General features: G+C 41.2%; 2 protein-coding genes across 2 annotated transcripts in view; one reads left to right on the top strand and one right to left on the bottom strand.

The window, feature by feature from the left end:
* vat1 (vesicle amine transport 1) overlaps nt 1–4,083 on the bottom strand; it is a 26,236-nt gene extending 22,153 nt beyond the window's left edge. The window contains exon 1 of the mRNA XM_030736813.1: nt 3,427–4,083. Within this exon, the coding sequence (XP_030592673.1) occupies nt 3,427–3,852 (426 nt within the window). The 5' untranslated portion in view covers nt 3,853–4,083. The remainder of the gene's footprint in view (nt 1–3,426) is intronic.
* Nucleotides 4,084–10,321: 6,238 nt separating this feature from the next.
* Nucleotides 10,322–39,132, top strand: rnd2 (Rho family GTPase 2). The gene is made up of 5 exons (XM_030736121.1): nt 10,322–10,590; nt 11,041–11,128; nt 33,441–33,550; nt 36,659–36,793; nt 38,860–39,132. Exons 1-5 carry the CDS (start codon nt 10,471–10,473, stop codon nt 39,127–39,129), a joined length of 723 nt encoding a protein of 240 aa, XP_030591981.1. The 5' UTR covers nt 10,322–10,470; the 3' UTR covers nt 39,130–39,132.
* Nucleotides 39,133–70,859: the final 31,727 nt, after the last annotated feature.

Here is a 70,859-nt window from a genome sequence, read left to right as displayed (position 1 = left end):
AGAAACTTCCAGAAGTGAAAGGAAAGCACACGTCGGAAGCTCAAGAGGAAAATAAAACGGAGACAGAGAAAGATGTTCTTCAGAAAGTCAACAACAGTTACAAGGCCAGAATAAGGGAGGGCAGCGCGATAGAGCGATTTGCCGATAGTCCAGTGGCAAAAGGAAGAATTAAAAGATTATATGAAGGGAAAAAAGCTATAGATAAAGGCAGGGGAGGATTGATGGAGGAAATACCAGACTGACAATGTGGGCCAGTGAGGTAATTGAGAACATATGGGTGAGATCCTAACAAAACACACCAAGGGAGAACATTTTTAAAGCAGGCCTAATGCAAAAAAAGTGCTGATGTTTAGTGTCAGGGGAGCTTCGGTATGATTCATAATATTTCTGCTTTCTTACTCAATGTTACACTTTTTCCCAAGATTGCCTTCTGGGGTAATTTCAGGTAACTTAACTGCTGTAATACTTTACTCAACTTCCTGTCCTCTGATGGGAAAAAGTGACTGATGTACAATAGAGAATAAATAGATGACAATGAAAAAGCCAAGAGTTACAAAGAGGGAGAAAAAAAAATGTCCTGATAATTAGGATCAGATATTGTTTGATACACATACTGATTTGAGTTTCAAAACATAGATTTTTTTTTTCATATTTGAAGATCATATAAAAATGTTTAATATTATATTATCTAGACATTAAGAATGTTATCTGATAAATTGTAGCAAAGTATACTGGAATCTAGATTTGACAACTCTAAACTGTTACTTTACAAAGAAACATTAACATTTTATTATTTTGAGAATTAATTGCAAGCCCTCACTGCATATCCTGACTTAAGTTTTCTATAACATCAGTGTTCTTACAATTCCCTTACTTCTTACACCACGTGGGTATGTGACCACTGCCTTATTCATCATTTTAACAAACACCCTGAAGATGAATCCTGGCCAGATGTGATGGGAGTGTTAGTCAGGGTGGCCCATTGCTAGATAACACTCTTCTTGGACACACAAACACTGAAAACCCATTCACACACACCCACAACAAAGTCTAAAAGCAACACAACCCATTTAAAGGTTACAAGACTTTTAAATTCATGATTTGAGGTTAAACATTAGTCTTTGTGCTTGCCAAAGGGGGAAAAAAAAAGTGTAAAAAGTAATAAAAGCACTTTATTCACAAATACTGGTACATTTGTGAATAAAGTGTACCCAATTTTCTGTATTTTCACAGCAATTCCCACCAATGTATTTCATAATTAAATTAAACTGAAGCCTCTCATGCCTCTTTGATCATATTATATCAAAATATTGGAAAAATGAAATAAAAATGAATCACACTCGACTTAATCACTGTTTAGTTTACCCCATTTCATTAAGAAGCATTATATGATCATTACTCCCTTTGTGTACAGGATATGGGAAGCAAACACTCAGACACTCCCACTATTGCATGTCTTTGTGTGCATATGTGTATCTGAGAGAGATACAGGGCAGACAAATAGTGCAGCAGCGGGTGATGAGCCTCCCAAAAATTCTGTGCCATTGGGGTCAGCACATTCCCTGCGAGTTAGCTGCCAAAAGATTGCAGAGATCTCCATCCATTAGCAAGATTGGCTCTTAATTCTATAAGCTAAAGGCCGCAAGGAGATGTGGGAGTGTGCTGACAAGCTGTGTGTTTCTACATGAGTGTGTGTGGGGCTTGTGACCTTTAAATCAAATCAACATCCCTGACAATGTGGAAAGAAGCAATAAAATATTCTCGAAACACGGGGGTCTTAACTTTCTATGATGTCTGGCTGCTGTTAGCTCACCCATCACCAATCATTTAATTAGCCATATTACTGCTACCCTGCAACAGATTAACCATCCATTTAGAGATCCACACCTTACAGACATATGTGCCACTCCCTATCAGATGAACTGATTCTGCACTTGCATCACATGTTGTTATCCACAGATATTAAATGGACGATGTGAGAAAATCTGGTACTAGTACAACAAGCAGCGTGAGTCATCATTGGCTACTGTGTAACGTTTAGGTTTTGTAGTTTAACAGCCTTTAAAAGGCGTTACCGTGGTGATGCCATGCTGCTAGGAGACAAGACATACATTCATGTGGCTCATCATGCAATGTAAGACAGACAGCACTAATCCTCTTTGCAATCAACGCATCGCTCTTTGTGGTTGAACATCAGGAGGGGGGAAGGGGGGGCGGTCAAGATTCTGGCTGTTTAATTGACTTAATTGTCTGAGAGCGCACTGGTTTGAACTTTTCATAGTGAAATACTGTTTAAAAGATATTGTCTGAACCCGAGGCAGATGATGCGCAGTCTGTTGAAATACAGAGCGACTGATTCAATTTCTCACACCATGCCGTCTGTTGCGTCGCGCCTCGCCCTTTCCATTCGTTTGTGCGCCACCGTCGCTCCCGGTAACAAAAGGCGTCGGTGACTCTGGTCTCCGCCACCGGCGTCAAGTCATATTATTTACTGTGACAGCTTTCCATACTTTCCAAAATAAAGCACCTATTAATTGGCCAAACGTTTTGCAAGTAGAGCTCTTTTTATATACCCATTAGCCATTCCTATAATTTATTGTTCAATATACATGCTAGTTTTTCTGTGGCTAATTGTTCCCTTCTTTTTCTTAATGAAATATGGTAATAAACGCACGAACACGTTAATAGCTTTATTCTGAAGGCAGAGCGCACTCGTTTCCGGGCTCATCCTGGGTCTCCCTAGCTAACTTGACGCAAGGCGCCACACCGTGGCGCACATCAAAGCGCACTACAGCGTAGGTGCAGCAAGGATGGAAGGCATCCCACGGATTGCATATGTTTATATAAATTTATACTTTAAAGTGTTTTGTGTGAACAGAGAATCCATCTCAATCTCAGCAACTGGTTTGTACTTGAAGTTGCTCAATCTAAGTGCGCACGGGTAGCGCAATTTGAAAACCGGGGAGACAAGAGGGGCGACGCCTCTGCTGGCCGCATTGTACTCAACTTGCTTCATTTATACATTTTTGGCTTCTTCTACAGAGATTAAAAATAAAATAAACACAAGCACACTGACTGGCTTCATTGCTTTTCACGTTAAGCCAACAAGTGCTGTCTCTGCTCAGAAGTGAATGGATGGATGTAAAACGCAGTAGCTCAATATTAAACCAAAGGCAGATTTATATTATTACCATATTATAAAATACACAAAATTTCCGCACTCGACTACTAATGTTGAATTCATTTAATCATGAAAATCCTACCATCACTTTTGCCAGAGGAGCGAGAAAAGCCTGACACGCCCATACCCAGATATAGCTGTTCAGCCTTAAAGTGAATGAAATAGACATCACCAAAACACTAACACAAACAACAAAATAGATTTATATGTGACACAGAAAGAAGCTGAGAATCATTTGTGCTTACTTTCCTGTCTGTTACTTCCTCCCCTACAGCCTCCACCACCCCGGAGCACTCCATTCCCGGGGTGACCGGCGGGGACGGCAGTCGGTCGTACAGCCCCTGTCTGGCCATCAAGTCGGCGAAGTTCAGCCCGCATGCCTTGACCCGAACCAGCACCTCACCAGCCTTGAGTGTCGGCTTGCCTTTCTTCACCTGCAGCTTAACTTTATCATAGCCCCCGTATCCGGTGAGCACCAGAGCGCGGTAGGTGAAGGTCTCTTCTTCGGGGACCTTCTCGGTGGTCGCCGCCGGGGTGGCCGCTGCCTCTGCGGCGCCGGCGGGTGCGGACTCCGTCTTGGGTGGCTCGGATTTTGGCTCCTCAGTAGGTTTGGTCTCCTGCTTTTGGTCCACGGCGTTTTGCTGCTGAGCAGGTGCGTCTTCTCCAGACATTGTGCAGACAGTGGTGAGCCTAGAAAATCACTTGGAGGCTTTTTACTTCTTGTGCTTTTGTCGCCGTGGACGGGCTTGCTGTTTTCCGTTAGATGCCTGACTTGCAAGTAAAAGAAAATGTGAGAAACAGCTTCTTTTTCAGCAGTCTTGCATGGAGACGCGAACCCGTGCAAAGTAGGCTGATCAGTGGCCAGCGGTTGTCAACGCCGCGCTCTGACATAGAGTGTGAGTGGGACGAGACAGAGGAAGTCTGGAAAACGCGGAGTGCTGATGACGCTCGCCGATTGGATTTGGCTGTCTGGGTTGTACTGAAGAACAAATCTATATTGTATCAAGCAGAGAGATGATTTGCAAAATTTTCAATTAAGATTGAAAGGCAATGTAAACGAATCTTTGGAAAAACATCCAAGCCTGCTATTTCTTCAAACCCTCTTAAGAATATTAAAGTGCTGTTTTTAAAGGAATAAGTAGGTTGAAAAAGCTACAGGTAGAGATTAATACGAGATTAACAATCCCCTGTGAGACAGAAAATATCATCGTAGATGTTTTCGTTTCGGGACTGAATTAAACAAATACATATTTTAGCAGGAATTTGATGGCTGTTTACTGCTCCATGTATAACAGTGAGGTTTGGGGAACACCAGGCGCTACAGGAAATGTCTGTTTATGCTGCCTATTCTGCAAAAGGATTTGCAGGAACTTTGGGCCTGCTTACTGCTCATTGTTGTAACTTCCCTGCACAGACAGCCCAGAAAAAATATGAGCTCGTGTTGAGGTCACACCAGTGTTTGATGAAACGATATAACCTGCTTTGTATTATTTTTCCTCAGCAAGGAGGATCCAAAGCCACAGGGCAGGATGACTTTTCCAAAAGTGGAACACCGGCTCTCATAACATTATTGTGAATATTATTCACTGTACCTTGCAAGTTTCTAGGAGCCCTTTGTGAAAGAAGCACATACAGTAAGCGGCACATATAGCAGCTTATATTTTGTCACAATCAGAAACAAGAGGACATTTCCATTCAGCAGCTCAGTGCATTCAGAGACGAGGGCCTAGCCCAGTGCTCAGAAACCCGTGACCACAAGAGGAGTTTTGAGACACCTTGTGGCTGTAGAGTGGCACTCAGCACAAACGCAGCAATGTTCCCATCTCTATCCCACAGGACGTAATGATGTAGGAATCAGGCATTATTGATCTGGCGCTTTAAAACATTAACTTGAAACATTCTTCACATTAACTCTTACCAGGGTCAGTATATACCAGCAGGGCACAGTCAGGAAAGTGACTTCACCTTCCAGCAGTTAAAGGGGCTTTGAAAAACATTCCCACTGGAGAAAAGGGTTGGAATTAAAGGAAAGTAGGAACAAAGTTGTATTGGACACCTGGTGTAGTTTAGAGACTTCCTCTATTGTCTAAGTAGGTTACTGAGCGCATTATGTTGCTCAGTGGTGTAATTCAGCCTGAATAAAGTACTGTGTCACCACACTGCCAAATAATAGACCGAGTCTGCAGGGAGTCTGGCTGCACTCCGAGGATGCGTGTGCATTTCTGAACTACAAGCACACACATATTTTCATTTCCATTAAAACTGAGCAAATTGTTGGCCTAACAACAAATCTATGAGGCAAAAAAAATAAAATAAAAAAAATCAATGAGAAATCACTGAAACCCCCCACACGGCTGTCAGCGTGACTTATTACTGCAGATGTAAGAAATGAATGCTGTGTTTTACCTTGTTAATACAAAAGGTAGTTTTTTTCTGTATGGTTTGTTACAATATTCTTGAGTAAGAATACAAATCATTTTCAGAACTGGCTTCTTGTTAAATCTGTGGTTTCAGCCCTCTTGGCTTATGAACCTTATTATTAAGAACAGTCTATTTTCAGCTCCTTTTGTCTGTGGATTCTGAAAAGTTTAACAGTTACTTTGAATTTACCCTACGTAGTTTGTATTATTTGAATTGGCTTCAGGTACTTCAAGAGTAAAATTCTTTTCACTATTTAAGATTTTATCTCACCACCACTTGACCGCTCCAAACCCTGAGGTTCAGAACTGCTGTGTCACACCTATAGCCTGTACAATTTCTGTGAGGGGGAGGGGGGCAGTGAGGAAACTGATTGTGATGAAAAGTATATGTGTGTGACTTAATTCATTAGATTCACCCAATACTGTTTGATCTCAGCATTGCAGTTCTCATAGGTACAACTGTCACAAAGGCTGACCTGGAGGTAGGTTTGATATGCGAGTGTTTCAAAGCAAAAAAGCAATATGCTTCACTTTTTATGTTGGGTTTGAATTAAAATCCAAAGTGTAATAATTTCACTGTAAAGCCCACAGCCTCAATCAGTTCTACTTGGCAAGTTTACAGAAACTGAAAGCTTGGGAATAAGATGTCACTGAACACTGGCTCCTTTCCAATTCACCCACTGGGCATTTATAAATTGGTTATACTGTGCTGCTGAATGATACACTGCCATCTCTGCACTATTGATGCATGGGTGTAATGAATTTATTGGCTGAGTAGACTGTCAAGCATCTCTTAGCCTTTAACAGTCACAGTCATAATAATGAACAGACAGTGGCAGCGCAGAACGCTACACCCATCTGCTGGCAGGTAGATCACACTGTGCTGAATAGTCAACATGAGAGTGAATGCAATTCTGCCACTTTTTATTGTAAACACTGATGTATTTATGCAAATATGTGACTGGTTTGTGCAGTCTGCAGTATGTAAGGCTGTCTAATTTTCCTATGTGTGGCATTAATTCCCTCATGTTCAGCCATTTTAACAATCCGGTTCCCTTAACAGAGGTATTTTGCTCAGGTCTATGAAGGCCTTAGATATATTTATTAAAATGTACATGAATTTACTCAAAATGAATTCAATTCAATTCAATTTTATTTATATAGCGCCAAATCACAACAAACAGTTGCCTCAAGGGACTTTATATTGTAAGGTTAAGACCCTACAATAATTACAGAGAAAACCCAACAGTCAATACGACCCCCTCATGAGGGGCAACAGTGGGAAGGAAAAACTCCCTTTTAACAGGAAGAAACCTCCAGCAGAACCAGGCTGAGGGAGGGGTAGTCATCTGCTGTGACCATTGGGACTGAAGTGAGAGAGACAGGACAAAAGACACACTGTGGAAGAGAGCCAGGATGTTTCTAATTCTAAGATTTGTGGGGCCGAATACAAGAATTTCAGTTTTATCTGAATTTAGAAGCAGGAAATTAGAGGTCATCCAGGCCTTAATGTCCTGCAGACATTCCTGCAGTTTAACTAACTGATGTGTATCATCTGGCTTCATGGATAGATGAAGCTGAGTATCACCTGCGCAACAATGAAAATGTATGCAATGCTTTCTAATAATGTTGCCTAAGTGAAGCATGTACAGTGTAAATAAATTTGGACCTAGCACAGAACCGTGTGGAACTCCATAATTAACCTTAGTGTGTGAAGAAGACTCCCCATTTACATGAACAAATTGGAGTCTATTAGATAAATATGATTCAAACCACTGCAGTGCAGTACCTTTAATACCTATGGCATGATCTAATCTCTGTAATAAAATGTTATGGTCAGCAGTATCAAAAGTTGGACCCGAGGTCCAACAGGACAAGCACAGAGATGAGTCCACTGTCAGAGGCTGTAAGAAGATCATTTGTAACCTTCACTAATGCTGTTTCTGTACTGTGATGAATTCTGAAACCTGACTGAAACTCTTCAAATAAACCGTTCCTCTGCAGATGATCAGATAGCTGTTTTACAACTACTCTTTCAAGAATCTTTGAGAGAAAAGGAAGGTTGGAAATTGGCCTATAATTAGCTAAGACAGTGATAGCTTTTTAAGCAATGGTTTAATTACTGCCACTTTAAAAGCCTGTGGTACATAACCAACTAATAAAGACAGATTGATCATTTTTAAGATTAAAGCATCAATAACTGGAAGGACTTCCTTGAGCAGTAGTAGTAGTAGAGTGGGATCTAATGAACACGTTGATGGTTTGGAGGAAATAACTATTGAAGTTAACTCTGAAAGATCAACTGGAGCGAGAGAGAGAGAGAGAGAGAGAGTCTAAATAAATACCAGCAGTACTGAAAACAGCCGAACATGAAGATACATCTTTGAGATGGTTATGAATAATTTTTTTCTCTAATGGTTAAAATTTTATTTGTGAAGAAATTCATTACTAGTCAATGATAATCTTAATTTTCTGTATGCCACAAGGTTTTAAACCCTGAGTAAAACTCAACAAAAACCTGCTCTAATAATAAATGCATCCTGCCACTTGCTGCTCTGTTGACTTCAGTATGTCGCTAACAATACTTTGTAAAGGCTCAGTTCACTCAAATCAAAACTGACAGTACTGTGCAAAATTCTCAAGCCATCTCTTTATTTTTCTTTATATTTTGCAAGGAAATAGTTACAGTGATTTATCGAAACAGGCAAACATAAATGGAAATTTAAAATTTGGAGTAATCACTCCCTAAGACCTGCTGCCCCTGATTTTCAGGCCAGTTCTTGTGTAATTTGGCATACCTCAGCCTTTTCTCCCTGTTTCCTGTCAGATCTTTGCTGGATTTTTTTCTATTTCTTAAGGACATGACTTTCAGATAGTGTTCATCTGCAGTGGATAGTGTTTTAGGCCTGCGACTTCTTCTCTTCCACTTGTCCAGTTTCCTCAAGTTTTTTAAAGACAAACTGCACATCATGTAGAGATATTCCACGTTTTCAGCTAATAGCTCTTTGGGACTCATCTTGTTGGTGCAAAAATACTATTTTATGCATGTCAAACGGTGTTATCTTTGCCATTTTTCATAGATTCAACTAAAAGAAGTATGATGTTTTGTGATCAGATTGTCTGTTTATGTTTTTCTTCCAGTGGCACGATACATTGTGATGCTACCAAAAACATAACCTCATGATTCTTTTTCTTTTCTGTTCCTTCTTAGTTTTAAAATAATATTCATTTGAATTGTGAGTTTATTATTTTGGATTTTTACTTTGCATTACATTGTTTTATCTTTATTCACCAATTGGAGCTTTTCTTTATCTTACATCTTTTTCTATTTTATGATGTCAATGCCCAGCAGACAAATCTGGGATTTGTCAACTCATCCAATTGGTAAACGCCCTGGAAAATTGTCACTTATTGATTCATTTTTAACTAGAACTCCACATAAATGTTCTTATATTGGTGTTATTGCAAATGCTATCAGTGACCACCTTGTGGTAGCTGCAGTTAGGTAATCAAAGTTCAAAAAATAAAGACCGCAAATAGTTTACAAACAAGATTTCAAGTATTTCTGTGAGCAAACTTCCTTTCATGATTTATAGGACAAGAATAGAATCTACCTTATTTCTGATGTAGAACTAGTGTGGAAATACTTCTATCAAAATTAAAGATAAACATGCCCCTAAATTTAGTGTAAAGACTGAAACAATCCTTGGTTTTCTCCAGTCTCTTCAAAGAAAGGGATGTTGGCTGGAATCAGGCCAGAAAACTAAATCTGAGGCAGACTGGATGATTTTTGCGCTTGATTATGGGCTTATTTATTATGACTTGTGGAGTCACTGCTGTTGTATAAAAACTACATTAATGTGAGCTGACACCTTTTTCGCCCACAAGGAGGCAGTGTCGGTTTTCAAAGAGCAAGAGGTGACTCAACAGCGCTGTCTTGGCACGTGGTGCCGCGTCATTTCATTATCTCATTCACAAAAACATTAAGTCCTCTGCGGGGCGCGCACTTCTAAGGAATATCGACTAATTGAAGGGCTGCAAGGCCCATAAAACAGCCCATTCACCTCTAACTGTATAATTTGATGGACTGTTTTATCATGGTATACTGCATTTATTGTATCACCATTAAAAGGTCGTGTTGGCATTAAATAGAGGGTCATAATGTTCTAAGCATTTATGCTGCTTTGCCAACAGTGGAATATGGTTTTACAGTTGGTGATTATTATAAGACAAACAGCTTCTCCTCTTAAAATGCCTAAAAAGTAATCTTAAAAAAATAATAAATTGCAAACACTTAATATTGAATATCTTCTAAGACACATTAGTGCTACTAAGCCCAAGAAATACATCTGTAAAAAGCAAAAAGCAAACAAGCATAATCTTTCCAAACAAATGCTCCCATTTGATGTCAAACAAGTGTTCATCAACAAATATCACAGTTATCACAAATGCAATAGAATATAATCACTGCAGGGATTAAACGGGGCTGATTCAGTTCCATGAACACTGAGTCACTATTTCAGTAATATCACTGAAGCTCTCATATAAGGGGAAAACAAACTGAAACCCCTTCGTCATACTGAACATTTATTTCCCATAAGAGCAGCATCTGAAAATTAGGAAGGCGTGGCCAGTAATCAAAGTAGCGGAGTTTCCAGGGTAGGCTGTGTGCGTCCTGCTCGTAGTTACGGTAGCGGACCAGTCAGGCGGAGTCTGTCAGTGGGACCGGGGTACTGCGCGTCGGACAGCAGAAGCTGGATAAAGCGCACCGGCTCTGCGCATGTATTTGCAAATTTTTCTTCAAAGTGTTGAATTCCGCCGCGCCTCTTATCGGATGCTGGATGCAGCACCTTTCCGTGTCAAGAATACATGTCTGACGGACAAACCATGGACAGTCTAGGCAGCCGTTGTAAGATTGTGGTGGTCGGGGACACGCAATGTGGGAAAACTGCGCTCCTGCACGTTTTTGCCAAGGACTGCTATCCAGAGGTAGGTCCATCAGAAAGTATGAACTTAAGTCTTTGTGTTCTGTGGAGGACAAAAATACAGAATTTATGAATAACTATGTAACAGCGTACTCGGCAGCGCAACTTATTTAGCAGGTTACATCCACCTGTCTAAACGCAGTAATGCTCAAACAAGAGAGGCAGAAAGAGCTGTAGAGCAGAAATGAAATAAATGACTGTAAAATGACTAAATGGACTGTAGCGCCCCCCCCCCCCAAACTTTAAGGCTTTGCTGTCTTTACAATATTCCTATACACAATATTCCCAGAATGATTTTTGGCAGCCTTGCTGTGAAATGTGTCTGCCTTTATTTTATTTGTCAGCTGCATCGCTTCAAATGTCATACTCTCAGCAGTCTAATCACAGTGAATATAAACACAGGCTTATCATGGCCCTCTTCATTGGGTAACTAAAATAAATCTCTTATTTTCAGAACTATGTGCCCACAGTGTTTGAAAACTACACAGCCAGTTTTGAAATAGACAAGCACCGGATTGAACTGAATATGTGGGACACGTCAGGTAAGACTATTTCATATCTCCGTCTTAGAGGTTGACATCAAATCAATCCTCTCTCAGCCCTGCCATGGTGCCTGTCCCTGGGTGCGACAGTGTGGGGTGGGGGGCTCTGCTACCAACTCCCTCTCTAACTTTTTCACTTTTTGTCATCTCTTTGACAAATTGCTTTGACCTAGCCAACTCGAGATGTCTTTTGTTTTTAGACATTTTTTTTTTTTTTTTCCAGCCTAGGGCATCTGCTATTGCTGGGAACTTTGGTGCCAGCCATGTCTCTCTGTGTCTTGTGTTTGCATTCCTTCCTGAGTTGCCCACTGTGTGTGTGGCTGGCTCTACTCATGATCTGCCTGGGGTCAGGCAGCTGTGGGGAGGTGAAAGGGGTGATGGCGTGGATAATTCAGGCAGGATGGGCCTGAAGGGACCAGTAGCTGCTATAACCATCTAAGAGCTTTCGTCAGATTTAGACGGATGCAGCAGTTAGCTGATATATATTGGGTAATACTGGGCTAGCCTATGTCTGCTCTTTTGATTAAGTTTCTCCATTTGACACATTTTCAGACATATGGTCAAGATTTATATAAAGTTTTGTTTCCTTTGGATATTTTATCAAGCAATTTGGTAACAAATCATCAACAATGGAATTCATTCCTCAACTTAAGAAATTCATTCATTTATAAACTCTTTCGTTTATTTTTCCTTCCATTTTCATTCATTACTTTCAGTGGATTTTAAACTTGGGTGAAAAAAAAAAGTCAAATTTGAACATGCTGATATGCTCTGAATAACAGCCTCAGTGATATCAGCGTGAAAGGGCTGTTCCATAGAAAGGAATCCACATGTCAGCAGGGTTGTGCAATCACAATGGGACTCTCTCTAAAAACAAATCATCTTTATTTTGGTGGTGTATGACCAGGCAGCAAGACTCCTGCATGGAAACCCATGATCTATCCCCGCCTTGTCAGTGTGGATGGATTTACAGCTATACGCACCTCTGAGACGCTGCATGTTACAGTCATCTCACGCCAGAGGCTCCTGCCAGTTGTCTGACCAGTGACATGGCTCAGTAGTTATAGCAGTGTGTATGGTATCCCTCCAGAGGGAATCTTTTTTATGTTACCATAAACATTCCCAAACCTAAAACTGTCTTGGGACAGACTATGAGAGCATTTTTATGTTACAAGAGCAGTCAGCCAAAGAATGTTTTTTTTCTTGTACCTCATGTCAACCCCAGAGAGTAAATCTGCTTAAGCCTGTCAGTCCGGGGTTCGAGGTCCTCTGAGGCCCGGGGCTACAACTAAGAAGAGTTCCTTATCTCTCAGCTGTAAGAGCCTAATGTGGGAATGTTGTGTTTCTGTCCATCTTTAAAAGCCTAAAGCACCTTTGGCAGTTTTAGATGTTAATCTTCAGTCGGGAACCACCCACCCCACAATAAACATGACGTCACCCAGCCCACAGGGCAAATATGTGTGTGTGTGTGTGTGTGTTTGCCTATCTGCTTCTGTGTGTGTGCACATTCAGAGGTCCTTGTGTGGTCTGCCATTATTCACTGATTCACGGCAAACACAGATGTTCATATTTTCTCTCAACAAGAAAAATAATTGGCTCACACTTAGATGAAAAAAGCTTTCATCTGAAGAAAATAGCGTGTCTCCCATCGTTCCTTTATTTGAATCTGATTTTTTTATTGCTTCACCCGCTCTCCTCCTACGGCTCTCGTTCTCATGCTCTGCATTAATTTTCTTTCATGTAGCATAAGCACCATCTCCAGCAGTTCAGTGCCCAGGCTCCTGGGGCTCAGTCACACCATGATTTATAAGTTTTACGGATCAGATTATCTCTTTATTTCAACAGATTCACAGTGGCCAGTGGAATAAAATGCTCGATATGCTTGGCATACAGTCATCTTTTGGTGAACTTTGACCTGTGGATTTACCCTGTGGGGCTCTTGCAAGTGGTTTTGACAGGGCTGACCTTTAGCAGAACAGGGAGTGAAACTCTAATAGCGGGCCAACACATGCAGGTATCTGTATGAGTGCAACTGCAATCCACTGGACTTTTTTTTTTTTTTAACCGAATGTTTGCATCAATCAATCTTCCAATTGCTCTCCAATCTTTTCCACCTGTATATACACCTATTCTCCCTTTCAGCCTCTTATCATAAACTTTTGTCTCCCTTTTAATTGCAGCTGTAGTCTGCCTGCTGTGGCCCGGCTCAGTTCACAAAACGTTATTGATTGCCATTTGAGGCGAGGCTATTTAAACAACTTGCTCCTCGCCTGTTTCACATTTCTCCAGTTAGCTTAAATGTGTATTGCCATTTAAAAATAATCCCAGCATTCACTCTTGCACGGCATGGAAGTCATCCACTGATTCGTTTCAGCTTTTCAATTTCAGTTTTTTTTTCCCAAGGTCTCATCTTTTAAGGATGGGTGAGAACAAAGGTAAGCTGTTTATCTAATTGAGGTCATCACTGCCTGTAAATATATATGTGCATGTGGTGTTTTCCATAGCATTCCCTAAAGGTATCGGCATTTTAAGAAGTATCAAACAGAAACAGGGAGGTCATACAGCTTATGGGAATCAGGGGGCAACCTTCAGGTATACTTTGTATTCTTCCCTGCATTCAGCTCTGGACCATCTGGAGAATTAAATCAATTAGAGGGCGATTGAATGGAATTCAAAAGAGAAAATAAAGAGAGGAAAAAAAAACCCCACACTATATTTGGATAAATGTTTCATGACATGGTGATAGATAGTGTAGTTAGTTTCATCATTGCATGTATCTGTATTTTAGTTTAACAGCAAAATAAGCCGTCAAGTGGTCAAAATGTCAGCGTGGGTTGGTGATAACTTATCAGAGATCATTAGTGATAACTGCTGATGCTCGCGGGCCTCTTTGGTAGTCAGCGAGTAAGGAGTTTTTACGGAGCCTGAGGCAATAAGGCACTCATCCTCTTTTCCCATTATGGTAAAGAAGTCTGAGAAAGATTTCCTGTAGCTTTGGCCTGAGAGTAACACTCCACTAAGAGGTGCGCATGCCATTTCTTAAAAGTCCAATTTATGACAGGTCGGGTTTTCCCGAAGTTCCCACAGCAGTGCCTTCATGTCTGTTTGTATTTCTCGTCTCAGCCATCTCTCTAATGCCTGACCTGATTCTCACATGAAACTCAGTGCTTTCAAGTGGCGATCCACAGACACCTTGTTTTCCTTTCTTCTTTTGCTGACATCTTTGGTACTAACCGCTCGTGCTCTGGTGTTATTTTGGAGCTTACTTCCTAGAGCTCACTTGTCATTCAGATCTGGTTCTCAACACTCTTAACCCGAGAAGTTCAGCGGATGAAATTTCTGAGCTTCTGCTGACTTTTCTTTGTCCGATCAGCAGTGTTGTCTATTGTTTCTGATACCAAGCACATTGTTCTTTCTCCTTTCCGTTTATTTTCAAACAAAGTGCTCTTGCTGCTGGGAACATGAAACACATCACTTGCTGTGCTATGGAGGATCTTTCCTCAAACAGACCTGCCTGATGCTGGGTGTGCTTCAGCTTGAAGGAGTGCTGTGCAGCACAGACAAGGCAGAAAGCAGAAACATATCTGCGTGAAAATGTCACAGATTGTCAATCTACACCTGGATAACAGACACGTAAATTAAGAGCCCCTAATCTTTAATGAGTCTTCCACTGCTGAAGCTGTAGGCTTTGTCATTACAAAGCTTCCTCGTGTTTTCAGTCAGAGGTGTGATTGTTTTTGACTTGAGAGACGCTAACAAGTGTTTAACACCACTCTCAGTGCTCCCTTAGTCACAGTCTCCCTTCTCTCATACCAACTTTCCAACATTCCTGATGTCTTTATGCTCTTTAAACTCCACATTCTCAGCGCAGTGGACTGATAGGGCATCCAGCGGCCTGTGAAAACATGCCGAGCTCAGTGGGCTTTCCATTCCTCAACGCTTTCCGCTTGATTAATATTTAATGGACAATGAATTAACTACAATCACAACACAGAGCAAATATAAAATCAACTGACTCTCCTCTGCATTCAAACCTACGGCTCACTGGAGGTTGAGGATGCTCAGAATGTGCTATCGACCCTGATATTATCTGGGGAGGGACTATGCTGATCACATGATAACTTTGTCTGCTTTTGGCTTGTATAGTCTTTCAGCTCACCGTCTCTGAATTGCTACTGCAGGACTCAACATTAAATAACTGAATACCAACATTCCAATTTTTCTTCACTTTCTCTGAACAAGTTCCAATTTTAACTGCTCTATAGGTGGCTGGACCTGCTGGAAAGTAGCTGCATATTTAACTGCAGACTGTAAATACACCTTTTGTTTATTTTTGTCAACATCCTGAAGGGAGGATGATGACATCATTTCAAATGCTGTTCACCAGCCTGAATGTAAGCATGGAGCTCAAGCCCTAAAGTTGTTCCTACTCTTTGCCGAACCAGCCCAGGGCAAAGACTGCCTAAACGAAAACGCGTTTTGATGATGCATAGAAAGCTGGAAGGCACTCCCCTGCACTGGGAACCTGTTCCTGCTTGACAGTTTCAGGTAATGAGTAAACAAAAGAAGTGCAAGGCTGGTGAAATATTGTAACCTAAAATAACTGTTTGTGTCTCTAATTAAGCAAACAATTACTGAAGAAGTTTGGAAAGTCTCTTTTCACATGCAAGCTTATACTCACAAATAGCATATAATACAACCGTTATCTTTTTTATTAATTAAATGCTTTTGAAATTTTTTACAAAATGGTTACAAAATCTCTGCAGCCTGTTTTTATTCCCGGTTCAGTTGACTAATGTTTTAAAAGGCTTGGGATTGCATTTGTTGAAATTTTAAACTTAAAACCAGCTATCATATGACAATGATTTGCTGTTTTGTTTGTTGCTTTAAATTTATTTGCATTTGTAATAAATGACCAGTGGATGTAAGAAGAAGTTGTAACCTGGAAGTCCACTGGCTACACCAGAAGCTTCAGAGAACCAGCTGTTGCCCCCAGAATGGTTAGTGTAAAAGACTATTCACAGAAAGTAGGAAGAAAATTATACAGTTTTATTAAGCGATACATTGTGCTATGCCATGCAAGTTGCATAGATCCATCAGCTGGCATGTTGGTCAGTATTCCACTTTAGTCCAGATGATTAATTTTGGGTGAATTCCATAGATCCATGCACCGTCACCGGTGGATGAAGCCTAATGACTTTGGTGAACCCCTGATTTTTACTGAATTAGGTCAACATTTATGAATTTCAGTTTAATATCTCAAACTAGTGGCCGGAGAGTGCAGTGGCTAACACATTCACCTCACACTTGACAGACCCCCAGTTTGAGACCAGGAGGAGACACAAACTCAGCCTCAGGGGCCCACAAGCAAGTGTCAGTGTCAGGAGGGGCATCAGATCAAAATGCAGTTCCTTTTGCTGTGGTGACCCCTTTGGGAAATAAGACGGCAGGTGAAAGTACCTAGTGTAATATCTCAAACTAATGGCATTATCCATCCATTATCTTCCGCTTATCTTTTTCAGGGTCACAGGAGGGCTGAAGCCTATCCCAGCTATCATAGGGCGAGAGGCAGGGTACACCCTAGACAGGTCGCCAGCCTGTCACACGGCTAACACAGAGAAACCTATGGGCAATTTAGAATTACCAATTAACCTAACCCCACTTAGCAGAGCACCTGAATGGCTTAAGTACGACATCAAAAGCTACCCAGCAAACATTAAGACTTTGAATGACCATCAGCTGACGTTTATTTGTTCCCTTTGTTCCAAAAAGAAAGTTTAACCAATGTTGCGCACCTTACCTCAAAGTCAGTTCGAGGTACTCCTTTAATGTTGCACTGGATGTCTTTGTTAGACTTTCTAGCAAGAGAAAATTTGTGTTAAGGAACTGTTTTCTGCTACCTATTTATCGATTAGGATAAAATGAAATAAAGTAAACATTCTCAGTGGAAAGAATGAAAAGGGAAAAAAAAAGACAAACATCAGTGGTGACTCAAACTTGTGAGCTAAGCATTTTGAATCAACTTCTGTAGCCCCTTAACTGGCAAGGGCCCGGTGACGGGCCGTTTGTAGTCTATTTTATATGGCAGGCTAGACCCTCCCATTTTTATTGACACGTCATTCGGCCAATCATGTAACTGGCTGCACCAAATCACCTGACAAAGCTACGTGACGCCCTCTGAGTATTATTGGCTCTGGGAAACCCATTTCTTAACATGATTGGCCGAATGAGGTGTCAGTCAAAATGGGCGGGTCTAGCCTGCCATATAAATGCACTTCATTCGGCCCGCGGACCAGACGCAGCCGATTAATAGGCTATGAAATGGGTTGTTCAGAGCCAATAATAACCAGAGGGTGTTATGTAGTTGTTTCAGGTGATTTTATTTGCTGCCAGTTAAGGGGTTAATTAACTTCACACGTGAGCACTAGCATCCATGGGTTTATTGTAGTGACATCAAGCATCGAGGACAGAGATGGTTGTAACAGTCCAACCCATTAAATTCAGAGAATTTAGATTTACATAAATGTAAATTACTCTAATGTGTTTTATATATATATATATATATATATATATATATATATATATATATATATATATATATATATACCCACATCACAGGTTTATTTGGTGTCTTCATTTCCAAGCGAGCACTGGGCACAGTTTGGAAAAAATACCAGATTTGTGACTGGCTTGTTGGATTTTTGCAGTGGTTATAAATACATTTTGGTCTATGTGCCTCCAAGTCAGTTCTGCTTAATTAAGTTTTTTTTTTTAATATATAGTTCTAATTCACAACAACAGCCACCTCAAGGTATTTTCTGTTGTAAGGTAAAGACCCAAGACAGTCTCCATAGACTGATACAGAAATGCCTGTAAGGGTATTTTTGGATAGAGGGTCTACCATTCAGTCCTTTAGGGCTTCCTGAGCTTGATAACAGAATAACAGCACATATCTTCTGGCCCCTTCATGTCAACCCCGCGGTGTCAATTTTGGGATGAGCCTGCAGTCTCTCTGGTAAGTTGCACGGTAATAAAGTCAAGAGATAAACCTACAAAAAAATCGAAACCTGCAAATGTTAACATGATATTTTAGAAACAGTGAGGTAACCATACCTCATGTTGTAAATAACTATAATGGTTTTGATGTTTCAAAGAGAAATTCAGAGTAATCTTTTTTCCCTTTTTCTTATTCCTCTTTGAAAATGAGCTCCAGTGCTAAATGTTTAAAAAATGATGGCCTCATGTGTAGTGCTTCACTTCACTGCACCGTGACTTTATGAGTGGGTTTGCAGACAATCGCTTCAGGACAGCTGGCACTACCGGCTTCTGGACTGAATGTCTTGGTTCTCGAGCAGGCAAGCAGCACTTTGTGAATCATGCTCTTAGACTGTAACAAAGAATCGATAATCAGAAAAGGAAAATTGCTTTCTTTACACTGAAGGATGAGTGGGAGAAGATGAAGGAAGCTAAAACGGCACAAGAGAGGATAGCTTTTTTTTGAAGGTGGATTCAGGTATCTTTCTTTGTGTGCTATTCAACCCCCTCACCCTCACCCCCACCCCCACCCCCCTCCTTTTATTCAGCTGTGGATGTTCCCTATCTCTGATTACCCATTAGTCAAGACATCAGTGCGTTGGGGTCACTAGCAGTCAGGAACGTGTTAAACAGGGGGTGTGCAGAAATGCTGCATGAAAGCCAGCCAGGCACACTGATAGAACACACAAGCTGTAATTACCACACAAAATATCTGCTCCCTGAGTGACACTGCGACACACACACACACACACACACACACACACACACACACACACACACACACACACACACACACACACACACACACACACACACACACACACACACACAGGGTACAGTCTGATGCATTCTCCCATATTCCTACCCATTTTTACCTGTATACAAAAACACCTCGAGTAGTCCACGTGCCCACCCGCCCATTGTAAAACAAGCACTTCTGGCAGGTCCCAGAGGATATAACTTCCCAGTCCTTGTGACCTTCTTCAGTGAGAGGAGCCTGTAAATGTCTCCATGGATACAGCTATAAGCTAAGACTCATCACCACACGTTCCTCCACCACGTCTCAGCCTCCATGAACTGTCAGCTTAATGCTGAGCACCAGGCAAAAGTGTATAATCTGCTTAAATAGCATGTTCACTGCTGAACAGCACTGCACACGGCTGATAGCCTGCATATGGCTTTTACTTAGTTAATATGTCATTGTAAGAATCACAGTGATAAGTTATTAGGCGCTGTACATTCACCGGACAGAATTAAAAGGAGACTTAATGCTTTTGATGAGTTCATACTAACTCTTAAGTCTTGCCATGCTGTGCTACTGACAGAAAAGGCTTAAGCTATTATAATGACAGACCCACAAAAAAAAAATGATAACATTTTTATTTCAGCTGCCTTACTAAAAATGAGACAGAATATACACTGTATTGACAAAAGTATTAACTCACCCATCCAAATGATTGAATTCAAGTGTTACAATCACTTCCATGGCCACAGGTGTATAAAATAAAAAACATAGGCATGCAGACTGCTTTTATAAGCATTTGTGATTGACATGTTTATTAGATGATCCTCATGGGGCAAATGGAATATTTTTGTAAAAAACACTTTAAATTTAGTTTCCCTGGTCATCTTAGACATGCTCCCTGTGACTTAATTTAACTCAAACCATCACTTAACTTGAGCCTGACTAATTTAACATTTGGCAAGTAGGAAAAAATTGTGAACCCAACACTTTTGCAGTTTGCAGTCATGATGCATCAGTAGTATTAATTTGGAGTCAAAATGTTCTCACTGACTAAATGCCAGTTAGCGCTCTTTCTATCTCTGCTTTGGTCTCCTCAGTTTCTGAGGGAAATATCATGTATTTTTGCTAACATGCTCCACTACTTTGTTTTTGACTGCTGGGTGTTTGCTGTGTCAGTCTGGTTTTTTTGTGCTAAGCCGGAAGAAAATAAGATTTTACGCTAAAAAAAGATGCGTATTGTGGCAGAACAAGATGCTGCGAGATTGATGGGGCGGAACCAGACGTGTGAACAGCTAAGCAATGAGCTGAAACTTGTCTCATAAAGTTTTGGGGATGGCAGCAAGTTCATCGCTGTAACTGGTGCCTCTCACATTCTTCCATTATTTTTATGCTGTCATTTGATATATTTTAGTACAACAGCAATAGCAGTTTTAACTAAATTAACATGAGTTTTCTGGTGCTCTTTTTGGTATTCCTGTAGTGAAAGAGAAATATAAACTTTTTCTTCTTCCAGCTACTCCCTTTAGGGATCACCACAGCAGATCATCTGCCTCCAATATATATAAAAAGAAATGAATCATGGATATGTATGATTGAGTGATTATGGGAATAACTACAGCTTGGACACTTTAATCCTTCTTATTGTTTCCGCTGTTGAAGGGTGCACAGGCGGCAGCTGGGGCACAATGAGCCTGAAAAGTGCATCTGTTGCCTCACTCAGTAGTCAAAAAGGTTGGGGGAGTGAGGGGTTGAAATGAGTAGAAAGTATAGTGGGTGTGGTGGCTCTAAGAGGAGGAAGTCTTTGCTAGATTAAAAACTAGAAAAAGGAAACAGAAGGAGTGAATAGGAGAAATATACATCTGTGCTTTTTCCATCTCCAACCATCACCTCGCCCACCAGAGCTTTGTGCTTTGAGGCTTGCCTGTGGCACCCCTGGGACATGACCCGCTACTTGGTCCTTGGGAAGATAGACACACAGATGCTGCCTTTGTGACATTTTTAAACTACTGCAGCCTCTCTGAACAACTGGCTACATATACATATGGCCATATAAAACAGTCATTATGGATTTAATGCAGTGCTTTTATCTGTTGTTTTAATGGGTGAAAAAGCATGCTTTAATTCTGTTACCTGACTTCACTGACCTGAGTTAAAATGGTGAAAATGTGACGGGTATGTCTATACCTTTGCTGAAGGGGACCAGTGCAAGGTTTAATGTAGGTTGTGGCCTTTAGTGTACACCCAATTTCCTGCTTTCCCAACAGTTGTTGCTCTTAAGAATCAACTCTGGAAACTCAGTTTCACAGTGAAATGAAGCCTATCAAAGGTTTATTCTATTACTTAAACAAGGTAAAATTATATTCACTGGTCACTTCATTAGGTACACCTGTTCAACTGTTTAACACAAATATCTAATCAACCAATTATGTGGCAGCAACCTAATGCATTTAGGCATGTAGACATAGTCAAGATGACCTGTTGAAGTTCAAACTGAGCATTAAAATGGGGATGAAGGGTATTTTAAGTGACATTGAATGTGGTATGGTTGTTGGTGCTGGACAGGCTGGTCTAAGTATTTCTGAAACTGTTGGGATTTTTTAAAATCTCCTGGGATTTCCCCACACAGCCATCTCTAGGGTTTGCAGAGAGTGGTTTGAAAAAGAGAAAATATCCAGTGAGTGGCAGTTCTCTTGGGGAACATGCTTTGTTCATGCCAGAGGTTAGAGGAGAACTGCCAGACTGCTTCCAGCTGATAAGGCGGCACCGATAACTCAAGTAACCACTTGTTATGGCCAAAGTAAGCATAAGAGTTTCTCTGAACACACAAAACATCAAACCTCGAAGCAGATGGGCTACATGAGCAGAAGACCACACCTGGTGCTGCTCCTGCCAGCTAAGAACAGAAAACTGAGGCTACAAATTGCACAGACTCACAAAATTGGACAAAAGATTGGAAACACATTTTCCTGTAGCCTCAGTCTCAGTTTCTGCTGTGACATGGGGATAGGTCAGAATTTGGTGTAAACATCATGAAAGCATGGATCCATTCTGCCTTGGATCAATGGCTCAGGCTGCCTGTGGTGGTGTTATGGTGTGGGGGATATTTTCTGGGCACACTTTGGGGCCCTTAATACCAACTGAACATTGTTGAAATGCCACAGCCTACCGGAGGATTGCTGCTGACCATGTCCATTCCTTTATGACACAATGTACCAGTTTTTTCATGACTGCCTTCAAGAGGATAACGTGCCATGTCACAAAGTGAAAATCATTTCAAACTGGTTTCTAAAATATGACAGTGAGTTCACTACACTACATGGCTTCCACAGTCACCAGATCTCAGTCCAATAGGGCCCCATTTGGCTGGGGAGGAATGTGAGAGCCACATCATGGATGTGCAGCTGACAAATCTGTCATGTCAATCATGTTACTATAGACCAAAATCTCTGAGGAATGCTTCCAACAACTTGTTGAATTTATGCCACAAAGAATTATTTTGGATTATTTGGATTTTGGGCGGCCAGGTCGAGGTCATTACTTGCCTGTTGTTGCTGTAATTTCCTGCAGTGAATATTCAGTCTGTTTTTATGTGTTGGGCTACTCACTGTAGTGCAGCCCGATTTGTTTTTATTGCAGTTTTTAACTAATTTAATAAAGAAGCTGTTTTTTTGTTTGTTTGGGTTTTTTTTGGTAATTGTTTTATTTGGTTCTGCTTTTATTTATTTTTATTCTATATTTAAACCATATTTAAGCCTTCTTATATCTAAGGGGTGCGTGTTAGGACTGTGCTGGTTGGGCGTTCCCCACCAGCTTAGTGCCTCGGGCCACATTTGTCATACTCAGAGCTTTTAAAATCAAGTTGAAACTATGGGTTATCTTCCAGCTTACACTCAGTTTAAAAATTTCACCAAGGGTTTGAGCTGTCACTTGAGAGAGCATCATGCCAAAAACAAAAGAAATCAGTTTAGACTAGAGAAAAAGAATTGTTGGTGTTCACAAAGCAGGAGATGGATATACAAAGTTATTGCAGCATTTCCAAGTGTCAAGAACTGGAGTGACAAGTATCATCAAGAAATTCAAAGAGAGCCTCAGAGTACAGAACAAGCCTGGCAGAGGCAGGAAGCTAAATATTTCAAAGACTCTGGAAAGAAAACTAGTGAGAGACATGTCTAAAGACCCCAAAACAACTGCCAAGACACTGATAAATGACTTAGCCAAGTCAGGAATTGTAGTCTCAAAAAAGACAATCACTAGAACCCTGCACAGGAATGGACTGCGAGGTTCCACATCAAGAAAAACTCCACTTCTGCAGAAGAGACGCACCTTCAAGCCAAACTGAAGTATGCAAAAGACAACCCGGAGAAAGATTATGTATACTGGAAGCGCATCCTTTGGTCAGGTGAGACAAAACTACAGCTCTTTGGCCACAGAGATGCTGCTTGTGTTTGGAGAAAGAACGTAACACCCACAGTGAAACACGGTGGTGGGAGTATTATGCTGTGGGGATGCTTCAGTGCACCAGGAACTGGGAATCTTGTCCAGGCGGAAGGAATCAAGATGAAAGAAGGATATGTGAAGATTTTGAAAGAAAAGTCGTTGTCTTCCAACACAACAACAACAACCCAAAACATGTCATGCCTGGTAAAAAAAACTACCTCCAGAAGACCAAAGTGACCGTTATCGACTGGCCTGCACAAAGCTGAAGACCAAGGTCCATGCCAGAAGACCAATAAATCTGGAGGAGCTTGAGATATTCACCAAAGAATGATTGCTTAGGAGAGGTGTATGAGACTAGTTGAAATCTATAACAAATGACAGCAGGCTGTTATCCCACAAAAAGGATACACAACTGACGATTAGCATGAGTGGGCTAATAATTTTAACCCCGGTAGTTTTTAGTTTTTGTGAAATGAGTTTGTTTCTGTGTGGAAAGTAAAATAATGTAAGCATCCAAAATAAAACTAAATTCCTCACTCTCTTTAACAACACTTGGGAAATACTTGAAAAAATAATCATTTTTATTGGGGGCTAATAATTCTGTCTTCATCTGTAAAACAACACAAATAAAAAAAATTTTATAATATAAATAATATTACCAATGCACTTAGTAAAGTACTTTCAGTACTAGAGGTTATTGCTTAAATATCTGTACACTCGTAAAATAGCTTTAAGACATCATAATCCACTCCACCTGCTCCACTCATTAGCAGCAAGGGCTTCTTACTCATCGCTGTCCCTTCTCACACTTCTCCGCACCCCTCACAGCGTGCACCTCAGTCTTTTCCAGAAGGTGATTGGCTGTGGGGGCATTATCCTTAAAGGGATGGTGAATGAATACAAAAAGGGAAGTAAAAATGTCTTTTTAATCTCTTCCATCACTTGTTCTAAGTGTCTGGCCACACAAAAGAATCCACTGACACGGCGGGAAGTTATTGATCATACTGAAAATGGAGTGTCTTCAAGGGCATATAAAGATGACCAGATGAACTTGAGCTTTCTTGAAAAACACTAACAGCTACTTTTGATGCCTGAGTACTTTGTGGTTGAGTTCTTTGACAGGTTACATTTAAAGTGACGCTTATGTATTTTCACCTATCACAACATCAATCCTATTTGTGCTGTATATGTAGTTACATTATTATTGATGCCCAAATGTGCTTATGCCATCATTTTGCTTGTTATATAGAGGAAACTGTGTTCTTCTTCATCAGTAAATCAACAAATACACAGCAGATGATAATTCTACTAAAACTTTTTTGTGCTGCTAATTTTGCTTGTTTAATCTTGCCCAGTAACAGTAAAAATTCATTATACTTAATACATATTCATGCAGGTTTTAATTAAATGTGTCACAAGAATGTAATATAAAACGATGGAGGAGTGCATGTTTTATTTAAAAAATTTAATGACTAAAAAAAAAAAAAATACTGTGTACCTTGGAGAAATAATAGCATTACAGTAATATCTAATATCCCTCCAGGGCTGCTCGTGTGTTTGGAATTTTTTTACTTTTAGCAAGAGATGGGACACGACCTAATCCACCCTGACAATGAACCAGGCATTTGCTCCTTTTCAGCTGCAGCAGCACCAGTGAATGCCTCAGTTATTCAGTCAGATGGGAAACCCACCCAGAGAACCGTGGCTCTGTGTGTTTTCACCCAGTCCACTCCCTCTGCTGAGTGCAACTGTACCCAATTCCACCCCAGCTTTGATCAGCTCACTTCAAACAGCCACAATGACTGGTTCTGCTTCTCCCAAAGCTAACGCTCAGTCCTGACGGGCCCCCCACCTCCAGAGGAGCAAAACCCTCTCAGCATCCGTCTGGAACCCATCCGAGTGTAAGGGGATACAGGGAGAGGGGCCATATTTCACCTCCATCTTTCACCCCCTACCTACACCTTACTCACACACACTTGACAGATCCCATCATTTATGAATGACTTTATTTATAAACAAGATCCAGTGAGCTCTCTTTCTCACTGCTGCTACTTTTGTGGAAGTGAAATTGCACTTGGAAGGAGTGTCGCGTCTATCTGTTGGCCTCCTGTGGGGGTTGCAGAGTGGGCCGGGGGCATGGATAGCTGCATGATAAGGATGTGTTTGGATGGCTGTGCAGCAGAGGAAGTGGAGCAGAGGATCCCCTTTTTACTCAAGTTTTCCTTTTCATATATGTGCTTGTAGCTGCCGACTGAATATTTTCACCTTTGCTTTCATATCAGACTGACAGCTGTGGACAGAGAAGCTGCAGTCGGTGTTATTACAAGTTTTAATGAAAATCTTCAGGTGGGGGTACAAATTTTGAAAAGGAGAGTATGAAACTCAGATGTAGGGAAGTGGGAATAAAGGATGTGAGCACTCCTTTTTCACAGGTGAAAAGGAATATAAAGAAATGAATTTGAATGCTCTGTGTGTGTGTGTGTGTGTGTGTGTGTGTGTGTGTGTGTGTGTGTGTGTGTGTGTGTGTGTGTGTGTGTGTGAGAGAGAGAGAGAGAGAGAGGTGATATTCGAGCAGGGCTGGGAGCTTTTCAGAGCAGATTTCATTGTGGCACGGCAGTCCCCGGTGCTCAAAGAATGGGGTGTCAGTGGGTGACGCTGGCAACGTTGGCAGATAACTTCAAACAACTTGGAGAGTTCTCACAGACTGTCAAAAACGGTGCTTTAAAGCAAAACAAAACACCATCTCCATCCTCACCAGATGGAGGTGGTGTTAGGGTGGTTCAGACTTAGAGAACTGGTGCCACTGGTGTTTAAGCCAAATATTTTCCAGCCAGTTTTAAACTTGATTTAATTGATGACTGTATAAAAAAGATGGACATACCCACCACAGTGTCACCCACTGGTTTTAGAAATTATGTTCTGAAGCTTCAGCATTAGCATTTTGGCATCAACAGTATCGGCTTTTTGGATCCAGAAGTGACTGCATTTGGATGATAGGGTAAGCTTAGTAAACAAACAGATACCTGCTAATTAGTGCTAAGAAGCATTCAAATCAATTCCTATAATTGCACTTCCCCAAACTGGACTTCTTTAATGTGCTGTGAGCACAATTAACCACACGGCAGGCCAGAAAATTGCATTAAATATGCTCCAGAAGGCTCTGACACCACAAATCCAGCAGGTAGGTCAAGTTCTGTGACTTGAATTAAAGGGGAGGTGAAGCTTAGTAGACAGCTACCCATGTCAGCATCCACCTGCCAGGTGGATAGTTTTAACCAGTGTGTACATAAGCTGTAAGGAATGAATGTGTCTTTTATTTCATTGTGCAGCGCAGGGTTTGGTGTTCAGTTTCATTTGCTGGATGAATGGGTGGATTTGTGTATGTTGACAAACTTATTTAAATAAGTGGGTTATCTATTTAATATAGTGCTAATGTGATCATGAAATGATCTTTTAAAAATCAAAATTATCTGGAAGATTGTTAACCATGTAGATTAAAAAAAAACAATTATGAAGTTAGTGTTTGGTGTTCTTTAATTCTTGACTTTTTTTAATTGTGTGGTCTGGTCTCAATAGTCTGCTGCTTCTGCTGATTAGACAAAACTCGATGGTTGTGGTACGCTTGGGGAACAACGGAGAGAGATGAAAACAGGCTGTGTGTGTCTCCTGTACATAACCAGCAGTCATTCACAGCTACGTGACTTCCTCACACAAACAAATGCTGGTTACTTTTTGTATTATAACACCTAAACACATGAAGATCCCCAAAGAATTAAGAGTACCACAACACAATCTAGACTGCCACACCAAGTCAGCTAGTTCTCAAACAGTTTGCAGGGGAAAACCAAAGTACTGACCCAACTGGCATTTTTTTTTTTTTAAAGATAGGGAATACATCAACAGAAGAAGTGAGAGACAAAGAAGCATAGTGATCTTTAAAAGCAAAACACAGCTTGAACCGCAGACGCAGAGATCAAACAGGAGATGAAATGCATAGCTGTTACTCTGGTGGAATGAAAGTATGACTGTGTGTGCAGGAGGAGATTGGGGTGAGGAGAAGCTGAAAGGGGGACACGCTATTCTATCTCTATACCCGTGGGGCAACCAGGAGACAGACAGTAATGCTGCTCTGTCTCCAGCCTGTGCTGCCAGTACTTTGGCTGGCCTTACTGTTCAACCTTCGATTGGATGACAGACACAGGTATTAACTCCTTGGCAGCAGAGCTCAGAGCAGATCTGTGGAACGTACTTTATGCTCTTCAAAGGCTGCACTTCCTCCACAGGGAGCGTGTGGGGGCTTTGATCAATATCTTCTGCGTATAGGCTGCAGACATCGAAGGTTAATGGCCATTTAACCCAGCGTCACCTCCACTGTCCTGGCTGTGGACTAATGCTTTTGAAAACTTGACACAGCCATCTCTTTTACAAATCGGCAGCTTTATCTCTGTGTGTGTGTGTGTGTGTGTGTGTGTGTGTGTGTGTGTGTGTGTGTGTGTGTGTGTGTGTGTGTGTGTGTGTGTGTGTGTGTGTGTAATATATGTCAACCTGAAAGAGCAGCAAAAAATGTAAGCATGGGCCAGAGTTCAGACCAGCTGGGGTTGTTAATTACAGGATTGTCATTTTCTTATTTTTGGTGGCTGTGGCTCGGAAGAAAGAGCTGGTCATCAGCTAATCAGGGGTTCAGTGGTTCGATCCTCAGCTCCTCCGGCTTGCATGACAAACTGGAAATATACTGAATGCCAAAACTCCCCAGGACATGTGCGTGCAATAGGAAAAGTGCTATATACACGGAATATAAAGCACAGTATGAAAATGTAAATGTGGCTTAGAGTGGCCAATAAGACCAGAAAAGTGTTTGAATGCATGCTCCAGTTCATCTGCACACATGTATTCTATCATCTACTTCACCTCATTCCATTTCTTTTTCATTTACAGATTCACTGCCTGAAGCTCCTCATATAAAGTGTATGTTAACTACGTCTGTGCTGTAAATAGTCTTTGGTATTAAGAAATTGCACAAAATGTGGCCAAGATTTCATGTCATGGTGTAATATGAATGTTCAAATTGCAATATTAGCTTTCAGGGCCAATATTTCTTAGACCATTTCAACATTTTTATGAGGTACCCACATGTTCAAGTACCCACAGTCATTTAATATTTAAAAGAAAATTCTGTGATATTATCTGTCTGTTAACATTAAGTAATTTCTCTATTAATTAATGACTGTTAGGATATTAGATGGATTTCCAGAAGAATCATTGTATGAAACTCTGAACATGCCAATAAATAGCTAGTCCAATACTTTTAAATCACTAAAATACTTTTAAATATGTAGTTCTTAAAAAGCAGATCATACTAAAAGTGAAAAAAAAAAAATCTCCAATTTGCAATATGCTGTATCTGGCACTTTTATCTTCTAGTTAGATTTTTTTTTTCCACTTAGAGTGTGACAGTTCAGATAAGGTCAGTGGCTCTATAAGCACCTGTATGGCTTCTAGATGTGGACTTCTAAAAGAAAGCTTTATGGAGGTGTGCGTTCACATAAAAGACATGCTGTCTTGTATAGTAGTGTGTCACATTAGGTCAGAGTAACTCTGCTTCCTCTCAAAGGGTGTCTTGGCGCAGTCTGTGTTTATTTCTGTTTGAGTTGAACCTTAATTGAGAAGAAGTCACAACACGGAACTTCAGTGTTGAAAGTCTTCTCAGCCTCTTAAAAGTTGGAGCACCAACTCTCCTCTTAGTCACCTCTAATCAGCAATGCACTGGTGTGCCTTCAGTCTCTTGCTTTCTTCTCCCTTTCTTCCTTTTTAGGGCCTCGCAATGAAGCCATTTGCATCCCTCAGGTTGCTAAGATACTCTGCCACCTCAACTTAAAATGTTTTCCCTTCACATTGAAGGTGGATTTCAGGAGGAAAACAGCTGAAGGAGAAGAAAAGAGACCCATTTTTCGTTAATTTGGTGATTTGGTGACATTTATGAGGGTGTTTGTTACCCTGCCTTTGTCTGCATGGGTGTTTTTCAGAGTTTCTATATGGCCTAATGAGGCTCTTAGTTGCTGTTGACTCTCTGCCATATGTGCATGAACACATCAGAGAGCCTTGAGGCAAAAGACTACCCCCCCCAATCCCTTACTCATAATGGTTTGCTTTTTTGCTGTTTCTGCAATAAGCATGGAGCAAACAGGGAGAGAAAGAGAACATTCCTGCTGTGATGCTAAAGATTAATGCATTGAAAAATATAAAGGCTTCTTGAGGTGTTGATTCACTCTCAATTTCACTGGATTCCCACAAAGTCTTCCCCATTGGATGTCCTGTTTGTGTGCTATTCTGAAGTTTTTTTTTTTTTTTTTTTTCTTGTCAGTCCTATCAGAAAAGAGTTTTTCATAGAAGAGACTTTGAATGAACAGATAGAGAGCTGTCATGCCACAGTCAGATTGTCCCTACAGGAGAGTCGATGTGTCAAGGGAGAGGGAGCATAAATTAAGTCATACAGCAAACCCTCAATTCTTATTACTGTACATTAGCGCTCCACTAAGTTCCTGTCCGCCTCAGCATCCACTGGGACATTTCTGGCCTTTGATGAAGCTCGACTGACAGCCATCGAGGAATGCTTTCCTCCCACCTCTGTCATGTTGTTTAGGTGCAACCTCTTGCGTGGTTCTGCAGTGTGGCTTTGCACTAATTAGCCCTGTGGAAATAAAGACAGAAATGCACTTTCCACTGTGAGAGAGCTCCTGTGCTAAATCATGCTAATGCTAATGCTCAAGGAGGTTTTGTGAGGGCTGTTTTATGCGTGTCCTTGGCACGGCGTGGCAGGGCCCTGCTCCTTGCCAGGCGTGATGATTTTTAGTGGTTCCTGCCAGGCTACGCTCCCCTCCCACACCCTTCTGCCCCATCCATCTCATGCTGCCTATGTCTGAAATTCAATTGACCTTTTGTTCCACCTCACAGTGAATGGGCACAGGCCAACTTCACCAATAGCCAACCCAGCCAGAGCTCTCATACCTCTTTATTTGATCTGTCCTGCCGAGTCCACTGCTTTCATTACCTACCCAAACATCCACTCTCACCCTCCCCTCCACCCAGCAACATCCTCTTTTATCTCTGGTCATGTCTTTTTGTTGGAGAACTGGCAGGAGAAAATGCTTTCTCCCCTTTCTTCTTCTCTTTTCACACTCATGCTCTTGATTGTTATGTTGATTGGTTTTTATTTGTGCCTGCTCGGCTTCTTTTAAAAACCCTCTCCTCTCCCCAAGAAGACTTTTTTTCCCCCCCGACTTTGCAAAAGTGCTGAGGTAGCTTCCCTGTCGTTCAGGGCAGAGGAGCTCTGAATTGCTGTGCTGTGACAAGCCCTGCCGTGACCATGACCTGCCAATCATTTTGATCTTTGGGACTGACAAATTGATCCCAGTGGACTCATTTCAGCTTCTAATTACTTCTTGAGTCAAACTAGTGGTGGTGTCTCAACTTTGCTTTATCTGACATCTTTTTCTCTTCATCTCGATTTTGCTTTAATTCCCTGGTTGCTTCTCCCTCTCTCTCTTTGTTGCAAAAAAAAAAAAAACTGTAACACGCCCTAGCCCCAGCATCAAACTCATTAAATCTTTTTTGCCCCCCCCTCCACCCCCACAGTGGCGTCTCATTTCTTCTTCATCTTTAACCTTAGTACAGGTCTGCTGCACTGCGATACATACTAAAGACCAACTTCAGCAGCTACAGCACCTCATGTGTGACCGCTACCTATCACAGCTTGCTGTCTTACAAAGTGAGCTTTGCTGACTGTCAGGCTTGGCATCCGTGTGATTTGGCTTTCCTGGGGATGTGGTTTGTGTGTGCTTGTGTTAGTCCTGCTCTCTCAGCAGTACAGAACTGTAGCAATCTTGTGTTAATAAGATGAAAAGGAGACTATGAATTCCTGATAATGCCCTGCAAGGTGTAGGTTAAAATTACTTTTTTCATTCCTGTATATTGCATTGAAATTATGATTACAGCATAAATATTTTAAAGGTAGAAAAACAAGGCTGCCAAAAGTATTTGTCAAAGATTTTGCACAACATCCTTAAGGAATTTTTGCAGAGTTTAAAGACAAAGGATTCTGGAGTTTATCCAGGAGAGCATGCGTTTGTTTGTGTCTTCTGTTTTATGTCCAGATGCATGAGGATGTAATGACAGACTTTTTGCACGGCACATTCAAAGCTGATCAAACACACTTGACTTGACTTCTTGATGCAGCAAAAATGAAAAATCTCATGTATTACCAGTTATTTAAGCTTCTCTAGTCTTCCTATGGTTACCATGCACTTGCGAGACCACTTGCAACCCACCTCCACTCATCTTTTCTGGGTTCTTACTGTTGCACTAACACTGCCAGCTATTCATAAAGTCAGGCAGGTCCTATAACAGAGCCATATTACCTACTACAAATGACTGTACATAGAAACAACAATCTTTTTTTGACAAGCATGGCCCTGATTTAACTGTCATTAATGTGTTAACAAGTCAGCCAACAGTGGTGAGCAAGTTTTTATAAGAATTTATTGAATGCCATTTTGAAACACAGTAACTAGTTATCCACACTGTGAGAATGGTGTAATATATATTATTTCCAGCTGCAGGGGCAGTAATTTGTATAAACAATGGTGTCAAGGTCAGTAATGTTAAACTGAGAGAAATCTGAAGCCAAAGTAAATGATGCATAATAGTTTTTTTTTTTTAAAGTCTTATATATTATTTCTTTTTTAGCTCTTGATATTAATGTGCGTTTTGGTGACAAACAAAAAACAGCGACAGGGAGCCTGTTGCAGTGTTCTCAGAGAGGAGGGAGCATGTCACCACAGGACAGCGAGCTGAATGATGGGGGCTGCAGGCCACGTGCAGCTATTGTCACAGTCTCATTCCGTCATTAACTAAGAGAACATAGTGATGCTAAAACAGGATGTCGTGCTTTGTGCAAACTCTATTTATCCCACCAGGCTAAAGCATGGAGCTCTAACAGTCTGTTTATTGTGTGGTAGGTGAAGTCTGGTATGAAGCACTGATACATAAACATAACATAAAATTTAGTTTCGTATAAATATTAAAACAAACAGTTTGTATGACCCTAAATGAGATGTTTAATATTCCAAAGCATGTAATATTTATTTACAGTGTAATGTGAGTCACTAATTTTGTTGCATGTAAAGCAGAATGTGGCCAAATGTATCATTAAATCTTTGAGCTTCCATGGCTCTAAATTTATAATTTATGCAGCAAGGATGCAGAACATAAGGTCCACAGCAGCTCACGAAGGTAGGAGGGCGGGTGCCCATGGCCACAGCCACACATCCACGAGAGCCCAGATATTTTTTTTTTTACAAGCCTCCTAATGAGAGCTGCAAGAGAGCAGGAGCTGTGTAAGTGAGCGACTTGTGGAAGTACAGAGGCGCCACTCTGCCTTCAAATTTGATCAAGGTACAAAATTGAAAAGCGAGAGTGGTGAGAAGCGTGTGAGTGCATGTGAATCTCATACAGTCTAAAAGAAAATGGAAGATTTTAAATCAAGGACCATTTGCAAGAGAGACAGAAAGAGGGATGCAACGAGAGAATTAAGGGGTCCAACCTTTAGTTTGGCCTTTGTGCTGGCATTCCCTGTCGTTTCAAGATGATTATGGATTGTGCGTGCCAGTCCTCTGGTCCTCAACCTACTCTAATTCACTTTTGTGTGTGTGTCTGTGTGTGCTGCTGGGAGTAACTCCTCGGCATTCCTCTCGAAGCACTGTGATAGAAGAGGCACAGCTGTGTGGAAGCCCAAGAGAATAAGATACGTAAATATGTGCACATAACTGCTAAGATCAAGGTTAATTTGCATTTACAGAGTACATTCAAGTTGCAACATGTCCAAGTGTGTGCCACAGTGCCTGCTTTAATGGACTATTCATGTATTAACAACCTTTGGATCACTTTCCAGCAGTGTGCAGTATGTTTCTAATTGACAGAATGGGCCATATGGTTGGGATGCAGAGCCTCACGGGGTTAAATCAGGTTAAAAACAAGTGCATATAGGAATTTCCCAGAAGACATCATGACCTTATATCATATCTTATTGTGTGTCCACAGGTTCTTCTTATTACGATAATGTGAGGCCGTTGGCATATCCTGATTCAGATGCAGTTCTTATCTGCTTCGATATCAGCCGTCCAGAGACTTTGGACAGTGTCATAAAGAAGGTCAGTATTTTTATTTTATTTTTTTTTTACTAGATTTTGTTTTTCCCCCCTCAGTACTTTGGAACCAACGAGAAAGCAATTCAGTTTTTCCTGATCAGCATCTTGTATCGACTTAGATTTCTGTGCCAGGAGCTTTTCACGGCTTAACAATAGAGCAAATCAGCACTGAGGTTAAAGCCTCCCGTTTCTTTATCTCATCAAAATGTCCACGGATACTTGACCCACGTCCCTGCAAGCAATAGAAGGTCAGTGTGAAGAACGAAATGAGAGGGTTTGCAGCCGGCTGGGTTCAAGAGGAATATCAGATACGCAAATTAGACACACCAGACATGTCAGAGAAGTCGTTTTAGAGCATGTTCAAGAGTGTTAGAAACAGAGTTTCTGTGAACATTTATGATTTTAAATATGAGTTTTATGCTGAATACGTCACTAATTAGTGTCAGTTAACATTTGTAAGGTGGATAATGGCTGAGAACACTGTGTTGGGATGGATGTAATAGCCGGGTGGAGTCATCAAATGTGGTTTTAGACATGTTTTTATAGCCAGTGGCAGATTGTGTGCCCACATATAGTGAAATACCCGTGGTGTAATTATGCCCAACTTAATGGGTCTGTTTGCATGCATGTGTATCATGTAACTCAGACCTGTGCCTTTTAGTGGGATCTCATCTTGAAACCATGTGTGCGTGAGTTTGCCTTTGAACAGCATGCCTTGTGGTCTGAAGACAGTTCCCAGGCCTTGTGGGCCTGTTGACGTGTTTAGTGGTCTGAGGGGAGCTGCTAAAATGCCCTTGCAGACTTTGTAGATCTAACCCGGGACACCATTTCCTTAACCCACCAATATCTCTCAAGCATCTGTGGAGTCTGTCAACAGGGGGAGGCAGCACTTCTCCCCAGCTTTAGCTTTCCCATGCATCACTTGACATGGGGGTTGCCATGACCCTTGGCCCTTAGTTGTCATCCTGGTAATCCTTGAAACTCAGAGGCACATGGAAAACCTGTTGCGCAATCGCCATCCCAAATTAGACTCTTGACCTCCGGGAGTTAGGAGGTCACCGAGGTTTCTAGATGACAGCTGCAAAGGGTTAAACAATCAAAGCTTTTGATTGGATGTCATTGACATAATGGGGATGTGCCTGAAAGGTCAGAGGTTGTTTTCAATATGAGGCATGAATGGACACCCTGCCATTCTGCACATGGCATGCAGAATATTTCAGGGCTGCTGTGTGTTTGTGTTGCCAGGAGGAGAGACTGCGTTGGTTCAGCTGAGTTTCAGAAGTGACATTTAATCTCAGGGTGATTTTAGAAGGAAGCCTGCTCAACCTTTTCCCGAACAGAGCCTGAAATAGATTTTGTTGATGGAGACTGAGTAAGGAAAGTATAATATACCTTAGATACTATAGAAACCCGAACAAAACTGACGTGAATAAAAAAAGTCACATTACAGTACATGGTCCTATAGCTGTTGCAGTGAAATAGTGAACATTGCCTTGTATCATTAAAAAAACAGGAAGTCTCTTTATTCTGTTGATCAGAAGTGAAATGATTACCTGATTAATCCTGGCTGGTTGACAGAGCCAGTTAATCTGTCGGCTGTTTTACTGATCACTTCATCTTTAAGCCATGTTTCAAGTAAACTGGCAAACATTTCTTGTTTCAGCTTCTCACTTTTATGCAAAATAAAATTCCATACCCTTTTTTGTTTTGTTTTTTTTAAAATGTTTTTTGATACATTCTGATAATTCGTTAATTAAATAAACGATTAATTGACACTGTAAGATTTATCCACAATGAATGTAACTGTTAATTGCATCCCTGGATTTATTATTTACATATCAGTTTACGCTTTATACTAGAGATTGCCCTTTCCATCAGGCTTCTGATTAATTAGTTGCCAATTTGGCAAAAATGCCAATAATGAGCTGCTTTATAACATTTCAGGAATCAGCCCATACAAATCAAAAACCATGCCCAGTTTAAATTTGGCATGTCTCACTGTTAAGGTCTTCTGTTTGTGCACCTCTGGAACACTTCCTGCACTGCTGCTGTTTTGCCCTTTTGTGCACATGAGATTTTACCCTGGACCTCAGCTGACTTTCATGTGGAGGATACGCCTGCTGATGAGATCTACATTTCTGCAGTGTTCAATCCCGAAGGCAGCTAATAAGACCAGGTGCACAAGGCACATTTGTGGGATTGAGCAACATAAATTCATCCCCCAGGGTCAGACTCTCAATGTCCTGAGGCGTGTGAGGAAGAACATATGAACAGTGGGGCTTGTCATTGTGTCATTGTGCACCAGCACACAGCACACTGACAAGTTTTTTTGGCCACACCAACACAATCATCACTCATCACCACCCTGCTTGCCAGTTTTGGCTTCCCGCAACTTTGTCCTCTCCTGCACAAAGAAATGAAAGTTGAAGGGTTGACATTTTGACACAGTGAGGGGATTCAATGCACAAAAAGGGACTTAAGGGGAGCAATCTGAAAATGGCAGCCATGCTGGAAGTGGTGCAGACAGGTTTAAAGAAGGTATGATCCTTGATGTTTACTGGCAGCACAGAGGAACCTTATGATTGCACCTGGTAAAATGACAAAAAGGATTGTCTTTAAAATGGCTTGTTTTCCCCCAAAAAAGTAAAAAAAAAATTAGTACAGTGGTATTCAACAGAAGCATAGTACATCATCCTCCATTTGTGGCTGACAAATGACTGGAACAAAAAAAATGTTGACTGGTTTGTCTGATTTAAAATTATTGCTCAAAAAAATGAAGGGAGCACACATCAGATCTTGATGAATGAAATATTCTTTACTGACATATATTGTATAATTTATTGTGAACAAAATGGTGTAACAACAGTCCGTGGAAAACAAAATTCTCAACCCTATGAGGGCTGGATTTCAAATCACACTGGGAATCAAAGTTATGTGCTGTTTTGAATTCCCTGCAACTGAAGAAATGTATAATATCCTTCATGCTCCGGTATCCAGTGTCAGAGCAGCCAAAAGGTCATCACTGCACCTCAGCACAGGCAGCTCGGCGCTCATGTTTGACATAATCAGGGAAATATTTCTGTTTTTCTGTGTCGGCTCACGTCTCCGCAGTGGCAAGGAGAGACGCAAGAATTTTGTCCAAATGCCAAGGTGGTGCTGGTGGGCTGTAAGCTGGACATGAGGACAGATGTCAACACCCTGAGGGAACTCTCCAAGCAGCGCCTCATCCCTGTCACCCACGAGCAGGTGAGAACTAGCAGATGATGGATATCGGAGGAGAATGGAGAGAGAGAGAGATTGAGACTTGGAAGGTGCCCTGGGAAGACGGACAGATTTGAAAACAGATGCGGAAAAGAAATTAGAAAGCAATAAAGCGATTAAATTAGATTTTACTGTGTTGTATCAGCTCTTTTTTGAGGTTTTGAGGAAAGGAGTGCGAGAAAAGGCTCACGCAACACAATAACATACCACACGACCACTACTGGAACAGTGTTAAACCCCTCGGGGGCATATTGCTGGTGTTGGCGTTTTGACCAAAATTTGCTGACAGGGATTGTAATGTTGCTTATGGCAAGGGCTGCAGAAGAGGCACAAGTGGTTAGTGTAGTTTATGTCTAGGGACACATTTTTTTTTTTCCTTAAATGAAATATTCATGCAGATTTACAGATTTTCAAAATGCAGGATGAATAGAAAATGGACAGTGATAAACGAGTGAGCCCTTTTATCACATGCTGCCGTGACCTCTAAGCCAAGGGGACGGGGAGAAGAGGGAGGGGATGATAAACTGCTCTGTAAATCTGTGAATTTTAATCAGCTTTCAGTGTGTTCAATTTGTGTGCTCTCCTGTGTTAGACATACAAAAAGTGGAGGGGCTTTTTCAGCACCACACAAAAGCCCTCAAAACAAAGGAGCCCCCCCCCCACACACACCCCACAGCTACTGTCTGAGAGCTCACTGGAGTCTAAAAGCATGCTGTTTCCAAAAAAATCAGCAACTGAAAAAACAGACAGGTCATATAAATAAGATACATAAGCAAAAGAAGAGTGACAAACCACTGAGGTAATGGAAAATGGCTGGGGACTATTTACCTGCAGAAAGTGTTTGTCGTGGTGCTTCTCAGTCTCTATTTTGGTTTGAGGCAGCTACTGTTTGCTTCTCTAATATGCCCGGAAAATGTGTGTCACATGGCAGATGCCAAAGCTGTGCACAATAAACATTTTGGTGCTCTAATCTAATAGCCTATGTTGTTATCCTGTTGCTGATCTTTAAATTGAATTCCAACAGCGCTGAGGAGTCGCCTTGAGAATGACCACCGAGTGAACTCCAGACACTTCCACACTAATCTGCCTGAGATTCGATCGAGCGTTTCCACTTGTCACTGCAGTCTGCCTCTTTCCCCTCCCACCGCCACCCTGGAATCTAAATCTGCTGTTTCACCTAATGAGGCCTTCATTGCTTCTTATATACGCCTCAGTGCAGCTGTGATGAAAATCACACCGCTTCCACTTGAGATGAAAATCTTTCTCTGTGCTGGAGAGCATGCAGTTGTAGGGTCATGGGAAATGCAGTTCTGTCTTGTCATGAAACAAGAGATGAGGCTGTGCGGTACTGTAGTGAAGAGAGGGGGCTTAGGGGTTCTAAAAATTAAATTTGGGTCTGATTTGATCGTGAGCAAACAATTTACAATTTCAAATAACTGGGTTATTGTAACATTACTCAGGGGTAAGCTCTGGTGCTTAGTGTGAATGTCTTCTCTCTAAATAGCCGCATAGAGACCATGTCAAAACCAGCCCAGCTGACTCCTATCCTTTTGTTTTACCGCAGACTGAGGAGTCAACATCTACATTATTCATGCTTCAGATGGAGGGGATTCATTTGTCGACAGACATGTTCAGATCACTGGCTTTCAGTAATTAGTTTAGATCAACATCTATATCTCAGAATTGCTGCCTCTTTGAGGATATTTAGTCTTCTTGTGTTCAGATATAGTGTCTGCTTATGCCAAGATACAATGCAGGATGCAGTGAGAGATTTATTTCTTTTATTTTTTTGTGAAACATTGAAGAATGACATGAAGGAAACTAACAGGACCTCTTAAAGCCCAAGGAAACTAAAGAAAAGCCACTGTTGAGACATAGTCAGGATATCAGGAAATCAGAGACGAATGTTAAAAGGATTTACAGATGATGCATGGTTTTTTTTTTCCTGCCTCCTTCTACTTCTTGGACTTTATTTTGTAGCTTTGGAAAATGCTGTCATATTTAACTTTACTTGCTTTTTAATTTCTTCTTTGCCTGTCTCTATGTTCCAGGGCAGCGCGATAGCTCGCCAGATGGGGGCGGTGGCCTATGTAGAGTGCACCTCCAAGGTTTCTGAAAACAGTGTTCGGGATGTGTTCCACATCACCACCTTGGCGTCAGTGCGACGGCCGCACAAGCCGCAGCTAAAACGCAGCAGTTCCCGCAGAGGCCTGAAGCGAGTCTCACAACTGCCCCTTCCACCTCTGCCGGGTCGGACTGAGCAAATGGACCAGGCACCAGCCATGAGAAAGGACCGGGCCAAGAGCTGTGTGCTCATGTAGAGACCCATCATTTTATATATATATATATATATATATATATATATATATATATATATATATATATATATATATATATATATATATATACACACAGAAATATATATAAAAGAGAGTCTATTTATTATTTGATGCTTTTTTCTCTCATATTTTCCTTTTTTGCACTGCAGAGGAGTGAGAAAAGAGAAAACACTGCACTGTGGAGACAAATGCTTTGGATTTCCTTCCTTTTTTTTTGTTGTTGTTGCGTGTGCGCATACTTTATAAGCTGTTTACATATTTGTCTTGTTCTGAAATGATGGCAAATTGGACTAAGCCTCTGGACATGAGGAAGCTGTGATAGTGGAAGTGCTGTCTAGTCCCTGGAATTAAGGAGGAATTAATTTCCTGAAACGACTCTAATAACAGGATGGCACAGCGGCGTAGTGACGGAGTGTGTGCGTGTGAGGAGAACCGTGTTGAAGCAGAATGTCTGGAGATGAAACAAAGACAGTGTTGTCCAGCAGACATGAAGACTAATTGTCTAACTTTGCTGTCTGACACTGCTTCCTGTTGCCACATCGGTAATGGTGAAAATGGATTCTGGTGAATGATGGTAAATTAAGAGCTTGAAATGGGATTTAAAAAAAAACAAAAAAAAACTGAAATATCACGAAGGTGCGTGTGAGCATAACTACCACAAGTGCATTTTAGAAGCAAAAGTATCTGATTTTATTTTGCTCATTTAACAGTATTTTCCTCATCAGCTACATTCATGCCAACTGGATTCACTGAAATTAATGCTGTTGTTGTTACTTTAAATATGTTTCTTTGTGGAAGATAAGTGATAAAATGTTAGGGCTATTTTGTTGTACTTTCACTAAACTCTAAAATAAAGCAACGGCCTGCCTGTATAGGGAAAATGTCATTGTTTTGCTTGAAGTTTCTTTCCTAATCTTTGTTATTTAAATGCCATTACAAGTGTTGGACTGCATGCTCATAACAATGGAACAAATCAGTCATTCAGTACTGAATTTATGTGTAGATAAAAACTTCCATGTGCTTTCCTCTTCCAGCTCACATTTGTGAGCTAACTGCCCATTACGCGTGTTAATCCATTCCTTTCCTGTCCTCTCATGTTGCCCTGCAAGACAAACAACATTGCAGCCTGGGGAATGAGTCAGTCCTCCAAGGTGTTGTTCACACTATGCAGACCTCTCAGCTGGCAAAAACAAAACTGAACTGCACTGCAGCAGCACCAGAGCACTGATGTGCTGTTTTTAAATGACTGACTCAAGACTGTTTCAGAAGCTTTGGGTGAGATGATGCGCGAGTTCTTTAATCAAAAGAGAACACCCAGCTGATGCAGGGACTCCAAATACTTCAGAGTTATTTTTTTCATAGTTTGTGTTTATAAAACACTCCAGCGGTCGGCCTCAATGCAGACAGTTCACTTCTGGTAGCAAGACCTTCAGTCTAAAGTGATTTGCAATTGGGAAGCTGTTGTATTCTAACAGCTCTTAGGTGGAGGAGAGAGTTTAAAAGATAAGCTTGTCTTCTGTAAGTCAAATCACTCTGGCAGCAAGTAAAAGCTGTGACTTTTTAATCGCTGTTGTATCCCTGCTAGGCATTAAACAATTGACAAGATGAGCACCACAGATGGACTGAACGTCAGAGAAGCTGGAATAGATGAGGAGAGAAAGAAGCTAAGCCAAAAAAAAAAGAAAAAAAAAAGAAAAGTGGCAGGTGGTGTGTAGGGGAAGTGCCAAAGGATGAGGTCACAAAAATTATTTTGAGTATTAAAAATGGGCCAAGTTATATTAAAAAATATCCATAAAACACATTTAGAGTTGCTTGTGTGCTACTCCAGCACCTTTGATACATATGGTTAGTAAGTTCAGGGCCAACCTTGTGGTAACGTCCTGCCAACAGTCAGGTAATGAAAAAAAAAAATGCTTATTATGAAATTAAACATCCTTTGATTAAACTGCCCTCAGATCATGCAGCCTCCTTGGCTCACAAGGGTCACGAGTCCAAAAATCAGTAAGTGTACCATTAGTTTAGGCACACCAAAAACCTGTAATCCCAGTACATCAGTCAGTGACAGCTGGTCTCTGTTCCAACTTTGTTGCTGGCTCAGTTGATACCTTTCTGTAAATCCTATTGGCAAATCTCATATATGGTGCACTATTAGCTGCTTTAGCCAGCTCACAGTTGTTGCTGCCTCTGCAAACCACTTTCAACCCACCTCAACCCAAGCTCCTTCTTTCATGCTGTGTCTGATGCGGCATGTCTGTTGTTGTTGATGCGTGCACTGCTCTGCACATGCTATGCTTGACACTGCAGTCCACATATATGCTTAGAAGTGTGGGGAGGTCTGGAACAGAGCAGTACCACCAAATACAAATGCTTGCAGATGGAAATGAAAATCGTTTTTTGAATGAAGTGGTCCTTACTGATTTACTGCTATTCTTATTATTCTGGAGTTATTAGGATTTCTCTTGAGGTGAATTTGTATTAAAAATAAAGATCTATAGTAAAGCCACTATGATACTCCACAAAGGAGCTTGCTGAAAACCTTCCAGAGCCACATTTCAAGCCTAAAGGGGGCTAAGTGTCTGATACTTAAACATTAGAAAAATAGAGCAGAAAAATAGAAGTGGGCCATCATTAGATGGACACAGGAGTCACAGAATAGCTGTAGAAAGGTGTTGCCCAGGGCAGGAAATGAGCAATGGAAATAAGGCCAGCAGCCACAGTGGGGGGCACAACAGGTCTTGTGCCCTACAGTTCAGACTGACACATAAGAGGATTAGTGTTATGATGCCAGTGTGTGTGTGTGTGTGTGTGTGTGTGTGTGTGTGTGTGTGTGTGTGTGTGTGTGTGTGTGTGTGTGTGTGTGTGTGTGTGTGTGTGTGTGGCAGAAACATCTCGGTTGCCTCCCCATCAACCTGCGTATCCATCAAAAAAGGCAGTCATCCAGACACTGATACAGACCTGTACATATCTGGATAAAGACAAATCAACTGCTGCTTTGTTTGTGAAATTAGACTGCCTCTGCAGTTTATCTTGACAATCTACTCCCACTCACACTCAGGTTTATTACTGCAGGATGTCTAGCTTCAATTTCAGCAATCTGATCAGCCATTTGCCCTTTACCGCTGAGACGCCAGGAGGATTAGAAGTACCTTTGTGGGTTCATGCTCTGATTTTGCATTCTTGAGTTTCCCTTCTCTTCTCTGATATTCCAAGCAGCTCCGACAAGCACAGAGAATCCAGTCATCTTATCCTCGAATGGCCAGAACTGACGTCATTCTCCCAGGAAACACAATTGTAGATGTTCTTGGTTAATTACTACAATTTGCACTTTGGGTTCAAATGGCAGCACGAGAAAGAGAGAGACAGTGATTGACATAAATGCACTGAGAAGGGATGATGGAGACCAAAGGAGACAGAGAGAGACAGTACTTGGCCTGCCTGCTGATAAAAGGCTACAGAGCAGAGGCACAAATTGCATACAGTCATGAGAGGATTTGTAATGAGAAGCAGTATGTGACCAAGCTGAACTCACACATAACCTGCATACACATGCACACACATATTCACACAACTTACACACACACACACACTCACACACACACACACACACTCACACTCATGCACATATTCACACAAAACACACACACACACAGGAAGTCAGCAGAGATAGTTGGCATTCCACATTCATGGCACGGGACTTGACCATCAGTGTACTGCATAAACAAATGCCTTTAACAGCATATTAATCTGATGGCCTTTCCCTTGTTGCCTTATAATATTTTCAACTTTATTGTTTCCTGTTTCCCAGCAGATAAACTCCTCAAAGTAGAGGGAAACCTAGACCCCTCCCCAAGGTGGTTTCGCAATGAAAACACAGACTGTGGAGATTAATTAGCCTACGGTTTAGTGCTTTCTGCACTAAAGTGCTGCTAATTAAAATGTGTGAGTGTGTGCTTTCATATAGTTTGTCTCTCTCTCTCTCTGTGTGTGTGTGTGTGTGTGTGTGTGTGTGTGTCTTTATCTGTATTTGTCTGAATTTACATCTGGGACCAGCCTGATATTACAGAAAAAAAAAAAAATTAATGCCTTTTAACATCAGAAGTAAAACCGGGACAGATTTCCTGATAGGAGTTATTGATATTTAGTGGGTAATGTTTTTCCATCATGAGTTCTCAGGTGGATGAACACAAATTTCCCAGAGGGATTAGAGATTGTGTGCGTGTTGTTTGTGTGACTGAGCTGTGCAAGAGGAGGTCTGATAAGATGAAAAAGATGGAAAGGTTTGGCAATGATATTCAGTATCCACTGCTTGAGTTTTTAAATTGGAGTCCACAGACTGATAGACATCAAGAAGGGCATCAATTGAGGATAAGCCAGCTTTTATCGGTGACTATGAAAAACAAATTCAGAGTGTTTATCAAGAAATTCATGGCTTTGGCCAACTGAGGTGCGATGTGTTCTTCTCAGTAGCTGGACTAAAAAGTTAGACATACAGCTCAGTGACTATTTGATGAATTGCCATGAAATTCTCAAAAGACTGGGTCCCAGAGGAGGAATACCAGGAGGTCAAAACTTTCAGTTATCCTGTGAAATACCCCAGCATCCAAATAGCACAAAGTCTGAAGAGGTCAGAGCTCCAGAAACAGTTTATAGAAATTTATTTTTTGACCAGCACATTTCTGTCAGGGGCTCCAATACCAGGACTCAAACACAGACTTTATGAACAAAAAGCAAGCCTTTTATTAGACTGATGCAGAAAAAAACAAGCCAACTGAACACCACAAAGTAATCACAGGAGTACATGAGGAAAACACACTGTGACAACGGATGTGACGAAGACTAAGAGGACGGGAGGGCTATTTATCCACAAAGGGGGTAATCAGGGAAGTGGAAACAGGAGCGTAATGAGACACAGCTGAATCAAATCTATACAGTGGGACCAGGAGGGAAATAAAACTAAAAGCAGTGCACAAGAAACAACTAACTATCAAAGTAAAATGGGAAATAACCCAAAGATAAGTACTAAACACAGAGACATGAAAAAAAAGAAGTCATAGTAGAAATCTAAGAGTAATAATGAATCCATCAAACAATGTTGTTCTTATACTGAAATATATTGAAGAATGGCTGGAGGTCTAACCTCTTCTCACTGGCCAAAACTACCAAGTAAGCACAGTGACTGTGGTAAAATGTTCTATGAATGAATGAGAATTAGAAAGACTATAGCCTATAATGGAGCTCTGTCCAGTAAGTGGTGCAGACGGTAGTCAGAATTATTCATGATGGATAACAGTTTGCTTAGTAGCCACCACAGCTTCAGACATGAGCAGTTTGCAGCCAATCACAGAGCCAGCCTTCCTAATCAGTTTTATTCAGTCTGTTGGTGTCACCGACTCCAATGCCGCTCCCACAGCAGACCCCAGCAAAGTTCACTGTGCTCACCACAACGGACTTAGAAAATCGCCATCATTTTTCCACACACATTTTGCTGCACACATAGCTACACACACCTGCTCATTCCCTTCTTGTGTTGGTCTTCCAGTTCAGCCTGTTTTTGACGTGGGCATCCAGTTACTTGTACTCCTTCAGCAAGTCAACATCCTGTCCCAGGATAGATATCGGACATGTAGCCCATATCCGTCTGAAGTCAACCATCTCACTGGTGTTATTGATTTTCAGAAGCAGATGATTCCTCTCAGACAATATCATTCACTTGCACTGTATTCTCCTCTTCCTAATACAGCCAACCACTGCTGAATCATCAGAGTATTTCTGTAGGTGACATGACCCAGCATTGTATTGAAAATCTGAGATGAAGGTGAGCAAGAATGGAGACAGCACAGTCCCTTGTGGAGCACCTGTACTACACATCTCCAAATCAGACAGGGCACTGCCTAATCTCGTATACCGTGACCTGTCTGTCAGGTAGTCAGTAATCCATGAAATGGTGGTTATGTTTACTGACATTCCTATCAAGTTGTCCTAAAAGCTCCCTGAAAAGCCTTCAGCTGATGCAAAATGCTGCAGAGTACTGACAGGGACTAGAAAGAGAGAGCAGATTTCTCCCACGTTGGTTTCTCTTTATTGGCTCCCTGTTAAATCCAGAACTGAATTAAAAATCCTTCTTCTCACATACAAGGTCTTGAAAAGTCACAGCAGATGATTGAACCCTGAACCTGCTGGAGGTTTCTTCCTGCTAAAAGTGAGTTTTCCCTTCCCACTGTCGCCAAGTGCTTGCTCATGGGGGATCGTTTTGATGTTTTTTTTTCTGTAATTATTGTAAGGTCTGTACCCTACAATATGAAGCACCTTGAAGTGACTGTTTGTTGTGATTTGGTGCTATATAAATAAAATTGAATTGAATTGAATTTCCTGTAGGTTTTCTCTCAGTAGGAGCAGATGAATTATGTTAAATGCATTTTAACATAATTTAAAAAGAAGGTGATCTTCACATTGCACCTGAATGTCAGTGATGTCTCTGCAACATCCACTTCTAGATTTGGTCTATATGTAAACATGCGGAGATTCAAGAAATGTTTTCACCTATGGTCTTAGGTGGGCCAAGACTAGTCTCTCCAGTACCTTCATCACGTAATGTGAAGGCAGCCACAGTCGTTAAGCTTCTTCGGTACAGGAACTAGACAAGCTGCTTTTGATAACACAGGTATCTTCAAATGTTCCAGTCTCAGATTGTAAATGTTACTCAGGATCACAGACTAGCATAGGTGCTGCATACTGCAATTTAACAGTTTTTGCATGTGTGCGGTGCAACATTGCAGGTGAAGAGTTTATTCAAATAGTCTCTCATCTCTTTAGTGTCACTTTGAGTGGGTCAGTAAATCCCAACATTACCCACCCACAAGCCCCCTCAGCCACTTCAGGCTGGAATTGTCATATTTGCTACAGGGCATTGCCCATTTACATAGTGGCACATTAGGGAGGTGCCCTTTAAGCTGTTCACTGTTTGGCCACTGAGCAGCTTGAGTGGAGCAGCTGGGGACTTAGTGCATTAATAAAGGCCATGTTCAATCTCTGAGGAAGAGAAGGGCAGTATCTATTCAATTCTGTCACATGGAGTAAGATCATTCACCTATCACTGCTACTGTTTCACCTGACAAAGACCAATATCTTCTTGTAATTGCGTTATTTTCATAGTTTAGTCAGCCAGCTCATGTAGAAAATATAATCAGAGCATAAAAGTAATTTTGGAGCTGATTAAAATCTATAGGGAGCGGCAGCAGAGATGCTCATGGCGAGCACGAGCAGAGAAAACATAACAAGAAAACACATTACAAAAGCTTGCACAAAGATTTCTGTAAGGTCTGCCGCTGCCATGCTCTGACTCACATACTGCACAAGAGTGTGCTGAAAATTTACTATTAAAAAAAAGGACCATGTTACACATGTGAGTCGGAGAACACTTTAAAAGTTCATCCCATTTTTAGGTCTGTTAGTTATGAAAGGGAGAATATTAAAGGTGCCAGATGTAAAATACATGGGTGGGGTTTCTTGTTGTTTCACAGCCCTCCAGATGCTATTTCTGTCTCTTAATGCCTTCATCAGACACTGTGCAACAGCACAGAACTTATCTAACAACCAACCTGCATAATTTTCTGCTGTACGAGCGACATGATTTTGGCCTCCAGTCCTCACTGACCTTTGTGGCTGGGGTAGGAGATGTTCTAGGCGATATTAAAAGGAAGCATAAGAGAGCCAAGTGGAGCTAAATAATAAACTCTAACTGGCTTGGTCTCCCATTCCTCCTCTCCAGTGGTGCCCATAGCTGTTTGAGGTACTCTGCAGCACAAAACCTTTAAAGATTTAAGTGTATGCTGATTAAATTAGATGCAAACATATGTTGGTGCATTATCGTCATTAATCACTATACTTAAAAATCCAACTAAACGTCAGCTGGAACAAAATGTGGACAAATGGGCAGACAGTGAAGTCCAGATTTAATTAAGCCCATATTGGAGGAAAATACAAAGCGACTTTGACTTGTCAACAAGAAAACTTTTGCTCCAATTTCCTCTCAACTTATCCACACACATAGACAGCAAATGATATTAATGGAAGCAGATTATGATAAAATAGAACTTGGAATAATTGTGTTTTAGCAAGTGGATAGTGATGAAAATCAAACTATTCTCACGTGGTTTGTTGAAATGATTATTTTCTTTAATGTTTTAATCTGCTTTTTAACAATCATATATTGCACCTTTAAAATGACTGCTCTTCTAATGCACTACAAAGCTTGTTAGCAGTTCATAGACAATGATTTGGGTTAAAATGAAATTTAAATATGCCTAATCAATAGTGCTATCAGCTCCCTATATTTCTGCCATGAAGTGGTCAATAAATGGGATTGTGTTGGAACAAGAGAAATCACAGTGGGGCGTAACAAAAAGCTGAAAATAAAGCTTTTGTCCTTGTTGATGCCCTCTTCTGCAGTAAGTGCTAATTAATTTTATATTTAATATACAATAAAGATGACAGAGCACTCAGCAGTGCTTATGATGATATTGTCTTAGTTTAAATTTTCTTTTTATTATCTTCAAGGTTAAATTGGCCTTTAATGTAGCCTAAAAAACACACACACACGGTGCAATAGATGTAATTAAAATAGATAAGGCAGCTGCTAAATCCCACTGCTCATTGTCACATTATAAGCACTGGTTTTGGGCTTAAGCAATTTTCTAGCTAAATAAAAGTGTTGTCAGTCAATCAAATGATCTTCAACAATTTAATGTTTTAACTAGTGATGAAATAACTCCGTCTTCTGCTGTGAAAGACTATGAGTAGAAATTATGCTGATGTTGATGAGAGTGTAGATGAGTATGGATAGCTGTGTTTTGAACATACACTGTTGTCACTGCTGTTATTCCACCAACATTAATATATCATAGAAATGTGAGACAGACATAACAATTCAGACCAAAGCAAATTTCTCCAATTTAACAAAATAGAAAACATAACAGATAGTATTTGAGCCAAAGACAAGATTTCATCTGTTACTGATGCAGTTGGGGGGTATTCGAAAGACAAACTTATCATAGCTCCTTGTATAATGAATCACTCAGTTTGGTGCTAAAAATGTAATAACAAGTATCAGAACAGCACTTTAGATAATTATAATGTTTGTAACGCCCCTGGCTTCCCCCTCTGGGATGGCCAGATGCACCCTGAATTTGTTTAACTCTACACTAATTATCTTGATTCTTTTCCTGCTTACTATACTTATTAACCATCTGGAGTCCTTTTTCTTGCAGGAGTTTTTCTATAAATTTCATTTTTTTAACTGTAAATTCCAATTTTTTACACACACTCATGCACACCTCACACACCAACCCCAAATCAACAAATTTGTGGCTGTGGGAGTCAACAACCCTAAAAAGAAATGAAAATGGCGCCACTTCTCCATCCCTGAGCACCTGTCAAGTTTAATAGGAGGCGCCTTTATTGGCCCCACCATGCTCTCTGTCTCACAAGAAGAAGAGGAGGGAACTTAATCACACTGAGATGCAATCCTGAGACATCCTCAGCCTGGTCAGTCTGAGGTCCTCAGTCCTGTTCCATCCTGACTGTAACTGATGGATTCTGCCTTGGGGCTAACTCCTGTATCTGTGTAAGCTAACTGCTGACTCGCTGACTAGCCTGCACCAGCCCACCTCTGCCTACATCCAGTTCCTTGGCTGTGTCCAGCCACTCAATTTTCCATCTCTTTCTTTTTCCTTCTCTTGTTTTCTTTCCCACGCTTCTCCTTCCTCCTTCTCCTACCCTTGCCACTCCTCTCTTTTCCAAATAGATGCATGTGAACAAAACAACATCTAACATTCAAGCAGACCATCTATTCATCCATTATAAATAAATTTGAGTCATATGTTGCTACACCTTTGCATATGAAAATAAACCGCCCAAGCTATCCAAATGTAAGGAAAAAGAGGCGGCGATCATTCATCGTCTCTGGAAAAAAAAGTGTCTCAGCGGCTCAGTGGGGGTGATTATGGAGTAATAAACCCCACGTCCACTTGTGCATCACAGAACAGGACTAATCTGAAGCTGAAATCCCTCCTCTTGCTCGTATGAGCTTGCAGGCTTTCAGGCTGGTTTGGACAATTAAACACACATTAGAGAGTCAGTGAGGTGTTTCGTCACCTTTCTGTTGGATTCCGTATACATGCGCCCTGCAAGTGTTTCAGACTATTTGTCATCAGCAACACAGAACAACAATGCTGACTGTAAATTACAGCTATTATGGGAACAGAAAACAGATTGAGAGATACACAACAATTATTCAAAGTGTGTTGCCTGACACCCTGACAGAAGGAATTTTAATATGATTGTGGCACAATGTGAATCTGACCCTGATCCCTGAATGAGTTTCCACAGAGACGCTGACGTCATGTAACTGTTCTGGTGGTGATGCTTCAGAATGTTAATGGGCTCACTGATGTCCAATATATGTTGTCAGTTACCTGGAAGTGGTGAGTCACTCGGAGCACAAACAAAAAGTGCAGCTTGTTGAGAGGAAAGAGACGAGGAGCAGAAAGGAGGAAAAACAAGTGAGTGAGAGAGAAAATGTGGACACGGGTGGTTTATTGGTATGGAAAAAGTCACCGATCCATTCCTAATCAGACCTATGTAGCCCTAAGCACACACTCCAACATGACGCAAAGGATGGAGTGTGTTTAGATGGCTGCCCACCTCCTCTCTCCACATCCTGCTTTGTCTGCCTCTGCATTATGAAAGGTCACTTCTGTCTGGCCTGCTACTCAGGACATTTTTTCGCCTTAATTGTCAGCACCTAAACTCCTCGTGCTTAGAAAACATCCTTACTTTAAGCTGAGATGCATCAGTGTTCTCAGGCGAATTTCAGCAGTTTGCTGTATTTTTGTGTGTGTGTTTGTGGATTTATACATGTTTCACACAAACATGTTTCTTTAAAACCCATTTCCAAAACACTGGAACAGTCTGTAAAACAAAATGTGATGATTTGCAGATGATATGAACCTTATACTGCATTTGACAAAATATCACATGTTGAAAATGAGAAATGTATTTTTTTAAAATCATTTCATGGTATAGCTGCAGATTTATTTAGGGATTTCATTATCTAGTCTACATAATATTATTAAAAGATAATTAAAAGATTTAAAGAATCCAGAAAAATCTTTATTCTATGTAAAGGACAAGGTTTTAAAACCAATATTATATTAAATGGAATTCATTAATGGAAATCATTGTATGGGTTCAGGAACACTCGTGAAAACCACTGTCGGTGAAAACAGTTTGTTGCTGCATCCACAAATCCAATTTAAAACTCTACCACACCAAAGGAAAAAAAACATAGGCAGGTTCCATAAATGCTGCGGCTCTTAATGAGGCAAAGCAGAAAACAGTCCAAAATTTGAAATTCTTTTTGAAAAATCATGAATGTGACATCGTCTGTCTGAAGAGCAGAGGGACAATCCTCATTAATGCACATGACATCGGTACAGTGCTAGGGCTAAGTGCTGTGCTAAGTACAGTGCTGGTGAATTGCTAATAATGGATTGGACTCCTTTTGCCTTCAGAACTGACTTTCACTAGTTTTTCACGGCACAGATTCAGCTGTCATGACTGGCGGTGTGACAGGCAGAGTAGGATCCAAATGCAGAACTCCGTAACCAGACATAAACTAAAAATTACTTTATTGCTGAGTTCAAAAGCACAGTGCAAAAATCCTTCCTGGAGCAAAGCAAGAAAAATGATCCAAACACATACATGTAGGTTGGTTTGGGTTCCACCATCTGGCTGTCAGAGAAACACCAGGGCCTTTCTGTGTGGAGCTTGCATGTTCTCCTTGTGTCTGTGTGGCGTCTGACCCAGTATGTGTGGAGGTATGTGTGGAGGTGTGCCCAACTCTAGTCAGGAGTGCTCCACCTCCACCTGCACTCGGTCAGGTTCCTTCATCACCAGCGAGCTGACATTTGGGGGCCTGGGTGTGTGAGGGTCCACACTGGTGTTGGGCCCACAGAGCAGAAGATCCATGTTATTTTTTTCAGGCTGTGCCCCATGGACACAGGTCTGGCTGCCAGACACTCACCTTCGAGCTTCCCTCCTGAGCTTGGAAAGGACCAAAGTTAATGAGCTCCAAAATCTCCACTTCATTGAGGTTTTCTGAATTTCTCGCTGTCTGGTCCCTCCCCTGGGACCAATTTTCTACGGGATACCCTACCAACAAAATCAAAATGAGGGCATGTCTTTTTTTGTTTTTGTTTTTTTTTAAGAAAAAAAAAGTCACTGTGTGTGTTTTTTTTTTTTTGTAATGGGGTTGTAACTTTGCAGTGGCTTTGCAAGCACAGCTGTGTATTATTCTGTGTGCATGTGTACTTCATAAGTAGGTGGTGGGGGGTGGGATGCTATACTGGCTGCAGTCCAGACCCAGATGAGCAGTTGTTGTGGCCAGTTTTGGATGGCATATGACCAATTTGGCAGCAACTGCTTTCAGACTCAGAGGCCAGACTGAGTAACAGACTGGCAACTTTGTTATGTGAAACGCTTCCGCAGAGCTTGTTATATGTTGCCTCTGCAGTTACTAAATGGCAGCAGTATAAAAGCTATCTGGCTCTGACTTGCAACTGGTAATTCAGAAGAGCGAAGCGAAGAAGAGGCTGACACCTCAAGACCATGACCACAAATTTATGCATGTTATTTATGCGTGTTATCATGCACTTACATGCATAAAGAGAACAATAGTGTATTCGCCGAGTTCTGCTCCATGTTGTTATGGACGACAATTGCATCCATCAGCCTGTGTCCTTCTGATAAGATAATGAATATAGACCTTGTTAATTAAAAAAAAAGATACTGCTGAGAAACAATCTACTAATAAACCAATACTCATTAGCATTTTTTCCATCCATCTAACTGCCCATAAGTTTGCAGCTGATTTTCATAAATTGGAAGGGTATTTTTGTTTGCTTGTGTGAATGTGTTTAAACATGCTTATTTACTGTGTGATTTGGTCTCTTTGCTTTGCATTGCATGTGTGCATCTATGCCTGTGTGCATGTGTTGATCCATGTTTATTTATGCTCCGTGGCAATGCATACATTTCTTGCTGGGCAAAGAGGAGCAGATGAACAAACAGCCAGTGAAGGAGGGTCGGCCTGGAGGCTTTTATTCTCCTGTGTGTGCACATTTCTGTTTGTGTGTGTGAAAGAAAGTGTGAGGTCATAACTAAAGTTTATTTTATGTCCTCTTTTGGTCCACCTTTAGGGTTTGCTTTGTGTTTTTTGGTGGACATAACTCCTTTTGATGGCTGGATTGTGTCAGCAAGATGTGTAGCCTCCCTCCTGCATGACAAATAAATCACTGTCTACCCCGCTGAGTGACTTTACACCATATATATACACAGAGATGTATTTCTGTTCTTTGCTCATATCTCGTTTCAAAACTTTTGACATTGACAGAGGAGAAAAAAGAAATCAAAGTGGGAAGATCTTTGTCCATTCACATTCCTATAAGACACAAGCTGCTGTGAGTGGCTTTTCCAATAAAATGTTCAGACGAGTCAGAAACCAACCAGGATGGTTATGAGAAAGCATCCAGCACCAGAAAGTCATTCTGGCCTAGAAATGAGTCACACGCCCCTGGGGCAGGCCTGGAGCCAGGGTCAGACTCTGGCACACTGGTGGAAAGTTATCTCAGCAGAGTTAGAAGAGCACATTGAATGCCCAGAGCTGGCCACTGTAGCCATGCAAGCGTAAATGCATCTCACACTGGGGAAATTTCCCCCGGCAAAAACAAGTGCACGTTTAGGTTTGTTGACTTTGCTAACGCTGGCAGCTTGATGATGTGTGATTTCGTCAGAGGTGCTGGTTTTCAGCTGCTTGGCTCAAAGAAATACTTATGATTCCTTTGGTTTTTTTTTTTTTCTCCAAATTTGTGGTTTACATCCCTCACTGCACTGCTGTTTCCCATTTTCCACATGGAGACATTTCATTGTGTATGGCTTTCTTGTACAGACTGGCGCTTTTTGCTAAATACCACCTTTTTCACATTATATTCAGTAGGGATGAAATGAATACGTACATTCATGATTCTGAGCACCTGCAACCTGATGTTTTTAAATCCAATATTTGCCAGCAGACAACAACAAGGAAATACATTTTAATTAATACACCTAATGTTGATAAATGGTGTTTATCTTTTACTTTCTGATGCGCAGCATATGCCAAGACCTATAGTCTGACAAGGTATGAAGAAGAAGATTAATTTTACACAGGTAATGATTGTGAATGTGGTTAAACAAGCAGAATAACACAAAACAGGTAGTCTTTAGATTGCTTTCAGTGTGATGTTTTCAGGTACAGATGTGCCTGTGACTAACATAGCATAACAGTAATGGCTATTATGCTTGTAGCTCTCCTTAGCGTCACAGCATATGAGTCAGACAGTGAAGTGCAGTGAAGAAAGAGCTCCTGTACCTCAGAACAGAAAGTGCTTGCCAAGGAAAATGAAAGTATTTAAAAATGGATTGCCTGTTTAAACAGCATGTAAAATTAAGCAGATTATAGGTGTATACATCCAGCACTTGCTTTCAAAAAGGCTTTCTCTATTTTTTTTTTCTCTGTCAAACTCCCATCCTCTCAACCTCCCTTTTTTTTCTCCCATCACCTATTCGGTTATAATTCAGTCTCTATCTGGCTACTGCTGATTGCTTCTTTTGCTAAGACAATGACATAGACTCACTCTCAGTTGCCAGTTATGAGGAGAGATGCATTCACCATTGCCACTGCCAAGGAAATTAGCCTGTTTGTGATTTAATTTCAGATTTTCAGACTTAATTACTTGTGTAAGCGTGGGTGTGTGCGTGTCGCAGGGTGTGAATGTTTATAAGTGCAGTGATGTGTTCCCCAGCACTTGTGCACAAATGGTCTGTAAGGAAAAGTAAATTATGTAGATTGACTGTAATGTCGCACATATGTGGGCACCAGTAATGATGGTACTGGTAATGATAGCTTGACTCAGGTCTGTCTCCTAGAAACAAGTAACAAGGGCTTTTGTGATACAAAAATAATTGTGTGTTATTTGCAGAATTATATATTTTCTGAAGCTGGGTGAAAGAAAGAAAGAGCGGCCTGGCAATCGAATGGAAGGGAAGCTAATGGAATAAAAACCCGAGAGCCATCGCAGAAATGGACCTGGTTATTGAAGAACCCTTGAGATAAATCCATAATAAATGAAATAAAAAGTTGTCTGTCCATCCCTCATGTGTCACTGCTTTGACATAGCCCACATCATCAGATGAGACTGTTGAATCTCACAATTCTGCAAAACTTGTTCAGTGACAAAGAGTTCAAGAGATGAGATCCACAACTCGGCCCAGACACATGAAAATTCTTACCCATTCAATGTGGCTGTGTGAAAAATGAATTCATACACTACTCAAAAAAAAAAAAAGAAAAGAAAAAAGAAACACTTTGAAAACACATCAATAGAGGGAAAAAATCATGCTGAATATCTATACTGATATGGACTGGGTAATGTGTTAGGAACAAAAGGATGCCACATTGTTTGACGGAAATGAAAATTATCAACCTACAGAGGGCTGAATTCAAAGACACCCCAAAAATCAAAGTGAAAAAATGATGTGGCAGGGTAGTCAATTTTGCCTAAATTTCACTGATACTCAGTAGATTGTACTGTGGATGAGTTAGTAAACTTTTTTTGGTTTCTTTTCACGCAGACAAAACTCCAAACAAACTCCAAGAGAACCAAAATGCATCACTACTGTACAAACCACATAAAGATGTTTAGTCCACTTATTGGTCAGATGCGTCTGGAGTGGGAGCAACAACAGTAAATACATGGAGAATTTACTCATAACATTCCTATATATTTTTATTTATTTATTTTTTTTTACAGTTTATGATCTCTGCATGTCATACTCTGCCACATCCCACAATGCAAAGCATACCTGCTATGGGAAGGCGTTTAGCTCAGATTTAATTGGTAGTTGGGTCAGAACAAAGTCACATTCTTTACATAAAGGAAACCAGACCAAGACCAGCGCCTACAAAGGGATTTAGTGTGGTTGTTTTGTTCTGCACCCAAGTGCGACTGCAGTGTTCACATCTGCACAAACAAACTGCACCGGGGGGGTGAGCCCGAGTTCACTTTAAATGGCTTAAACAGCACAGGTATGAAAACACCCAAAGATACCTTGCTGGGTATGGACCACAAGGCCCCAACAAGAGAACAACAACTTCAACAAGAGAGGGAACGAGAATGTTTTTGATTTCAGTGTCAAGTTACTTCGTAGGACTACAGATCATAGTTGTGTCGTATAAACTGTGCATCAGGTACAGTGAGGGTAAAATGACTGAAACATTTGGTTAAGGGCAGGCTGTGGCTGAGGTTAATAAATGTTAATTACAGGTCTGAGATATGATGCATATTGCAATATCCTGCATAAATGTCAGAGTACTTGTGGTATATTTGTTGAACACGACACTCCAAGTAAATCACGAGGTGCAATTGTCCATTATATTTACCCACAGAGAGGCTTGATGTCAAGGACTGATTTTTTCCTTGTTTTTTCTTGTTTTTACATCTAAGACATTTAGTGTAATGTTTGTTTGAAATATAAAATCAAATATTTATCATTTAAATTTCACATGTAATTGTAAAACCAGAGAGATAAATACACATGCTCACACGTTTTGTGTGTCATTCACAGAATCTACACTCGTTATTTACAGAGGTAAGTGGCAGGCCCGGTGCTGGGTTCTGTTTCACTGACACAGGGGTGTCTTTCTGCCATCTGCTCATGGGATCAACAGCAAACACACACACACACACACACACACACGAGCAAAAACACACAACTTCAAACACCACACACCTTTACAATCACAATTTAGAGAGAGTTAGAACATGACAAAGCAGGAACGATACAAGTGAGCCTTGAGCTCAACATCAATATCTCCTATTGATTTCCCTTTTGTCCTGACACAGAAAAATGAACAATTTTACAACAATAGACTGCACTATTCAGTTTTCTGTTCCCTCCCCTGCTCTTATCGCTCTTCATTTTCTTCTACATCCTTTTATTGCCGAGGCTGGAAATAATGACATAATAGCTGTAGGTCTTCTTTGCAAGCAGCAGAGGAGGATCAGCCACAGTCAGAGATGAAAGATTGTTATTTCCTTTTGGTAACTTCATCTGTCTGCTTTCTGGCCACCCAGATTCAGGGTCATTCAGGGTCAAGGAGAAAAGTGCCAGAGCGGTGAATTGAGCAGGGTGAAGGACACACAGTGAATTATTCTGCCTTGTTGATCAGTTCTTTATGGTTAAAAGCATGAACAAGAAACGTTATAGGCCCACAAACTGTATCTATCTATCTATATATATATATATAAATATGTATTAGTAAAAGATAAATCTCACTGACGACAGGCATGTGGACATGGCTCAGCTTCAAAGACCCACTGGGTAGCTCACAAGAGTTGTGTATCATAAAGTGCTTTCTACACAACTGTTCTTTGGCACTTTTGCTGCACATCACCGCACTCATTTTCTCATTTTCTTGATAAATGAGACCAACCACTAGCTTTGTAGTGATCTCATAACGCTTGATTTACGTCTAACAATGCTTCAAAGGCCAGAGTGAAATATATGGGCGGCGGCAGCAGTCATACTCTGTCCAGGCAGCTCTGCTGGCCTGCGTGTATATACTCGAAAGACACAAGAAGAAAAAGCAGAGCCTCTGGACTCTTGGTTGGTTGAGTGTTTAGTTGGCACTGGTGGGTGTGTTATTGGTATTCTAATAGCAAAGAGGCTGAACACTGACTGGCCACCCCTGCAGAGATTTGAGGAGGAAAAAAAAATCAAATTAGCTCAAAAACAAAAAGACATCCGCTGAAAAGCAGCTACATCCATGGTGACTGGCAGACTGACAAAACCACTCCCAGTGACTCTCATGAGAGGAAGAGAAGGGCCTCCTCTCCCCATGTGGTCACAGCACAAATAAGCCAGAATCAAGGACTTCAAAGGAACCGCGCACAAACACCACACACAGGGTCTGTCTGAGACATCTCCGGTCATGTGACTCCAGGCCAGGTGCACTCTGACTGGGTAGTTGGCAAACCAGCATGATCGCTGGCCCTGTCAGTTTTGATCCCCAGCCAATCAGAGGATCTCCCTCCTTCGAGGTGGCCATTCTGGGAGCTTAGGCCACCACCCAGATTGGCTGAGCACCTGCTGCTCTCCAATATGCCCACCCGCTCCCCACAGGGACACAAAAGGCCTCTCATTCACGCTACTTCAAGCCCCCTCCCTATCCATCTCCCCCTGCCAGGTGGGACCAAACACATGCCCGCTGTCTCATAAACACAGAGACCTGCCAGCATTGCCCAGCTAGCTGCAAGGAGTCCTGAGAGAAATCCAACTATCACACAGACCTGTTGTGGAGCCAAACAGTTCAGGGAGGAACAAGACAGCCAATAAGCAGAACAAATCCTACAGAACTTTAAAACACAGCAGCACAAAAGCAGCTGACAGACACGAAGCACACGCACACACACACACACAGAAACACACACACACATGCTTTCAACATTTATCAGAAAATAAAAAAAAGAGCAAGGAAACAAAAGCACAGAAAGACAGAAAAAATGGTAACAATTGTCTACAAAGCAAAGGCTGATAATAAAAGATTTTCAGCATGAATAAACACAATACAGCAAATCTCTTCACTGTACTTATAGGAGAAATGAAAGGGAAGCCAAATAAGAAATTGCCTTCCCCCTCGGTTTGTTCATTTCCTGCAAAGAATCAGTGATGACCAATATGTCGGACCATCAAACCACAGCGCTGTCCTGCAAACAGCCGTGTGATGTAGGTAGGAGCGGCATTATGAGCTGCATCAGAGCTCCAGGCCAGCTGGTGGAGCCAGACGAGGTCTCCATTAAGGACAGACACACAGGTGAAATCAAGCCTATCACTCAATCCTTCTTCACACCTCCGCACCCCTCACTCCTCCCTTTACATCTAAATAAGCACACTCCTGCTCTTCTTTATCCGTTTGTATCACTCTCGCTGCCTCCTCAACCGTCGCTCTATTAACCCGTCCCTCTCAGCAGAGGAGCTGGGGCAATCTCAGCCGGGCAAAACCAATTCAACAGACAGTGTAATGCTCTCCACTCCAGCTAAGCTCCGACTGGGGCTCTTGAACTGGAAATTACATTTTCACAGCTTTCTAACGCTGAATTAATGCCAATTATAATGAGAGTTTGAGATGAAGATGCAGTAACAACAGCAACTATATTTTAAGCCAAAGGAGCATATTTGGCTGAGCCAAGTGTTAATATCACAGCTTTTGACAGCTGCAGTTTGTATTCCGACAACACTAGCGGCATATTATTCCCACTTCTTCTTCTCTCACTACATCCTCATTCCTGTGAAGTGGTGTTAAAATGGAGTTGGAAAGACAGACTGCAAAAAATGGAGGTCATGGTAACAGTCATGTCACATACATCATGCACAAAACAGTATGGAGAGCAGTGCGGATGCGAGAAGGTCTATGAGACAAAATGCTGTTATGTCTGGAAGTGCGAGGAGGAGAGAGAAACAGAGAGAAAATGATAGCACTTGGGAGGGAAGTTAATAGTGATAAAGCATTCTGCTTGAGAAAAGTACCCTCCAATCCACATAGCTGTAGCTGCTCAACTGCAACCAAGAGAAGGTAATCTAAACAGTTATTTTGCCACAGTTTTTGAAAACAGCCTGCAGTGAGTGCTTGAAGACATAAATATAGTCTCTCTCTCTCCCACATTCACACAAAGCACTGAGACAAGACACCATTAGATCAAATTTATTTTTTTTGTTCCCAGAACTCTGCTTTTCCATCTGACAGCGTTGAGCAGAGACAGTATAAATGTCCCCACACTTAGGAGCATTTACATGTTTGTCGATAAAAGCATTTTGTTCCCTGGTGTAATTAAGAGCACCAAAAAAAATCATTAAACAAACAAGGAAATGTGAAAGTCTAAACAAAGCACCGAAACTGCATAATTGAAAGCATTATATGACGGACGTTAAAATGAACTTCATTTAATTTCATAGTCCATTTGTGTTTAATATCTAACAATAAAAAACTGAAACTAAAAAACTTTTCATTTCCATGTGGTATTTTCAGTTGGTTGTAACGCATGCGCGCGCACACACACGTAAATGTGGTTATCCTGTGATCTCAGTTAAATGTCAATACAATAAACACGTCCTTCAGGTACGTGTTTATGACCCGTAAATGCATTCAGGATGTTTCAAGGATGTGTCTCGGTGCCAGCACTCCTTCACTGTACCAGTTACTGTCCATCAGCCGCAGCTTGTTAAAGCAGGTTTAGCCTTAAAAGATGAGCAGACCTTTTTTGTGTGTGTGTGTGTGCTTTGTGCAGTTCTAATGATGACATTGTACACAGTTGTTATGGTTTTGTGGTTTTAGGAGCTAGGACCAAATGCAGGAGGCAGGCTTACCAAGTGAAAAGTGAGTCCCTTTATTGAGGCCATCGCGGGATATCAAACATTAACAAAGAAAGGAAGACTGGACAATTAATACACACGGAGGGCCAATTAGGGATCAGGCACAGCTGGGGAACGAGACACAGGTGCAGACACTCAGGACAATCAATAGTCAGAATGTAAAAAGTGTAAATCAAGACACAAGAAAAAGAAAATAGCTATTGGAATAAAACAGGAAATGATCTACGACCCTAACTGAAAGAAGGAGGCACTGAAAAGCATAAACTAACTCCAGGGAAAATACAGAAGGGCCAAGGACAGGAAGAAATAATTAGGAAAATGCTGCGGGAACTTAGCACTGTGGCTGGGCAATAAAACAACAAAGATAATTATAACAAAATAACTTTTCTGTGATAGAAATACGAGACATGGTCAATACAAAGTCAATAGAACTCGTCCCATACATGTTTTAACAACAGAAAGGACCAATGCCAATAAGAGTAGCATTACACTGAATCAATCATGCTGTTTGAAGAGAGTTAGAGCCATGTCCAGTTAGACCAGTGGTTCTCAAATCCAGGCCTCGTGGCCCAGTGTCCTGCAGGTTTTAGATGTGTCTCTGCTTCAACACACCTGAGTCAAATATAGAAGTCATTAGCAGGACTCTGGAGAACCTGACTGCATACTGAGGAGGTAATCCAGCCATTTGATTCAGGTGTGTTGGATCAGGGACACATCAAAAACCTGGAGGACACTGGGCCATGAGGCCTGGATTTGAGAACCACTGAGTTAGACTGATGCAGAGAGCATAGGAGGAGTTGCTGGTGTTTGTCTGCCAGAAAGTGATTTCCGTTATTTGCCAAGAGCCAGAGCAAAAACTTGGGTGTGTGAGGAGTTCGGTGAGGCCATGGACCAAGACTTTCAGATGTCCTCAGAGCAATTCTCTGTCAGGTGACTCAAAAGTGGCGCTGCTGACTTCAACTGAGGCTATAGTCGGGCGGTGGAAGGAATACTTGTTAATCCTTGTTAATCCCACTGACACGCTTTCTGTAGTGGAAGCAGAGTCTCGGGGAAAAGGGGGACGACATGCCCATCACTGGGGTGAGGTCACTGAGGAGGTTAAACAACTCTTACCGTAATTATGCGACTGTTTGTCCTATTGGAAAAATTCAAACGAAATCTGAAAGCTGGCCTCTCCCTTATAGATAGGGTGAGGAGTGCAGCCATTCGGGAGGGGCTCAGAGTAGAGCCGCTGCTCCTCCACATTGAAAGGAGCCAGTTGGGTTTGGGCGTCTGACTAGAATGCCTCCTTAGCGCCTCTTGGGTGAGGTGTTCCAGGCATGTCCTAACGGGAGGAGGCCCCCGGGCACACTCAGAACACGCTGGAGAGATGATACCTCTTGGCTGGCCTGGGAACACCTTGGTTTTCCCCCGGATGAGCTGATGGAGGTGGCTGCGGAAAGGGAGGTCTGGGCTGCTCTGCTTAGGCTGCTGCCCCCCAAGAGCCGGCTCCAGATAAGCAGAAGAAAATGGATGGATGGATGGATGGATTTAAACTGTTGTAAATGACTTTTTGGCCTATAATCTGTGAAACATATGTCAAACATATCTCTCATGATTGATATCAAGCCATTTTGAGGCAGGAAGAATATTCCTGTGACAAGGTAGAACATGGCAACAATGAAATCATGAATCCAAACACAGGATCACAAAGCAGAACATCTTGCTAGGAAAATCATGTAGTGAAGACAGAAATCAAAGATTCAACACGAGGAATAAAATTCACTTTAAGCAGACCAAAACGTCATAAATACTAAACTGTGACTAGAAGTCACATACAAAAATACCCAATAATCACAATTTGGGATGATAATGAAATCTAAACAGGAATCAAAACTTCAGCCTAATAATAATCACAAATGTAAAGCACTAGAAAAACCATGAGAATGAACAAACAACTGAAAATCCATGACAGCAGCACGAGCAGAGCAAACAAATAAAATACACTGTCAATGAATCTTTTATTTACATTTTTAGCATCAACAATTTCCCTCTTGCCAGTATTTTTAATGAAAAAAAGATATATTTAAAACCACTAATCTAGACAGTTTCCATCAAATTGATGTACAGTTTTAAATTAGTTTCAAATTTGTGTCAAATTAGCCAGCGGGTCTAGTCGAGAGTCATTCCTAGGACACAGAGCTGAAAGCTAAAGTTGTCATAATGGTAAAGAATGGGAGGCAATCAACCTAACTAGAGTGTTACATTTTAATTTAGCCAATTTTAGATAATATCTGTGATATAATTGTAAAAAGATAAATAAATGAAACCAACAAACAGAAAATTGTCTTTTCGTGGTGATTTTCATATTGAAATGATTCTCCCAGGCCTCAGTAATCAGATTTGTCAAAGCCAGCTATCTTAATTAACAGCTGAGAAATAACATCCAGCTGACAATTAACTGATTTGGTTTCTGACGTGCTATGTCAGGGTAACAGAATTGGACTTTACTATTGATTCTCTGTTTAAATTGTCATAATTTAATCTTAAGCTTGAGTCTGTAGCAATATAATATAAAAAGATTGCTTAAATTAAATGAGAAATTGATTTCTGGAAAGTTTCCAGATTTTCAAACCCTTTAATTTTTTATTTTATTGAGCTTAATTTAAATTTTTAAAAGTTCTTTTATATCTAAATAATATTATTTCTGAGCTATCTACAGTACAAATATTGGCTATCTGCTCAGTTGTGTTGCTGTTTTTGTTTCCAAAAGCCATTCAAGTCATGGTGTGATGTGTGGCAGAAATTAAAGATGAGATATCACAAATTGCACAGTTTCCAGTCAGAGTATCACAACTGTAGCGTAATTCCCAGTGACGTTCACACCTGTCAGCGACACCATCTGGATTTTCAGCATTCCGCTCTCACATTCACTGCTTTCTTCTATTCCTGCCTCTCCTTGCATGTGTCTGTGTCCACAACCGTCACCTAGACTGGTTATGTGGGCCTTTGATAAATCATTTATCAGCCGAGTCAACCAGGTCATGCATCATAGCCTTCTCTGATGGTGGAGACACTGCATATTTCTTCTGGAAAATATCCAGCCTGTGTGTGCTGATGGAATGGCAGTGGAGCAGAAATTAAGTTGCGATTCAGGTCCAGGATTACTATTCATGTAAACAGACAAAGGTCTGTGCACATTGCCTGAGTAAATGTCTAGCCACAAAGACAGCAGACTAACTAAAAGAAATGTTGTTTTATTTAGGCACATTAGCAGAGCATTAGAAAATGCAGGAGAGAATTGGGCCGTGTTGTGTGATGGCTCATCTCTGGAGGCCGTGCTGTGGTTGTACACACCTCATTAAAATGAGTAGCGATAATGGGAACAAGCTTGATTATCTAGCTAATGACATGTCTCATAATGAAACCAAGGAACTACAGCACGGGCATTAACTAGTGTACAACACTGCATTCTAGTGTACAAACATATTTCAGCTCCACTGTCAGATCATCATTGTTGCACTGCTGGTGGAGAACTAGTGCTGCTATATGATAAGTAAACAAAGGCCAGGATTAAAGCTGTTTTTGCTAAAACATTTATCTTCTATCCTGGTTAAATAAAGGTTAAATAATTAAAAAAAAAAAAAACTTATTTTGAGTGATATCTGTCCATGCCGATAGTCACAAGTTTGAATCCAATCCAATGAGTGGAGATCCACTTGTTGTTGTTAAAGAGTTGAAAAACTTCTAGTAACTTTAGCCATGCTAGTAGTTCAGTTCGGCTACTCTTTGGTTTAGTGGTACTTGGAGCCAAATGATAAGCTAATAACTTCTGGGTCCGGAAAGTGAAGCCAACACAGAAGTGCCTTAAAAATGAATTCAATTTAAAGGCTAAAAAAGTTAAGTGTGTAATGCTGTACACTAGTGATAGGCATTTCAAGCAAAAGTGCTATTCAGTCTTCACTGTGAGCTATTAGACTACTATTTAAAGATTGTTCCCACCCCGTACTGCTCTTAAAAGACTGCAAAGCTGTAGCAGACTTGTGATATGCTAGCTTTACCCAGCACCGTTTGCACTAGATCTTGTTTTCTTCTATTTTAAGAAGATCTGAACAATTGACAGCATATTTGACTTTGGCTACATGGCATGTTTCTCCTGTTTGCACAGCAGCATCTGACACAATTTATCAGTCTGATTCCTGGTAGTTCTGTTTTTGTTTGGTGGCCAGCATACTGCTCTAAATGCATTACCACCATCACCACTACCACTTAAAACTATCATATGATGGTAAAAATAAGGGGAAATATGTAGTTTAGACAAAGAATAGTAAATTCTTAATTTTTTTCTATAATGTAATGACTAATAAAAAAAAAGCTGAAAATTATGCCCATCCCTACTGTACCCCTTTCACTTTCAGTGGTCTCCATTTTGACTCAGTACGGGATAGGGAGAAACCGCCAGCTCAGCCAGAAGAAGGAGGTTGAATTGGCGGATCTTTATAAAGCATTGATGTATTGTGGCATTACTTGTTATTTTATACATGTATGTTATCATGTGTGGGCAGAGGTTTTGGCAGGCTCCAAATGGTACTGTCGCAACTCATCTTTTCTGGTAAGAAACTGGCCATGTGTTTCAAGACAACACTAATTTGTCAAATTAAATGCATGAAAAAACTGAGCATGTATTATGCATACTACTGCACAGAAATGTACCAACAGACATATGTGAATTTAAACAACATGAATTTTTACTTTTAAAATCCTCAAACCTTCATGTCTTTGGATCCAATTTGTAATTGAGAAAAAAAAATCCATACAAAACTGTTGACACGCAGCGTGTTTTTTTATGTAGTTTGCCCACCTTTGCCTGTTTGTTCAAGTTTGTGCTAGCCTGCATACAGCACAGTAACAGGTTTCTGCTGCAGATTCCTGTTATAGGAAGCACAATAAACATCTATTGACAGAGGGGCTGCACTGGGTCAGTGGCTGCCTGCCCAGGAGCAGAGGGATGTTTTTTTGTGTGTGTGTGTGCACCCATTTGGTCTTTTACTTGCACAGAGGCTCTATTGTGATGTTTCTGGCACAGTGCAGTAACATTTGACTGGGGGGGGCATTTGCCAGTTCCCCTGCCTGGCTCTCTCTTAGGACTTAAAGAAGAAAGACAGGTGAACGATTGCATCCTGAATTACATTTCATATGAAAAGTGTGAATCAGAGCGGTTTTCTGGAAAGGGCAAAAATGCCAAATAAAATGTAAGGATTCATTATAAGCATATCTATTCATTGAAAAAACATTTTTTTATTCGTCCATTTGCATCACTTTCAAGCTTTCTGCATTTAAGACAGATTAATGACCCATCATTTCTGATGTGATTATAGATGGAACCTTATCTGAAAGTCTCCAAATGTCTTTTAAATGTCAGATTATTCCGCTTGCTTTTGAACTATAGCATCAGTAGTAGAAGTATAAGGTCTCATCATCATCATCATCATCATCATCATCATCATCATCATCACATATCTGGTGTGATAGAACTGTTGACATTTGGGATGTTTCAGCTGTTAGTCTACTTTGTTTGGAGAGCGCCAAGCTGTGGAATCAGGTGTCAGCCCAGGTGACTGCCTCCCCTTTCCTCACAGAGTTCACCCATCTCCTGCCCTACACCGGAGCCCTTCTTCCCTGCTAGACATCCTCCTTCCTGATGAGTGACAGCTGTGTCAGGTATCGGGGAGAGAGTGGAGACTGAGCGAGTCCAGTCACATCTGTTATTTTACAGGCAGCCTGCGTTCAGCCCCAGGGATCTCATTATACCCCGGCCTGTCGAGAGAATCGTTCATGAAGCACTCAGCCACGCAGTGATACAGCACACAAACAAGACTGCATGCTTTCAGACAAAACAAACAAGCAACACCCAAACAAAACAAACAAACAAACAAAAAAACCCCAACATGTAATCATGTTTGCATCTTGCCCACCTACACAAACTTATAGAGACAAATGAGATATTTGGATGAAGACAGTGACCATCATGATGATGCAGCTTCAGTGCAGCACGCCATGCAAAGCAGCGTGACAGCGCTCAGTATTCAATGTTTGTATTCTGCTATGTAGCCATTAATGTAAATTTTGCGTGTAGTCACAGAAGGTGTGCAAGCACAGCTTTCAAAGTCAAAAATGCAGCAGTCGGGAGGCAGCGAGGTGCTGGTTTGGACTGCCCGTTGGCTCAGTGCCACTTCTTTAGAAAACAGATTTACATAGCCTGCTGATTTCACTGGCATGACAGACACCATGTTAAATAGATATTGCTTGTGTGTTAGTGTATGTGTTGTTTGTGTGTGTGTGAGAGTAAATTAAAGCTAAGAGAATATAGGTGAGTAAGGAGCGAATGGAAATAGGGTGGAAGTTATGGTTAAAAACACCATGAATGTTGGAATGTGTGTGAAGATGCAAGGCATTGATGTGAGACCCTGATGTATCCCAGAGGCAGCTAGTCAGATTTCTTTAAGTGTTAAAGAAAGGTGCTTTGTTGCTTCCTTTGTTATCTCCTTTAACACAGGACATGCTGGACCACTATTTAGAAAAAAAAAAGAAAAGTAGGCAATGCCATCCACAGTCAGCAACAACATTTAACAAAGGAAACCTCCAAGTGCTTAGGGACGAGTATCTAAAATGCACTTATAGTAGTCCATCCTTGGAACACTGTAGTTTCACCACCAGGGATCCACATTAAGAACATCCATATATATATAAATGAATTTTATTTCTTCCTCTAAGTCCTTCTGAACTCTCCTTCACATCCTTCCTTTATCTCATGACATTTTCCATTGCGATCAGAAAAAATATTTTAAAAACACATAACAAATGGAGGGTTTTTTGTTTTTTTTTTTACTTTTTGAGTACAACTCTTTTATCACTCCAGCTCTCTGTGAAGGCAGATAGCCTGTTTACACCTCAGTGGTGATTATGAGGCACAATCAAAAAGTTTACAGACTGCGCTTCTGAAAATCAAATAGCTTACCTGATTTAAATGTCTCTAAGATCTCCTTCCATGTTGTTTCCTTTTGCTTCATATTATTTTGCATTTTGACCACTTCTTGGTATGTATTTACTACCTGCACTTAGTCTCCTTTGCTGTCTTGGTACACTCTGTCAACAACCTCTGAACTTGAATTTCATTTTTGGGAATAGAACTAACATGGCAAACAGGGAAGGTGGTGAGCGATGATTGTGTTGCTGTGACAAAAGAAATTTGTGGGAGATGTGCACAATATGTTTTTTTGTCCCAGGACTGTGTTGAGAATTTAAACCTGTGGGACAACTTCACTGTGACCATCCAGTAAATATCAAAGGCAACAAGCATAGTGTTTCTGATGCTCTCCTGACCTGATGCACTTTTTCAGGGTCCGGAGACTCATCCAAAAAAAAAGCTGCTGTTTCTCTTATGTAGTCAGCAAACTCCCAACATGTATAATTTCTGTTTTCTTTGAATTCTGGCTCCATCTTTTTTCATCACTCTCACTGGCCATTAAATAATTCAGCACACTCCTCACTTTCCGTGTCGACTACCAGCATAAGTTCAGTTTTGTTGGGACACCATGCACATTCTGGGTATGTCAGTGTTTTTAGCATTTAAGATTTTCAGTCTCAGCCAGACAGTCAAGTTCAGCAGTGAACATTAAAATTCATTATGGGGTGGTGCTTTAAACCTAAAGCCACGTTAGGAGCAGAGAGATGAGATGATAAACGTGTGAGCCTCAGGTTGACTTGCATGGACAGCAAGCCTCAGGCCAAAGCAAGGCCATTGCCTTTTTCTGTGAATTCACCTGGGCTTGCTGCTGGCATTTATGTCCACACAGAGCAGTTGACCTACCTTGCAAAACTATCCAGAATTAGACATTAGATCTTACAGCATTAAAACTTTCCTGGTAATTCAGGAGAACACTGACAATACTAATCTTAGTTTGGATGCTTCAGTAGTTCTGTACAACTCTTCTGGTCCAGCTTTATCCTTACTTGAAAAGGCTGAGAGTGTTTTTTTGATGGCTACTGTGCTCTGGCTCCAGCAGATTAACCTGATTGTCCAAGTGAAGAGGAGAAGAAACTTTAAGCACAACAAAATCCTGCTTTAAAAGAATTTTAATCCAAAAAAAGTATCTTAATAGTGTAGACGCTGAAAATGTCCTTGATCTGATGCATGGCTGCAAGGCAAGCTCCACCACAGTTTCCTATTTATAATATAATCTCTTCCCAAAGGCTACACACCAGCTTAGACAATCCTTTTTAAACAGCTTCTTATCCAGTCTCTTGTCCACCCTGTGACAGTCATTTAAGCGCCTTCTCGTTATACCTCTCAGAGAAATTTTACAATCAAAACTTTTCTTTAGGGGCAATACCTCCACTTCCAGGAGCAGAGACAAACACTGTGTGCATGCAGAATATCAAGCTTTAGTCTGCTAGACAAATAAATGGATGGAGCAGCAGCCTGAGGTATGCTGAAAATGGAGCAGCACACATATATCATTTTATAGCAGTTTAAAATTTATATAGGGAAGAGTGGGGAAAGATAAGCCAATTTCTTAAATATGCTAAAAGTATTCACTCACCCATCCAAATAATTGAATTCAGGTGTTCAATCATGTCCATGGACACAGGTGTATAAAACCAAGCACCCACAACTAACTGTTAGTGGTATTATAACAAATTGGAAGCGATTGGGAACAATAGCAACTTGGTGAGTTGGCACCTACAATCACATGACCCTCCTCGATGTGGGTGTGTATCAATAACTTGTTACCTGCATTGTTTGTTAAGTCTGAGGAAGGGCAACTGCTGCCTGAAACGTCACTCTCTTTAACCCCTTAACTGGCAGCAAAAAAATCACCTGACAAAAACTACATAACGCCTTCTGGTCATTATTGGCTCTGAACAACCCATTTCATAGCCTATTAATCGGCTGCGTCTGGTCCGCGGGCCGAATGAAGTGCATTTATATGGCAGGCTAGACCCGCCCATTTTGACTGACACCTCATTCGGCCAATCATGTTAAGAAATGGGTTTCCCAGAGCCAATAATACTCAGAGGGCGTCACGTAGCTTTGTCAGGTGATTTGGTGCAGCCAGTTACATGATTGGCCGAATGACGTGTCAATAAAAATGGGAGGGTCTAGCCTGCCATATAAAAGGGACTACAAACGGCCCGTCACCGGGCCCTTGCCAGTTAAGGGGTTAAATACTACTTTTTGGTAAAATCACAGAGTGGGGTCAGTGGATGCTGAGGCACACAGTGCACAGAGGTTGCCAACTTTCTGCAGAGTCAATTGCTACAGACTTCCAAACTTCATGTCGCCTGCAGATTATCTCAAGAATAGTGCGTAGAGAGATTTATGGAATTTGTTTCCATGGCCAAGCAACTGCACCCAAGCCTTAACTCACCAAGCACAATGCAAAGTGTCAGATGCAGTGGTGTGAAGCACACTGCTACTGGATTTTAGAGCAGTGCAGACGTGTCTGGCAATCTGATGGACAAGTCTGGGTTTGGTGGATGCCAGGAGAACAGTACTTGTCTGACTGCACTGTGCCAAGTGTAAAGTTTGGTGGAGGGCAGATTATGGTGTGGGGCTGTTTTTCAGGAGCTGGGCTCAGCCCCTTAGTTCCAGTGGCAGGAACTCTTAATGTTTCAGCATACAAGACATTTTGGACAATTTCATGCTCTCAACTTTGTGGGAACAGTTTGGGGATGGCTGCTTCCTGTTCCAACATGACTGTGCACCAGTGCAAAAAGCAAGGTACTTAAAGACCTAGATGAATGAGTTTGGTGTGGAGGAAGTTGACTAGCCTGCCCAGAGTCCTGACCTCAACCCGATAGAACACCTTTGGGATGAATTAGAGCAGAGGCTGCGAGCCAGGCCTTCTCATCAGACATCAGTCTCTGACCTCATAAATGTGCTCAAAAATTCCCATAAACACACTCTTAAACCTTGTGGAAAGCCTTCCCAGAAGAGGTGAAGTTGTTATAGCAGCAAAAAATGGGCCAACATCTTATTAAACCCTATGGATTAAGAATGGGATGTCACTCAAGTTCATATGTGTGTGAAGGCAGAGGAGAGAATACTTTTGGCAATATGTTCACTTGGGGTAAGGGGACAACGTGTATTGGGTGAAACCTTCGATGCACTGTGAGGCGTTTCCATGTGTTGGCATCAGTGGCATCTATCTCCTATAGCCATCTTATTATCCCATGTGGTTATCTGATGGGTGGTACGGCTTACATCTTAAATCCATGGGTGTTATTTCAACCATTGACTTGGTGTCTTCTCAGCATCTACCCTCTGGAGGTATTTGGCTGTAGCTGAAGCCTTATCATTGTGCCTGTTGATCTGTGGCATACTCAAGTACTTGCAGCTGTTCTGTATGCCTGCTATCGTTCCTTCTGGTAACTCCCTAAAGCCATACAACACACATGGACAACAACTGAGGAAAATCAAAATGATAAAATGCTACTGTCACGGCCCCTCCTCTGACCTGCAGGGGCGGTGCTTCCTGCAGGACATAATGACATACTCACGTCTCATATTTATCTTTCTTTTTGTTTTGCTTAAGTTTCAATAAAACTAATTTATTGGTCTATACCTTTGCCTCCCCTCATTCTTTGTTACGGGCCGTGAGCCAGCCTGTGACACTACTATGAGACCAATGCAATGTATGTGGAAATTATGGATGGATCCAATTTGGAGACTGAAAAAACAACACTGACACTGAGCTGCCCCTGGTAGAAGAGAAGAGTGTTAAGGAACTATGTGGTACCCAACCACCTGTAATGACAGATGCATCCACCGAGCTGAGGATAAAGATTGTGGCTAGATTCAAGACAGTCACACAACCAGGAGTATGACTCCCCTGGCACATGGACAAAGTCCCATCAGTAGAGATGCTTGCACACATTAACACTGCTCTACTTACGATTGCTGCTATAAGCATCACTGACACCAATGCCACAGTAATCCCCCAAACACTTGAGTCTAAAATCAGGATTACACACAAAAAGAGACCCCATGGAGAAGAAGGCTGGAAGCCAAAATCAAGGAAATCTGGAAGGATAGGGTCCTGCAGAGGCTCACCAAAACTGGACAATAAAAGATTGGAAAAAATGCTGCCTGGTCTGATGAGTCTCAATTTCTGCTGTGACATTAGGAGGCAGGGTCAGACTTT

This window comes from Archocentrus centrarchus, chromosome 8 (assembly GCF_007364275.1).
Source record: "Archocentrus centrarchus isolate MPI-CPG fArcCen1 chromosome 8, fArcCen1, whole genome shotgun sequence".
In the NCBI taxonomy this organism is placed as follows: domain Eukaryota; kingdom Metazoa; phylum Chordata; class Actinopteri; order Cichliformes; family Cichlidae; genus Archocentrus; species Archocentrus centrarchus.
The sequence above is the reverse complement of the archived record's forward strand: the minus strand, read 5'-3'. Positions and strand labels throughout refer to the sequence as shown.

Bases quoted from the DNA above. Each gene is read 5' to 3' on its own strand.
- rnd2 (XM_030736121.1), top strand. From the start codon at position 10,471: ATGTCTGACGGACAAACCATGGACAGTCTAGGCAGCCGTTGTAAGATT. The intron at 11,129-33,440 runs GTAAGACTATTT...GTGTGTCCACAG, and splicing joins GAATATGTGGGACACGTCAG to GTTCTTCTTATTACGATAAT. The intron at 36,794-38,859 runs GTGAGAACTAGC...TCTATGTTCCAG, and splicing joins TCCCTGTCACCCACGAGCAG to GGCAGCGCGATAGCTCGCCA.